This window comes from Emys orbicularis, chromosome 8 (assembly GCF_028017835.1).
Source record: "Emys orbicularis isolate rEmyOrb1 chromosome 8, rEmyOrb1.hap1, whole genome shotgun sequence".
In the NCBI taxonomy this organism is placed as follows: Eukaryota; Metazoa; Chordata; order Testudines; family Emydidae; genus Emys; species Emys orbicularis.
Genome location: NC_088690.1, coordinates 15,387,651 through 15,459,739, shown reverse-complemented (window position 1 = coordinate 15,459,739; position 72,089 = coordinate 15,387,651). Strand labels below are relative to the sequence as shown.

At 42.6% G+C, this 72,089-nt stretch overlaps 3 protein-coding genes across 3 annotated transcripts; all 3 read left to right on the top strand.

The window, feature by feature from the left end:
- The first annotated feature begins 11,723 nt into the window (after positions 1-11,723).
- LOC135882038 (CARD- and ANK-domain containing inflammasome adapter protein-like) lies at positions 11,724-13,991 on the top strand. Its single transcript, XM_065408793.1, has one exon. It carries the CDS (start codon positions 11,724-11,726, stop codon positions 13,989-13,991), a length of 2,268 nt encoding a protein of 755 aa, XP_065264865.1.
- Positions 13,992-17,791: 3,800 nt separating this feature from the next.
- On the top strand, positions 17,792-45,382 carry MYSM1 (Myb like, SWIRM and MPN domains 1). The gene is made up of 20 exons (XM_065409471.1): positions 17,792-17,868; positions 21,632-21,707; positions 21,953-22,023; positions 23,333-23,410; positions 23,541-23,567; positions 24,080-24,158; positions 27,809-27,907; positions 29,177-29,955; positions 31,476-31,606; positions 34,430-34,533; positions 36,353-36,430; positions 38,286-38,374; positions 38,726-38,780; positions 38,867-38,917; positions 39,700-39,774; positions 40,118-40,306; positions 40,666-40,798; positions 43,881-43,986; positions 44,127-44,184; positions 45,215-45,382. The coding sequence occupies exons 1-20, from the start codon at positions 17,792-17,794 to the stop codon at positions 45,380-45,382; spliced, it is 2,523 nt and encodes an 840-aa protein (XP_065265543.1).
- Positions 45,383-56,566: 11,184 nt separating this feature from the next.
- On the top strand, positions 56,567-57,496 carry TACSTD2 (tumor associated calcium signal transducer 2). Its single transcript, XM_065409858.1, has one exon. It carries the CDS (start codon positions 56,567-56,569, stop codon positions 57,494-57,496), a length of 930 nt encoding a protein of 309 aa, XP_065265930.1.
- Positions 57,497-72,089: the final 14,593 nt, after the last annotated feature.

The window sequence follows — 72,089 nt, the reverse complement described above, 5'->3', positions numbered from 1 at the left end:
CATTTTTTAAACCAATTTATGTTAAACCAGTGCAGCTTCTGGGTGTATACAAGTCCTTAGCTAGTAAATAAATATGAAAAACAAATTGTAAGCAACATATATGCATAAAGTAATTGAAAATCATAATGAATTACCCGTTTTTGGTGATTATTTTTTCTGAATTTTTTGTAGTATGCAAATTATTAATCAATTTCATTTCTGACAGTTATAAATAATGCTTTTTAAAAGCATTTTAGTACAAGTTTCCATTCCAGTTAAAATGTTTCCAATATAAAGAATGTTGCCTTCTTAACTCAAGGCTGCAAAACTCAACTAGATACTGTTTAAAAAAAAAAAAAAAAACATTTATTATTTAGCTTCTCAGCAAAACATTTGGTGACACAATCTCACAGAAAACTTGAAAAGAGAATTTCAAAAATAGTAAAATCTTTTATGCATAGTCCTCACTTTTTAAGAAACAGAACTGTGAAAAATGGTTTCATAGTAGTTTGATAAATTTTCTTAATCAGTTCAACTGGAAATTCAAATGATAATATATTGTTTTTCAAATACACATTTATTGAGTATTCTATTGATATTTAACCTTGGTCCTGCATTATCGTCTGTGCAGACTGACTGTTGTAACTGCACAGAGCCCCATAACAGTCTTCAGTGGGACTCTGCATGGAAACTGCAGTCTGTCTGTGAGGAACACTGTGCAGGATCAGAACCTTCAAGAGTTAATTTGGGATGGGAACCATTTTTTCACTATATTTATGTGCAGTGCCTTGTACGATGGGGCCCTGATCTCCATTTATTTATAATTAAATAAATTGGATAGTAAAGTAAAAGCTTTGTTATCTGGCATGTGGGCAGAATGGGGGGTGCCGGTTAGTCAAAAATTCCAGTTAACTAAGTGTTATACTTACCAATGGATTACCAATTTTCAAAGAATTAGATTACAATAAAATGAATAAACGTTCCTATTCTTGCCCTTTTCAAGATGTGTACTACTATCTATTTTCTGTTTTAATGTCAACACAACTCTCTTACGCTTCTCTCCTTTCAGTGGCGTAGCCAGGTTCTACCAGCAGGGGGAGAAAACACCTTAAAAAAAGGCGCTGAAGCAGCAAAGAAAAAAAAAAAAGAAGAAAAAAAGAAAAACCGCCGAAGACTGAAGGACTTGCCTCCGAAGACCCAGAGCGGCTGAAGGACCCGCCGCTGAATTGCCGCCGAAGACCCAGACTGCTGGGGTGAGTGTAAAAAAATTAAAAAGGCGCCACTTTGGGGGAATGTACTCAGTGGGGAGCGGCCGCTCCACCCCTAGCTACGCTACTGGAAAAGGGCAAATATAGTGCCCATCTATAAAAAGGGAAATAAAAACAACCCAGGAAACTACAGACCAGTTAGTTTAACTTCTGTGCCAGGGAAGATAATGGAGCAAGTAATTAAGGAAATCATCTGCAAACACTTGGAAGGTGGTAAGGTGATAGGGAACAGCCAGCATGGATTTGTAAAGAACAAATCATGTCAAACCAATCTGATAGCTTTCTTTGATAGGATAACGAGTCTTGTGGACAAGGGAGAAGCGGTGGATGTGGTATACCTAGACTTTAGTAAGGCATTTGATACGGTCTCTCAAGATATTCTTATCGATAAACTAGGCAAATACAATTTAGATGGGGCTACTATAAGGTGGGTGCATAACTGGCTGGATAACCGTACTCAGAGAGTTGTTATTAATGGTTCCCAATCCTGCTGGAAAGGCATAACGAGTGGGGTTCCGCAGGGGTCTGTTTTGGGACCGGCTCTGTTCAATATCTTCATTAACGACTTAGATATTGGCATAGAAAGTACGCTTATTAAGTTTGCGGATGATACCAAACTGGGAGGGATTGCAACTGCTTTGGAGGACAGGGTCATAATTCAAAATGATCTGGACAAATTGGAGAAATGGTCCGAGTTAAACAGGATGAAGTTTAACAAAGACAAATGCAAAGTGCTCCACTTAGGAAGAAAAAATCAGTTTCACACATACAGAATGGGAAGAGACTGTCTAGGAAGGAGTACGGCAGAAAGGGATCTAGGGGTTATAGTGGACCACAAGCTAAATATGAGTCAACAGTGTGATGCTGTTGCAAAAAAAGCAAACATGATTCTGGGATGTATTAACAGGTGTGTTGTGACCAAGACACGAGAAGTCATTCTTCCGCTCTACTCTGCTCTGGTTAGGCCTCAGCTGGAGTATTGTGTCCAGTTCTGGGCACCGCATTTCAAGAAAGATGTGGAGAAATTGGAAAGGGTCCAGAGAAGAGCAACAAGAATGATTAAAGGTCTTGAGAACATGACCTATGAAGGACGGCTGAAAGAATTGGGTTTGTTTAGTTTGGAAAAGAGAAGACTGAGAGGGGACATGATAGCAATTTTCAGGTATCTAAAAGGGTGTCATAAGGAGGAGGGAGAAAACTTGTTCACCTTTGCCTCTAAGGATAGAACAAGAAGCAATGGGCTTAAACTGCAGCAAGGGAGGTCTAGGTTGGACATTAGGAAAAAGTTCCTGTCAGGGTGGTTAAACACTGGAATAAATTGCCTAGGGAGGTTGTGGAATCTCCATCTCTGGAGATATTTAAGAGTAGGTTAGATAAATGTCTATCAGGGATGGTCTAGATAGTATTTGGTCCTGCCATGCGGGCAGGGGACTGGACTCGATGACCTCTCGAGGTCCCTTCCAGTCCTAGAATCTATGAATCTATGAATCTATGAATCTACTGTCTCCTTTGCTTTTCGCTGGTATTTTGGATGCCATAGTGGTAGGGAGGCATTGATATTTTATGATAAACACAGGACAATACCCCAAGTAATAAACCAACTGATCACAATGGCGGATACAAACAGAAAGAACAGCGTTCGGCTCTTCTCAGCTAACTGGCGCGTAGTCCGACTGCTCTTGGAAATACTCGGGTCCCAAATAGCTTCGGCATCGGTCCCGGTTACTAGATTGAAGATTTGCACTGGGAGATATCAGAAATGCTAGTTTCTAGTGCAGGGGTCGGCAACCTTTCAGAAGTGGTGTGCCGAGTCTTCATTTATTCACTTTAATTTAAGGTTGCGCGTGCCGGTAATACAGTTTAATGTTTTTTAGAAGGTCTCTCTCTATAAATCTCTATATTATATAACTAAACTAGTGTTGTACTGTAAAATAAACAAGGTTTTCAAAATGTTTAAGAAGCTTCATTTAAAATTAAATTAAAATGTTGATTTTACACCGCCGGCCTGCTCAGCCCGCTGCTGGTCTGGGGTTCTGTTCACCTAGGCCGGCAGCGGGCTGAGTGGGGCCTACAGTCGGGACCCCGGCTGGCAAGGGTCCGGCAGCCAGAACCCCAGACCGGCAGCGGGCTGTGCGGGGCCGGCAGCCGGGACCCCAGATCGACAGTGGGCTGAGCCGCTCAGCCCACTGCCGCTCAGGGGTTCCATCCGCCGGCTCCTGCCAGCCGGGATCCCGGCTGCCAGACCCGCTCAGCCCGCTGCCGGTCTGGGGTCCCGGCCCTGCCCACATACAGTGGGTGCCTACCTTCTCCCTGGTTCTGGCCCATTCTCTTCCTCTCTCTGAGCTGAGGGTGGGAGTGCACTGAGCACAGGGCTGGGAGTGAAGGGTCTGGCCAGTTGCTAGAATGAGGGAGGGGGCTCAGGGTTGGGGCAGGAGGTTTGGGTGTGGGGCACTTACCTGGGCAGCTCCCATTTGGTGCGAGGGGTGCAGGTGGGAATGTGTGTGGGGGTGTGTGTGTGCAGGATCTCCGGTTTGGTGCTCAGGGTGGGGGTGGGGATGTAAGGGGTGCAAGAGTCAGGATATGGGGGGTGCATGGGTATGTGGGGGGTGCAAGAGTCAGGGCAGAGGGCTGGGAGCATGTGAGGGGGTGCAGGTGTCAGGGCAGGGGGGGCTCAGGGCAGAGGGCTAGGTGTGTGTGTGGGGGAGGTCAGGGCAGAGGGCTGGGGGCATGTGAGGGGGTGCAGGTGTCAGGGCAGGGGGGGCTGGGTATGTGTGGGGGTGCCAGAATCACGGCTGGGGTCATGGGGGGGGGGTGAACGCGTCAAGCAGAGGGTTGGGTGTGTATGGGGGGGTACAGGGCTCAGGGCAGGGGTCTGGGTTGTGTGCGGGGCTCAGGGCACGGGCCTGGGGGGTGTGCGGGGCTCAGAGCAGAGGGCTAGGTGTGTGTGTGGGGGAGGTCAGGGCAGAGGGCTGGATGTATGTGAGGGGGGGTCAGGGCTCATGGTAGAGGGCTGGGTGTGTGTGGGGGGGTCAGGGCAGGGGGCTGGAGGGGATATGCCCCTATTCTACCCACCCCCCCTTCCCCAAGGCCCTGCCCCCGCTTCTTCTCTGCCTCTGCCGGGAGCAGCAAGCACGCTAACTCTGCTCCTTCCCGACCCCCTCCCTCGCAAGGGCCATCAGCTGATCGGCGGGGAGAGAGGGAGGTACGGAGAGGAGGAGGAGGGGCAGGAACCCAGCACACTATGGGAAGAGGCGGGGGAGCCGGCAGGACCAAGCTTCTGCCCATAGGCGTGCGCAGCACATTGCATTAGGGTGTGCACCCAGGGAGCCCTGCCCTAGCCCTGCCCCCGCCATGCCCTAGCCCTGCCCCCATCCACTCCCTCCTACTTCCTGCCCCCTGACTGCCCCCCTCAGAACTCCCAACCCCCCGCTCCTTGTCCCCTGACTACCTCCTCCTGGGACCCCTGCCCCTAACGGCCCCCAGGACCCCACCTATCTAAGCCTCCCTGCTCCTTGTCCCCTGACTGCCCCCCTAGGACTCTACCCCCTACCTGTCCCCTGACTGCCCTGACCCTTATCCCCACCCCCGCCCCCAGAGAGACCCCTGGGACTCCCATGCCTATCCAACCGCTCCCCACCCCCTGACAGGACCCCCAGAACTCCTGACCCATACAACCCCCCCCTGCTCCTTGCCTGTCCCAACCCCTCTCCACACCCCTGCCTCCTAACAGGCCCCAGCCCCAGAACTCCCAACTCATCCAACCCCCCCCCCAGTTCCTTGTCCCCTGACCACCCCCTCCAGAGACCCCCCACCCTAACTGCCTCCCCCAGGACCCTCCTTGCTCCCTGTCCCCTGACCCCTATCCACCCCCCGCCCCCTGACAGACGCCGGGACTCCCATGCCCCATCCAACCCCCCCTGCTCCCTGACTGCCCCCTCCAGAGACCCCCCGCCCCTAACCACCCCGCCCGGGATCCCACCTCCTATCCAACCCACCCTGCTTCCTGTCCCCTGACTGCCCCCACCCCTTATCCAACCCCCCCGGCCCCGGACCCCTTACCATGAGGCTCCTAGCAGCATGTTCTGCTCCGCACAGAGCCAGACATGCTGCCCTGCGGGAGCACGCAGCCCCGCCCCTCAGAATGCTGCGCGCGCGGCGGCATGGCTCCGGATGAGCGGGGAGCGTGTCTGCTTCCCTGCGGAGCCAAACACTGCCCCGCGGGAGCAAAGCGCTGCGCACACGGTGGCATGGCTCCAGGGGAGGGGGAAAGGCCGGGGGGGGGGGGGGCGACGGCTTGCTGCGCTCGGCCTGGCGCTCCGGCTCGGGAGCGCGGACCCCGCGGCTTGCCGCGCCAAGAGAGTGGGGCCATTTGCCCACCCCTGCATCAGGGTTGTGCCTGGGCACACCCCTATGCTTCTGCCCCCTGCCCCTGCGGGGGGAGGGGGAGCGGAGGGCGGAGAAGAGCGGGCCAGGCTGGGCAGGATTTTTAATGGCACGCTGCTGCCTGCCGGGACTCCAGCAGGCAGCAGCGTGCCATTAAAAATCGGCTCGCATGCCGGCTTTGGCACACGTGCCATACGTTGCCGACCCCTGTTCTAGTGCTTTCCGGTTGGTAAAGTGCTGGATAACACAGGTTTTACTGTATTTGGATATTATCATTAGCTATTTAAATCAGAACAGATAGAATAAAAGTATACCAGTTGTAACATTATTTTTTATCATTAATACTCAAGAGTGTTGTATGCATTTTATAGAATAAACCCAAACTGTCCCTGCTGCAATGAACTTGCAATATACAGCCCCACTCCTGTGCCAGGATTTGCTAGTCCATACCCTTGCAACACAGCAATCTACATTGCAGGTCTGGGATATCGGATCCCATTGCAGGAACAGGACCTAAATTAAGACATGACACAGAAAGGGTGACCGATAGCAGAAAACGGGGTTGGGCGAAGAAAGAAAAGTATTACAGCAATAGCCATGCCAGTACAGACCTTCCAGTGACTTCAGTGGGCTTTAGGGCTGATCCCTGGTACTGTGTATGTTCGTGATGCCACTACAGCACTTAGAGTACCAGTTGATGTGGCACTGCTTATTCAAATACCAACTGGTGGTGCAGCTTTCTCAGTAATAGGCCCTGTAGACGTGCCCTTGGTTGCTCATGGCACAAATTCGCGGGAGACCACTCTTTCAAACACCAGTGCCCTTTTATTTCCTTGTATTTTCCCCACCACCACTTATATACAGCTTTATACAGTTCGCTATCAGGCAGGTAGCCCCTTGGGGAATAGCTTGCTCTTATAGCTACCTGGGAGCAACAGGTCCTCACTTTCCTGTTCTTCCTCTCCTACTTCCTTCCTGCTAGCTTTATAGGCCTTCCCCCATCAAGCACACAGGTGTCTCTCCTTTAGGGCTTTAATCAGCCACAGCCTGTCAGCTCCAATCTCTTCCCCTTACTGGGAGCTGAGCTAGCAGGCTCTGAGCTAACAGGGGCTGAGTCAGTGCCTTTTGGCCAGCACCCTGTTACAGGCCCCCACCTCTGGAATTCTTTCTTTGTGGAGATATGACTAAGCACAACACCGGACACTGGAAAACATGCCTCTTTGCCCTGACTTTTCCAACTGATTAAATTCTGATTTCCTACTTGAGTCATAAATCAGTATGCAAAAGAGGAGCATGGTCTCTCTTAGTGAGTAGTGAATAAGTCCTCTTCGGATACTACAGTGATGGAGCCAAATAAATTCTAATCCTAATTAACACTTCTAACACTGAGGCTGTGCATTTTCTATATCTAGACTTATACCAACCTCAACTAGCCAAGCCTTGGTTAAACCCCTAGTTATTCAAAACAATGTTATATCCCTGATTTATGTCTATGAATTAATCCCCTTGATTATCTAACTGTATTCCATGTCCCTTGTGATGTTGAGATAATGGTGTGGGTGCTGTATCTATTATACACTGGTTATTCTACAAAAGATATGTTTTTAATAAACAGTTGGCATTTGTTTTGCTTAACTGAAATTAAAATGCACATTGGGAAACATTAATAACACAATTTCACTCACTGTTGATATTTTTATGTTTGGTGTTTCCATCAGTTTTATCTGGAAAATGCCCTAGAGAACGTAAGATGTTTTTGGAAGTCATTTGGTTACATTACATTTAGTTTTAACAGAAGACAGTAACCACAGCTGGAGGTTCTGGGCCTTGGATGATTAATTGTAGAGCACCCTGCCAGGTTCTGCCCACTAAACATGATCAATAGAGACACAGTGTCCTCTGCTGGTCACTTCCAAGTGAAACAGCATTTGCCACAATGTTGATTTAATACATTGCAAGGTGTAGATTTATTTGCTTTCATTAAAAACATTAAGAATAACATTAAATGTTTTATGATGACATGGTATATTCTGCCTGGACAATGGGCCCTAGTGTTCTCTGAAGAAATAAAACTTCATCTTTTAAAAATTCAGAAAACAATAATACTTCAAAGCACAACTTCCAAGCACAGTGTAAATATTAAATAATTACTTATAACCATGCTTGTGAGGTAGATAAATATTTTTCTCTTATAACAGAAGAGGTAAATAAGGCACAGAGATTAAGTAATTTACCCAAATTGTTACAAGTTAATAGCAGAGCTGAGATTAGAATTCAGAAGTTACTTGCTCTAGGACCATATATACTTGGTTAAACAGACAAGATGGTTTAACGTGGTGATCAGAAGCTCTAAAAAGGGAAATTAATTTAGCTCAGGCTATAACTAAAGACCTTTGCCGTTCATTGAGTCTCCTCCCCTTTTTAGGGCCTGCTCATTAAGTTCTACAAGGTTGACCCCCACCGACTGCCCACACAGAGTGCCCACATCCTACATTCAGATGTTACAGATACTTCATAGCCATGTCTCCACTAGGAAAATTTTGCAAAAATTTCACACTGTAGCTAATGCCAGTGGTGTTAGATCCACTGAGAGCTACTCGTAGCACATGTGGGCTGCTCACATTTTAAGCATTATGTTATCTAACCCTCAGCCTATATGTAATTGACATGTTGCTTAACATACTGCCAGCAGCCCATCTTCACTAGGGCTCATAGGACTGCTATCGCTAATGAAACTGAATTGGTATTAGCAACTGTAGGAAATTTCTGCTACATTTTCCTAATGTAAATAAGCTATGCTGTTAAAGCCCCATGATGCCACACACAAAGGTCCTGACATGATATATAACAATGAGGAGTAGTAAGGGACAAAGTCAGTCATTTACTTTTCTTTTTTAAAGTTATGTGAATGAGGAATTATCCTCACAGGCATGGAACTACAGAAGCCTGTATAGTTAAAGCTTACCTTGAAAGGACTTTTTAAAAAATTGGGCTTATGTCTTTTATTTTATATTTATTTGTTATATAAGGAAGGTCAGAAAAATTCTCTCCCCCTCCTACCAGCTTCTTTCTTAGCTATATCAGGAATATCAAGCCTGATTTTCCTGAAGAGCCTCGCGGATGTCTTTAAGCACGTGGTTTCATGTTTAACTGAAAGGACAAGGATACTGAATTTTTAACATAGATCTCCATTCTCCAAATATCAATAAGTTAAATAGATATAGCTCTATAAGTTAAAATTCTTTTTTATTAATATCCATTTAAATAGTCTAGGAATCCCTGTCCCTCTCAGTTTCTCAATATCTCAGTTTTTATGATCTTTTGTGATGTCGTCATTTCACTGAGGCTTTCAGGATAAACAAAGACTTAATTTCCAGTAGAAAAAGCAAACAGGAAAAAATAATGAGGGGAAATATTTCAAGTCCTTTTCATACATCACTAAGAAAACAACAACAAAAAAGGGTACAAGTAAACTTTTAAAGGGATTAACCTTCCTGATATCTCATGAGTAGAAAACAATATATCCAATCCCAGCCAGAGATAACTGGGAAGACAACTGATTATAATACAGGATTATTTTTAAAAAAATGCAACCCTAAAATGTAATCCATAAAATAATATGGGCATTTCCAGTTATTTTCTTACTTTTCTTAGCAAATCTGTGGTTCTTGTCCTGATGGTGAATGCTAATATGATGGTAGCTAGTATGGCCACAGATTCACATGCATGATACAGAAGTAATTGAAAGGTAGTCGGTAATATGTAACAGATTATGATTTGCATCTAGTACATTGTTGCATATTATTTTTTTCCAAATTACGTTTAATAGCCTTTCTCCCAACGGAAGCAGGGCATAAATTGTTCAAATGTTCCACCCAGAGGCCAGCTAGGTGTATTTCACTATAGATTCACTTAATATTCACAGTTGGAGGTTTAATTACTGTACTTATAGCAGATTTGAAAAGTATCACCACATTGATCAAACTACTAAAGATTTCTGTAATTTCTCTCTTTGGATTTTTTTCATGGGTTCCTTCCAAGTAATTTTGTAGAGTATTTTATAATGATAATACTTGGCATTTGCACCACACTTTTCCCATCTCTGACTCTCACAGTGCGTTACAAATGTGTGCAAGTATTATTACCCTATTTTACAGATGGGATAACTAAGGCACAGAGATCCCAATTAAACAAGGTGGAAATCAGTGGGACTAGTCACATGCTTAAAAAGCTGCACCTTGCTAAATCGGAGCCAGAGGTTAAGTAATTTGCAGATTACAAAGGGAGTCATTTGTTGATTTAGGAGCAGAATTCAGGTCGCCGGAATCCTAAGCCTGTGATTAATTCACTAAACCAGAGCTATTCCTATTATGTGGTAATACAATGCTTAACTACTGTAAATGGTACCGCTTTTACTATCTGTGGTGTATCAGCATTTTTTGTAATTCAGGGTAATTATTGAGTTCTGAAACTGGCTGCTGAATAGCTGCCTGGCTTGTTGTCAAAATATATATATATTAAAAAAACTTTGACCTTTTAATGAATATTTCTTCCATAAACCATTTTCCTACTAAAATAACCTTTACAAACTCAATTATGAAAATTAAAAGTCATAGAGTTAAAAATTAGTAACAGGTCATGGTCACTTTCTGAATACATACTCAAAACATTTCTTTTACAGGCAGCATAATCCAGAGGATAGGGCACTGGACTGAAAGACAGGAGACATGGAGTGAAATCCTGCTGTCACTGAAGTCAATAACAAAACTCTCATTGGCTTTAACAGAGTCAGAATTTCTTCCTCAGATTCTGTTTCCAGCTCTGCTTTTGACATGGTGTGTGACTTTGGGCATGTCATGTCATCTCTCAGCCTCAGTTTCCCAATCTTCAAATTGGGATCATGATACCCACCTTCCTCTGTAAAGTACTTTGAAATCTATGGATAAAAAGTATTAAATAAGAGCTAAAATCAATGGGACTACTCCTTAAATTAAGCACCTTAAGTGTTTTCAGGTTTGGGGCCTTATTTACTTTTATTCTAGACATAACACAATGAATCACACCTTGATCCACCACTGTTTGTCAAATACATTGCTAGAAAATTAACTGTTGAGTACTGCAGGGTCATTAATTGATGCTTCAAAGAAGGTAGAGCTAAAAGGTCTATATCAGGATGGGAGGCAGAAGGTAATCTCCTTCCCTGAAAAATCTGACACACAAATTTAGTGTCCTTTCAGAATGCCAAGGTGCAGAAGTCTAAGGAACTGATGAAGTCAGCACTACATATGGACCCAAATTTACTGATGAATAAAGTCCTAAGAAATAAATTGGGAAGACTTGAAGTTTAGTCAGGAGTTAAACATAAGGTTATATTAAATGTGCATCATTATGTGATAAATGTAAAATATGTTAAATGTTTTATGATCTTGAAATTATTAAACAAATTTGGAACGGCTCTATTTTTTTAATCGCGCACTTTTTTGTTTAGTGTTTTGTTATTATTTGAATTCTTATATGTTTTGGGGTTTTCCCCTACATAGCTATCAGTGTGTACAATTTTATATAACGTTACATAAAGGCTAATGTAATTATAGCAACAGTAACTACGCTGTTGATTTTGTTTTGTCACATTTGACAATTGGTCACATTGCCGCCTACAAGAAGCAAACAAAAAAGTTTATACCTCAAGAGGAACCTGGTAAACAAAGAGCTCCAGCTTAACTACCAACTTCAGAAAAGCAGTTTTTCCTCTTTAATTTTATTAGCCATCTTTTGCAAAATAGCCATATTGGACAGAATACATTTATTATTTTGATTTGTGTTTTGTTTTGTTATGTTACTCAACTCTACTTGTTGCTAAGGAATAGCAAAGAGGATCAGAGAACTTCTAACAAAGATGGAAAACTAAAGGTGAGGAGTTTTGGATTTCTTTCCCAGTATTCTTCAATGATTTCTAATTGAACTACAGTTGTTGGTACAGCAGTTCTTTATGAAAGAATTTGTGAAATAATGTGATCCTGCTCTGCTGTTCCACTGTCAAGCTCAATTTCAAATGATAATTTAATCCATTTTTGAGAAGTTACTCATATCATCATGTATTTAAACAGCTTGTTTACAAATCCATATGCCATAGAAGTCCTAAAGACAAAAAAGGAAGAACTGGTAGAAGGCTTAAACAACCCAGACCATCTTCTTAATTGGCTGATAGACAATGGTATTTTTACACCAGAGAAAAAAATGGTTATGTCCTACTACAGAACACGAAGAGCAAAGAACTCCCGGGTTTTGGATATCCTGGTTTCTCAAGGTGAGCGAGCTTGCAGGCTGTTTTTTTATCCATGTCTAAAACAAGTGGAGCCAAATCTATATAATAGAGTAAAAAAATATGTCAGTGATGTGAATGAAAGTATTGGAGATGCTAGAAGACAACTGGTAGGATACCTACTTGAAAAGGACAAGGAATGGATTGAAACGACCAGTGAACAAAACCAAGAGAAGAAAGATATTCCTAGACAGATTTTATCAAAGCAAGAAAGAGCAACTAAAGAGAAAGTTAAACAAACACAAAATTTACCTGCAGCAAAACCTAAGACCGACCATTCTAATGCTGTTAGTATCTTTGATGCAGCTGCTAAAGGTGATCTTTCCGATCTAGCGAAAGTATTGAAGGAGAATGATATTAATGCAGTAAACGCCTCAAATGAAACACTTCTGCATATTGCAGCTGCTAATGGACATGTCGCAATAATTGAATATTTAATTAACAAAGGTGCTAAACTAGATGTAAAGGATAAAAAAGGAAGAACACCACTGCACAGGGCCGCTGAAAAAGGCCAGGATGATGCAGTGAAAGTGCTTCTCCAAGCTGGTGCCTACATATACAGTTTGGATAAAGAAGCCAAGACCCCACTTCATTTGGCTGCTCAGAACCACCACACTCACATACTGAAGAGGATCCTGAAAGAAGAAGCAAGATGCTACAAGAACCAGCAAAACTTCTTACACATGGCAGCTCTCAAAGATGAGAGCAACCTGGCACAAATGCTTTTAAAGAATGGTGCCCCAGCTGATGCAAAGGATGAGAAGGGACAGACTGCTTTGGGTTATGCCATTTCCCAGGGATTTGAGAAAACTGTAAAGGTGTTGCTAGAAGCTGGAGCCAGCATTGACTCTAACATCATTGATGTAGCCTTCAATAATAACAAACAATCCATATTCAGAATACTGCTGGAATATTCTAAAGGATTGTCCCCTGACATGATGGTGTCAGCTCTTTTTAAAGCTGTCCAGAAGAACCTGCATGGCATTGTAGCAGCTTTAGTTGACAGAGGCACAGATATCAACGCCCACAATGAAATGCAGTACACACCTTTACTTATGGCATGTGAAATGGGTAAAACAGAGACTGCAGAAGTTCTCATCGCAAAGGGGGCTAGTTTGGAGGAGAAGATGCCCAACTCAAACACGGTTTTACATTTGGCAGTTCAAGCCGGGGCAGTCTCCATCACAAATCTGCTTCTCCGCAAAGGGATGAATGCTAACATCACAAGCCAGGGAGAGCAAACCCCGCTTCATGTTGCTGCATTTCATAATAAGGGATCAATAGTTGACATTTTAATCAATGCTGGGGCCAAAATGAATGCTGTCACTAAGGAATTAGTCACTCCCTTGCATGTCACAAGCCAAAGAGGTAATGTTGATGTTGCTCAACAGCTGCTGAATCACAAAGCCAACGTTAACGTAAAGGATAAGCAGTCAAAGACACCCTTACATCTTGCTGCTGAAAAGGGAGACCATGGAATGGTGGAGCTGCTTCTTAGTTTTAATGCTGATCCCAATGCAATGGACAAGGAGAAAAAGACCCCACTTCACACTGCAGCTATGGGAGGCCATCTCAATACAGTTAAAGTTCTGTTAGCCCAGAAAGCCAGATTTGGAATTAAGGACATGGATGGCTGCACACCAATGCACTATGCGACCATCAAAGGCAATGCAGAGATAGTACAGATCCTTTTGACAGCAGGGAAGAATAAAAATATTGATGATAAAAATATCTGGAGAAAGACTCCACTGCATCTTGCAGCAGAACATGGACATGGTGACTTGATAAATTTGTTGTTGAGCAATGGATCAGCCATTAATGCTTTAGACAACAACAAGGATACCCCATTGCATTGTGCTTGCAAGGCTGGTCATTTTAACTCCGTAAACTCACTTGTCAGCTGGTCTCAGGGAGAGAAAGCAAACTTACAAGCCACTAATAGCCTCAAAAAGACACCGCTGCAAGTAGCAGAATTTAGCACAAGTGACAACCAAGCTCAGATTGTAACACTTTTGAAAAACAAAATGTTAATAAGATAAATTTGTGATGAGGAATACATTAAAAATGTTTAAGTGCAAGATTATAATTTCACACAATCTGGATATATAGGATTTAGTTCAGACGTTAAAATCATATGTACATGGGCACGGTTGATCGATATAAGGATAACTAAGAATGAAGCTGGGACTAGTAAAAAGAAGCTAATGATCAGAGGTGGTAAATATATATACACATAAAGATATAAAGCCCATTGTTGATCTACTATGTGTTGCCAACTCTCTTGATTTTATTATGAATCTCATGATATTTGGTGTCTTTCTTAGGGACCCAGCTTTAAGAGTCAAATGAGCATGAACAAATCTCATCTGTTATGTTAAAAAATAAGTTACGTTTCTAGCCCTTGCTGTTGAAAAGTAAAGCTTGAAAATGTGAACATGACAGGCTCAAAAATCAGAATGAAAATAAGAATCCTAGATTTATTATTTTTTAAAATCAGGACTTTTAAGATGATCTATCAAGATTTTCTGGGGCCTGACTCAAGATTTTTGAATGGTTGCGGTTGGCTAGTAATGGTTGAGGTTAGTCAAAAAGTGCTAAATATTCAAATACAATATTAACCAGTATATTTAAGTTTAATTAAAATGTTAGTGTTTGGTTAAAATCATGTTTGTTACACAAATTTCCTTTCCTATGTTACAAACAGCAACTAAGATTATAAAAATACATTTTCATTTTACATGTCACTATCTATGCCAGGGGTCGGCAACCTTTCAGAAGTGGTGTGCCGAGTCTTCATTTATTCACTCTGATTTAAGGTTTCGCGTGCCGGTAATACATTTTAACATTTTCAGAAGGTCTCTTTCTATAAGTCTATAATATATAACTAAACTATTATTGTATGTAAAGTAAATAAGGTTTTTAAAATGTTTAAGAAGCTTCATTTAAAATTAAATTAAAATGCAGAGCCCCCCCGGACCGGTGGCCAGGACCCGGCCAGTGTGAGTGCCACTGAAAATCAGCTCGTGTGCCGCCTTTGGCACGCGTGCCATAGGTTGCCTACCCCTGATCTATGCTGTTTGTTTACTTTTTGCTTTTCTCAGCATGGACAATGAAAACACACTAGTCAGTTTCACAGTTGTTTGTAATGAGTTTCTTTCAAGCTCACATGTTCTAGCACAAAGCTGCAATGTTTAGACTGCATATACTGCAGTGAAGTGTTCGTTAATTTTAGTATTTCCTGTGGATTTTTCTTTAAATTGGACATATTTTTATTGGTTGGTAATTGTGTAAAAGCTTTCTAATAGAACCAAATCTGAAGTCATGTTTTACCTGATAATGATCCTTACCCTTGCTGTATTTTGCCATCCCCATCATTATCACTGTTGATCTAATTTAGCGCAAAGGGTAAAAGGTCTCTTATGGAACTGAAAAACAGATCTGGAAAGCCAAGGCCATCTGAAAAAAACAATTCATCCAGGATTTGAAACTCAAATAACCAGAGGAAAGAGGCTTCATGCAGCCAGAGCTCCCTAAATTAAAACAAAAAGCTTCTCACAGCCTCACTTCCAATGAAAGTGAAAGGACTCCTTGTGCCAGAGTTTTATTCCAAGACAACAGGAGCATTTCATAGCCAAGGTTCATCGTCTCAGCCCAGGGTGAGTGGAGTCTTTGATCATCCTAGAGCATAAGACTTCTTAGAGAACACTCTTCTTGGGATGTAGTAATTCACTCTAGCCAAGCCAGCCCACATTCCCCTCTTGGCTGGGCTCACTGGCAATCTCTGCAATGAGGGCAGACAGCTGGAGTGGTTTTTCATTTTCAATTCAGAGAAGACAATACTAAATGTCCCTTCACTGGTCAGGAACTCCCATTGTATTACAAGCTGATGCCTTCACAAATTGAAAGATGAACCTAATGGAATGGAGCACATTTTAACCAAGTATTCTGTATTTCATTTATTTAGGTTAAATTTATAAAAAGGCTAGAAAGTGCACCTGTCCAGATGCCTTTTTTTTTTTTTTTTTTTTTTAAGGATACATTTATATAGCTGCACAGATGGAAACCCTTACTGTAGATGTGCTGCACTGATGTAAAAAGTTACGCGCACTGGTATGGCTTACTACAGTAAGGTCATGCTTGGGAGTAGCTATGTTAGCAAGACTTGCTTTGGACAGGAATTCCTGACCTCCAATTCTGTTTCTAATGTCCTCTATGCCCATGATCATTCACTTATGCTGTATATACACTACGGACTTGCATCATTCATTATTGAACCAGTTAAAGCACAAACAATTCAGCAATCTACACTAGCCAGGCTGAATCAGAACCTTTGCCTCATATCCACATTAGCACTGTCCTAAACTGTTTCAGTTAGAGTGCTCTCTGGGTACCTGTCCCTTAGTTCTGGGAAGCATATGACTGAGAAGCAGTGGATTCAGATTTCCAACCCCCTTTTGTGCACTGTTGGATAGTGAAAGGAAGACCAGGGTCTTGCCTACATTGGAATAATTTGCACCACTGTAACAATATTGATGTAGACACTAATGTAGACAACTAGTGGAATAAACTGCATTGATATAAGATCTGCTTTATATTGTTGCAGTACTATTCATATTGCAGTAGAAGCAGGTCCCCCTTGTGGTTGGCACCTTACAATGCCTACTTTAGAAGTTCGCACTATTCTAACTACATCAGTAGGAAATGACTTAGACCAGACCAGTTCCTAAACCTGTCAAAAGCCTAATCTACTTCCAAGTCTTTGACACTTTCAACTCCAGCCATAGTGACTCCGCTTTAGGATTCAAACAGCTCCAAGTGGAGCAGAAAGGCAAACTGAACTGTGTGCTCCACAGCCACTGTTTCAATTGCACAGCACTTCTACCCTGCAGTTAGCAAGATGTGGCAGAGGTAGGGGAAACACTGGGCTGGTGAATTGGGAGGAGACCTATTCTGAAGGGAGGGTGCTAGATTTGAACATCTGGGGATGAACATCAGAGGGCGAGCTGGAGCTGTGTGTGTGGCGGGGGGAATCAGCAACAAACCTGAGCTCCTGCACCTTCTTCCTCCCCTCCCCTGGGTATTTGCCCCTCTCTTCCCTTCCCCCTGGGTATTTACCCTTCTCTTCCCCCTTCCCCTGGTATTTGCCCCCTTTCTTCCCCCCTCCCCAAGTATTTGCCCCTCTCTTCCCCCTTCCCTTGGGTATTTGCCCCCTCTCCCCAGACTATTTACCTCTCTTCCCCCCCCTCCCCTGGGTATTTGCCCCCTCTACCCTCTTCCCCTGGGTATTTGCCCCTCTCTTCCCCCTTCCATTGGGTATTTGCTCCCTCTTCCCCCAGGTATTTGCCCTTCTCTTCCCCCGTCCCCTGGTATTTGCCCCCTCTCTTCCCCCTTCCCTTGGGTATTTGTCCCCTCTCCCCCGGGTATTTACCCCTCTCTCTCCCCCTCCCCCGGGAATTTGCCCCCTCTCTTCCCCCCTCCCCTAGTATTTGCCCCTCTCCCCCCCGGGAATTTGCCCCTCTCTTCCCCCTTCCCTTGGGTATTTGCCCCTCTCTTCCCCTTCCCTTAGGGAGTCGCTCCTCTTTCTCCCCGTGGTTGCCCCTCCACCCCCGCCCCGCTCCTCCGTCAGGCGGCAGAGGCAGATACTGACTGATGAAGCGAAGAGGGTAGAAATAGAATCATAGCAGCAGCAGCATGAGCGTCGGGCGCAGCTTCAAACGTTGCCCTGCGCATGCTCACAGTTTTGCGCCTGCTCAGTTGCATGGGGGCGGGTCTGCGGGAGGGGGTGTGGTCCTGCGGCCCCGCCTCTCTCGCGCGATCAGACGGCGGCCGCGGCGGAATCATGGCGGCGGCGGAGGAGGCGGATGTGGACGTCGAAGGGGATGCGGCAGCAGCCGCGGCCGGCGGGGCGCTGCGGGGGTGAGCGAGCGAGCGAGCGGGCGGGCGGGCGGGCGGGGGAGACTCCGCCCCCGGGAGAGCTCAACTCTCCTCCCCCTGAGACGCCGCTCACCCGCGCCGGGAGACCCCCCGCACCCTGGCCCCTGTGGGGAGATCTGGGCTCGCTTCTCTTCAGCCCCTTCGCAGCATGGCCCCGCGGCGGGGAGCCTGGCGCGGCTGCAGGCCGCGGGCGCCCCTCGTTCGGAGGCGGCCTGGCTGGACAGCGCACGGGCGAGGGGATGTCGGGGTGGGAACCGGCCTTTCCCCCGGGACGGCAGGGCCAGGGCATCCTCCCATGGCACAGCCCGTCAGACGGGGGGCGCGGGAACGGCCAGAGTGTCGCCGCCCCCCCCCCCCACCGGCCCTGCGCTTCGGTGTGTCAGGGACCCCGGTGGAGAGCGCTTTGGGCAGAAGGTGCCATAGAAACGCCATTGGCTGCCCCAGGCGTGTGAAAAGCCAGAGTCAGGCCTCAAACACCATGAGATTGGTGTGAAAGAAACGATTTTGAAAAAGAACAATAAATTCTGGGCCAGTTTTGTTTACCGCCTGGTTTCTGAGTCTTCATGGGGCCACTCGGGTCGTGTTTTTTGAGCTTTGGGTGCAACCATAAGGGTTAGAAACTTCCCTTCTGGTTTCAAATGGAAACAGAGATTCTGAGCTAAGGACTTGAATCCAGAAGCTGGAGCTCTATGAAAAATATGGCAAGACGCGAGAGTTGGCAAAACTGAATATGACCTGCCCATGTGTAGCTCTACATCACTTGTCTCACCTTTCCTGTTTCAGACTTCTTAATTTTTCTCTTGCTCATATTAATAATCTGCTTCTGCATCTATACTGAACTCTCCAGAGCAACTTTGGGATGAAGAGTATGTCTACACTACAGAGACTACACCTACATAGCTATTGAGGCATAGTCCTGTAGTATGAAGACAGCCTTTGCCATCACAAGTTTTTCTGTCTGCATAGAACACCAGCTCCCTGACCAAAGCAACAGAGGGTCCTGTGGCACCTTTAAGACTAACAGAAGTATTGGGAGCATAAGCTTTCGTGGGTAAGAACCTCACTTCTTCAGATGCATCTGAAGAAGTGAGGTTCTTACCCACGAAAGCTTATGCTCCCAATACTTCTGTTAGTCTTAAAGGTGCCGCAGGACCCTCTGTTGCTTCTTACAGATTCAGACTAACACGGCTACCCCTCTGATCCCTGACCAAAGTTAGCTATGTCAATAGAAGCCCTCCTCTGTCAACATGGCTGCATCTCCACTGGTGTTTTGTTGGCATAGGTACCTCAGTTGGGTGTGTTTTTTCACACCTCTGACTGACATATGTATGCCAGTGTAACTTCAGTGTAGACCAAGCCATAGTGTGTGTGACAGGTGCTTTATAAAATAAAACTGTTTTGCAGAAGGAGCCCTTGTGGGATGTGTGTAACCTGGGGTGTTTATTGCATGCATTGCCCGTCTTCGTGGTTCTCAAATTTTCTGATGCCTAAAATCACATTTTTTGTATATTTCCGAAAAGGGTGTCCTGGGTCAAATGTATTTTATGTGGGAAGATAAAAATTTTTTTTTTTTTTTAGTATGTACCAAGGGGGCCTATAATTAGAGCTTTCTCCACTCTAAGAAACTGATGTATTGTCTCCAGTGGGGTACCTGGAACTGGTGGGAGAAAAGAGTTTAGTCTTGTTTATCAGTTAAACTGTTTTCAGCACCACCTCAGGGGGGGCACATGGCTAATAACTGTTTTCAGGGAAGGGTGAGTTTCCTAGTAATTGGATGAAGTTGAACTAAGGAAATCTTATGTTGATTATCAGGGAACGTTTTCCAACAGTAAAATGTCAGTTTGTATGGTAATTTCCCCAGGGCGATAGTAATTGCCTCACTTAGGCCGGGTCTAGACGACAAACTTATATCAGTATAACTATGTCGCTCAGGGTGTGAAAAATCCACACCTCTGAGTGACGCCGTTGTACTGACCTTATCCCTGGTGTAGACAGGACTATGCTGACAGGAGAGTTTCTCCCGCCAACATAGCTACCGCCTCTTGAGGAGGTGAAATACCCCAACAGGAGAAACATAATAGTATTCTCAAAAATATGCTACATCGGTGCAGCTACACTGCTGCCGCTTTTTATGTGTAGACTTGCCCTGAAAATGACCAGATTAGACTGGACAAAGCAATGACCAATATAACAATCCTGCAGTGACAGGATGTTGGGGTAAATGAGCTAATAGTTTTTCTCCATATCATTCTCTTTCAATGATTCTGTGAAGTTTAAAAAACTCTACTCATTGTTACTTTTTATGATCACAAAGTAAGTCCAGGCACTTTAGCATTTTGCTTTCCCTTTATTGAAAGGATTTGCATGTGCAGTTGGACCCCACAGTCCTCAGTCTCTTTCCCCTCTTGTAATTTCAGTGCAATTTTTTATGCTTAGCGGAAGGTGACAATACTTTACCCTCATCATCAACCTCAAGTGATGGCTTCTAAGTGAATCAAATGCTGATGTGTTTATTCTTCATACAGCAGCAGCATCTTAAACTCAGAATACTTTCAGAATATTTGTCCCTTTCTGAAGGGGAATATAAAAGATTTTAAGAATACATAATATTTTCCAAAACAGTTCTCATAGGAATTGTCCATTTTCCTCTCAATTACCGTAATTTCTTACTTAATGCAGCTAAACAAAAAAAAAGCTTAGTAGTCCAAAGTGTTCCCTCAGCTTCCACTAGCTAACTTAGCATATACAATATATGCAGTATACTAAAATGAGAGCTTCTATAACCATAGGACTTGTTTCTGGGTTTCTTAAAGTATTAATGCCATGAGGTATCACATCGTACAGCTGTGCCCTAAATACTAGTACATATGAAGGTTATCAGCAGGAGCGCCACCAGCTTTTCCGCCGCCCTAGGCGGCGGAAGGTCCCACCCCGAAATGCCAGAGGCGAAATTCCCGCCGCCGAAATACTGCCGCGGTCGCTGCCCCCCAAATTGTAGCACCCTAGGCGAACGCCTAGGTCGCCTAATGGGTTGCGCCGGCCCTGGTTACCAGTTTTATTAAAGACTGATATTTGATTATCCTTAAGAATTACATTTTTCTAAAATAGTACCTTTCCTACAGGGATCTTGGACCTTTACCAAGGGGGTTGTTGTTTCTATTTTACACCTGGGGAAATTGAGGGACAGAGGTTAAATGAGGATCAAGCAAGAAGGCAGTGACAGCTGAAAATAAAACTTCTGTCTTCTAACAACTACGAGACTCTGGTGCCTGTGCTATGTATTTATACTTCACAGCTTTGCTCCCACTTTCTTTTCAGTCTCTTTTGGAAGAAAATTTTTAACTTTTCAGTAAAACAGAAATTGATTTTGCTGATACTTTATGCATGATTCTGCGACACGAAGAGAGAGATACTACTGTTAGTAAGAGCCCTAACAGTTTGAAAAATATTAAAGAAAAGGTTAGGTCCCTTTCTGTGAGGGGGTCATTTACACTTTGCTCAATGGAAATCTTATGAAAGGCTAGCCCTACATAATATTTCTACAAAATATAAATGACCTCTTTTAATTTTAGAATCTCTATGTTATTCTTACGTTAATGAATACAAGTAACACTATAAAAGTCCAATTTTTATGTCAATTCTGACAAGGTTACCTGTTTTCTTTTAAAGTGTTTGCATTATTGATGATATGAACTTTCAGATCTTTTTTTTCCCTTCTTTAAAATGATTGAAAATTTTATTACAGAGACTATGAAAATATAGCTTCTGGCTTATTGCAAGATCACTACCTTGATTCATCTTGGAGAACGGATAACGGCCTTGTAAGTAATTTATAAGCAATAAAGACTTTTTGGTTTGTTTGTCTGTTTTAAATGAATGGTACATCTTTCACAGAGATTTTCAAAACTTTGTATTTCTTCCCCAGCCACTTGAGAACATAAATTAATGTTTTTATCTTTTCTAAAAAAAAAAAAAAAAAAACCCTGTGATTGGTTTTGCTTTAGAGGAAGTATTAGATATTTGTGTGTCAAAGAAAATAATTGAAAAATGTGTCTGTCATTTCCAGCCATGGACACTGGATAGCAACATTAGTGAAGAGAACAGGGCCGTCATTGAGAAAATGTTGTTGGAAGAAGAGTATCCTTTTATCAAATTGCTTATATGTCTGTTCCTTTCCTAGGGCAATATAAAATCCTCTGTTCTAGTAGGAAGCAGTTATATAGTGGATTCTTTTAAAAGAGATTAGTGTTTACTGAACTTGAAGCACTGTGCTCCAGTAGTTAGAGCATGGAAGTATGAGATAATACACCTGAATTCAGTACCCTGCTCAGCCACTCTGCAACCCTCAGCTTCCTCAGGCTTTGGCGAGTCGCATAGGGTATGTCTACACTGCAATAAAACACCCGCTACACCAAGTTTCAGAGCCTGGGTCAATTGACTCGGGCTCATGGAGCTCAGGTTGCAGAGATAAAAATAGCAGTGTAGATGGTTCTACTCGGGCTGGAGCCTAGACTCTGAGACCCTCCCTCCTTATGGGTTTCAGAACCCAGGCTCCAGCCCGGGTGGGAATCTTCTACACTGCTATTTTTAGCCCCTCAGCCCTAGTTCCACAAGCCTGAGTCAATTGATTGGGTTCTGAGAGTTGGTGCCACGGGTTTTTCTTTGCAGCGTAGATGTACCCTTAACCTTTTTGTGCCTGTTTCCCATCTTTAAAATGGGTTTAGTAGTAATACCACACATGGCTGTTGTGATGATTATTAATGCATATAAAGCACATTTCATTTCTCAGATGACAGAGTTTATATAACTGCAAAGTATTTTATTTCAAGGGAATTTTTATATACTCATCCATAAAGCTCAGGTGCCCCTAACTTCATGATTCTCCTGGGTTTTTTTCCACTTAACATTCACTCATATCTTTGGTGGTAAAAAAAATATCCATTCATTGCAAGAGCTCTTTTAATGCCACTTCTGAGAAACACTTCATGCTTCTTGACAATATGAGAGCTCCTAATATTGCTGAGATACTTAATCCCAGTTAGCTGGTTAGGTGACCATATTAACAAATGTGAGTTACCTCTGTTTTCCTGTCCTTTTTTCTTTGAAATAAAGTACTTTACAGAGGAACAACAAAGTGTCAGTACAGAATATTTTTACCAAGGGAATAAATTATTCAGACTTGAATTGCAAAAAGGCCGTAGTGTTTGATATTGATGAGAAGAAAATGTCCTACTACTGTGTCGAAGTCATAAGGGAAAACAGGCTGTGGAGGAAGAAGAATGGCTAGTTTATTAGAAATAATGAGTATTTGGTTTACAAAGTCAAACAGTCACTTCCTCCTTTGTTTAACTCAATAGTATTTTAAACCAGTGGCAATTTTATCAGAATTTTTGCATGTATATAGTTCTGTTCTTTGTATCCAAAAATTCCTTAGTAAAGGTTGCAGGTATTACTTATCTAATAAATCGCTTCCAGAAAAAATATGGCTTGATCAAAAGGAAGGTGACAAAAAGTCTGTGAAAAGGTAAAATTGCTGTTGGGGGGGGAAAAGAAATGATGGAATAGTAGAAATTTGGGGCAGGAATGAGACTTTCTTTGAAATGTATATATTTGCTAAGATCAGCAGTCACCATTTTTTTGTTTTTGTTTTACAGTCCACATAAGAAAACAGGAAAAGTCATGTATGTACTTTTTGAATAATTGAGTTGTATTTTTAAGTGCTCTTTAACTTAACATAAATGAAAAAGAACACAAGCATAAAAAGTCAGTTGTACCTTCCCTTTAACCTTTAGTCTTGTTTCTTTGGTTGTGTATGATTGTTAAAGGGACATTGCCTTTTGACTGTTAAATGGCCTGTATTAAATTAACTTGATTTCTGAAGGACATGTCCACATCACAAAAAAGAACAATTACAGTTGGCTTTCTACTGCTTGCAGTTTCCTTGTTGCCTGTCTACCCCCCAGACACAACCCTCTGCAAAATAAGTTGTGGATGGGTGTTGTGCTGCTTTGAATTAACTTCTGTAATACAAAAGCCTTCCAGAATTAGTTCTCTCATCAAAAGTATTAAAGTTTAAAACAAATCCCCTAAGTTTCCGTTAAAGAAGTATAATAATCCACATTTCAGAAATTGTTGTAATCTTTTGGAGATGTGCAGTAATTAAAAAGGCACTTGCATTTTCTTATTCTTTTAGGGTTCGCTCACCTACAAAATCAGCAAGCTGCTCAGTAAAGTGGACAATAGAAGAAAAAGAGCTATTTGAACAAGGACTGGTAAATATTGTATTTTTCAGTGTTCAATTTTCTGTAAAACAAAACAAAAAACCGAGCTCATTTTAAAAAATAAATGCAATATTAACCTTTTTCATAAAAAAAGAATGGAGTTCTCATTGCAAAATAAAAATAACTGCAGTGCACTAAGTTGCTAATTTTTCATTTTTAACTTGTTAAAAATAATTTCCAATTGCTAACAATGGGATGGTAAATCAGGCACACTTAGGCCGTGGTCACACAGTCACATCTGTGTTTGTGAATCTCCATCAAAGTCAGCACAGCTTGGTTTGTTCACAAGGGTCTGCTTGCCCAGATCCAGTTGCAGGATTTGGGCCTTAGACTGTCCCACGGTCTACTGATTTGTCTATTGCAGTGTTACAATAGCAGTGTTGTAGTTTACAAAGGAAGTGTCAAACATGAAGGGGTGCCTTGAAATCTAGTAAACTGAAAAAACATTTTCCCCAGACACTAATATATGCACTTTGGAGCTTTTTTTATATGTTGGTATAGAGTACAGCACAGTGGGACCCCAGCCTGGCTGTTGCCTCTAGACATTACTGTAACGTATGTAATAAATACACCAATCTCTGAATAGTCCTGCTAACTTTTGTGACTTCCAGTCAGATTTTCTAAAAATATTTTTCTCTTACCTATTGCTCTGCGAATAAACAGAAACAGGCCCCCGACAATGCAAGGAGATCCAGGTGGGTGAATCCCTGGACCTTCCCAGTCTCATTGATTTTAGCAAGGCTTTGCTAGTTCTTTGCTTGAAAACAGAAGGCTTTGCTGTTCTTTGGACGATATATCTAATCTGACATGTAAAACACAGCAGAATTAGTCTTAATTACTACTTGGATGGATGATTGCAAGCTGTGTTCTTGTAGTGTCATTGCAATGATTACGTCTAATGATTTTTGTAAGCATGCTTTTCTTTTTAAAGCTTGTATATATATAATATTGTAGAAGGTGCACTAACAGCAGCTAAAGTAAAGGCTGCTGTAGTATTTCTATTCTAATTCCATGTTTGAGTTGTTCATAACTTTAGCAAATGTCGGCCTGGCAGGTAAAAGTTTTTCAGCCCTGATTTCTTCAAAAGATTAATATTGTCTTGAAAGTTTGAGCAAAAATATTTAATCCATTTTTTTATTATGAAGACAACGTAAAAAATACATTTTTGCCATTAAAAAATTTCTAACTCTTGTAACTTTATTTTCGACATCTCTTCAACTGAAATAGCCGGGTATAGAAAGTTGTATTTTGTCAAGCAAATAGCCCTTTGCAAGTAGTGCCTTTGAATGTTGTAGTGGGCATTGCTTTTTAATGGGCCTACTTTGACTTTGAAAATCATATTGCTCTAGAATATTGAAAGTAATACTGCTTAAACAGTAGTTAGAAGGATGCAAAGTATTGTGCCTCCCTACATGGTAACTTTAGACCCCAGACCTGCAAAGGTACATCGGTCCTCTAGCAGAGAGCTTCTTGAATGATTGGGGGCCTGTGTTCCCTGTAAGCTGTGCGGTTGGGCGGCTGCCCAGGAGAGATTCAGATGCCACGCAGTTGATTAGCAGAGCCAGGCAGATCCAGCTGGCAGCATGTGTTCAGGTGTCCCTCTCACCCCCGCACTGCTTTTCAGCCACGTTGCTCCTGCAGCTGCTCCTGGGACCCTCCTGCTGGTTGTGCAGAGCAGTAGGAAGGAGGGTGCTAATGTCAGGGTATCCCCCGCCCCCAGCCCCTCTACCCCATCTCCACAGAGCAGTGGAGAGGGGACAGGGCTCAGGACTCACAGCAGCTCTGAGGTCTGAGCAAGTCTTTGGGTGAGTGAGTGCCTTAAAGAGACAGCGCACGGTTTCTCAGAGACTTCCCCAGTAGCCAACTCACTCACACTTTCTCTCCTCCTGCCTCCCCGGCCCATGTACCCCATCTCTGGTTCAGGAGGAGGAGAGCTTTCAGTGAGTGCCTTAAAGAGACAGCAGATGGGCATCTCTCAGAAACTTCCCTAGCAGTCAGCACACACAGTCTGTGTCACACACCTCCCAACACCGTTGTTGTTGTTAGTTCTTGGTACTTCCTGCAATGCACATATATTCTCTGTAATTATATTCTTTCAAAGTGTGTTATTTTAGTTTTTTGACTGGTCTATGCATTTCATAATTTTTATTTCTCTCTTACACTTAAATTTAATTCTTTGAGTAGTGAGTTCTAAAATGCCTGTCTTGTCCTGGCTGGAGTAATTATCCCTATTGGTAACTTTTAAAAAATATATATTATATCTAGGTATTTTGTTTCTACTGGTGGCACACATCCGCACATTACCTTGGTGCACATAACAAAATTTATTCCGCACATGGGTGGAAAAAATTAGAGGGAACATTGTTGAGGACATAGCTTCATAGTAAACATTCACATTTAAGGTGAACCAATGCAAACTTCCTGATTAGATTCACTCATCTGATGATATAACACCCTCAGTCTAGCACAGATACATGTGTGTCAATTTGCATTTAGACACTCTGGAAGAATTTGGCATGGGTGGAATTTGGCCTCCAATGTATCTATCTATTACAAGTGGTAATGTGTGTAAAGAAAAGAACCGAGTTTGACTTTTAGAACCCAGGGTAAGCATGTAGGACTGGCAGTTAGGAAAAATAATCTTTTCACTTTAAAATGAGCACATTTGATATGGGCCCTCAATAAATTTTGATTTCCTCCAATGAAACTTTTAATCACTTTCAATTAGAAACATATTTTAAAGTTTAAAAAAAATCTTAATCTTGAGGTTGTGTTAGCATTGCCTTTTGTGCATAATTAAAGACCCCAATCCTGTAGAAACTCAATGTATATTGTTAATACTGTGAGTAGTTCCATTGACTTTGGTGGGACTCACAGTGCATAAAATTAAGCATGTTTATAAATCTTTGCAAGATCAGGGTCTGAATCTGGTCTTTTATTCATTCAGAGTACTTGGAGTGAAGGTGCACATATATGAACTGTTGGGTTTTTACTTTTTATATACGGTGTAGTTAAGAAATGGAATGAGGTGGGTATGTACAACTATGGACCTGTTTGGAAAGAGCAGGACCAGAGTTCTAAGAGACTTATTTAAATTTAGTAGTGCTTTAATTTAATGAGACTTCTATAATTCAGTATTTAACTCTTAAAAGGGAAGAGGTCAGTCCGTTTTATAGCAACATACTATATGCTGTGAGCTCCTCTCTGAGTAAACTTTTAATTTAAGCAACTTAGATGCAGATTTAGATTGTGGTTCAGACTTTGAGTAAGTTGAGCTCTTTTGTGTGCAAGAGTGGAATGCAGAGTGCTACAGTATTACACAAATGCATGATCCAGTCCTGCAAACACTTAATTACCTTCAATGGGACTCCTCAAGGTAATAACCAGTATGTTTTTTAGTGCTTTCAGGATCAGGCCATTGATGAGTCTCCGAATAAAGGGGCAGTGAATTCATAATACTTATTGCTTAAACATAATTTCTGGCTGTCCAGTGTCTAGGTAATAGGACTTTTTGCAATGATTGAGTAGTATTTTTTATTTCTAATAAATAATTGCTTCTGTAAAACTTTTTCTCCTTGCATAAAGAATAATACTTAGATGTAGAAAAGATTGGTTGATTTTAATTTATTTTGTCACACTAGGCTAAATTTGGCCGAAGATGGACAAAAATTGCCAAGTTGGTTGGAAGTCGCACTGTTCTACAAGTAAAGAGTTATGCCAGGCAGTACTTTAAGAACAAGGTAAACATGAAATGCCATTTTCTGTTAGTAGAAAAGGCAGTAGGGCGCAAGTATGCTCCTCTCATATATTTTGAATGCAAACATGCATTTATGGGACATTATTGTTGAAATATTGCTTATCTGCTGATTTTTAAATCTGAAATTTGACCTGGTTTGGAATTATTCTAATCTTGTTGGGAATTTTAAATCCTCTAACAAGCAATAAACAATATGGTGTGTTTTATAGGACACCCACATACTTGGGATACATTACTAGATTGAAAACAGATTGGCCTCTGACTACTCAGAAGTTGCAACTGTCCAATATAATGTCATTTCCCACTGGCAGCTGAACTCTTCTGGGACCTTTTTTAAAAGACAATTGTGTATACTTTAGCTACTAATAAATACATACATTATAATATCCTCTGGACTGGGCTTATTTTGAATATCAAGTGTCACGCACATCCATAATGCTGCATAAGTTCCTTAAAGTCTGCATTTTTTCGATGTTTTACTTTTTAAAACAAAAATCAGTAAGGAAAACCTGAAGATGATTTCCTTAATGCAGGGATCGACAACCTTTCAGAAGTGGTGTGCCAAGTCTTCATTTATTCACTCTAATTTAAAGTTTTGCGTGCCAGTAATACATTTTAACATTTTTAGAAGGTCTCTTTCTATAAGTCTATAATATATAACTAAACTATTGTTATATGTAAAGTAAATAAGGTTTTTTAAATGTTTAAGAAGCTTCATTTAAAATTAAATTAAAATGCAGAGCCCCCCGGACCGGTGGTCAGGACCCGGGCGGTGTGAGTGCCACTGAAAATCAGCTCGCGTGCCGCCTTTGGCACACGTGCCATAGGTTGCCTACCCCTGCCTTAATGTATAGTTTCTTCTTATAAGTAAAATGAGCTGAGAGAATATAAATTAGCTGATGAATGTTAACTCTAATGCTAGATATCCACAATTCTGGAAGCTTTGCCAGCCAGTCCTTTCTTAATCCCTTTTATATATATATAGTATATAAAACTTTTATTTTATTTATACTTATATAAAAGTATAAAATAATGAAATATAGGACTGCCCTTTGAAGGAGAACATAATGAAAGCTGAACATTGGACCCAATTTAAAAAAGACAAGCTTTGTAAATTAATACATAAAACTTAATGATCCCTCTAGTCTGAACCAAATTGATTATGCCATTGATTTTAAGTGTTCTTTTTCATTTAAACTTAATTATTGGGGAATGCTTAATTTTTCTTATAATCCATTTATACTTTCTTAAGGCAAAAACTGATGACTCTGAAAAAGAGGAACAAAGTCAGTACAGCAGCAATAGTCTTCTTGTTGAGGATGAAGGAGAGAAGGTGGCGGCATGGGCACCTGCAAACCTGAGGGGCCGTGCAGACCCCAACCTGAACGCAGTGAAAATTGAAAAGTTATCGGATGATGAAGAAGTAGACATCACGGATGAAATGGATGAGCTGCTTTCTCATGCACCCCCACCGGAACCTGGCAAATCTAAATTAACTGATATTCCGAAGAGTCCAATTCAAGAAACCAGAGGAAGAGAACACACTTTTTGGTCTGCTGGCTACAATTCTGCAATTCCCCAATTTGCAGAAGACAACTTTCAAAAGGCTGAGCAAGGCAAGGTAGAAGCACTGGAGTTTCCAGACATTGCAGCCACATGCTCTGAGAAACAGAGCGTGAATGGTGCTGAATCTGTGAAATCAGTTTATCTGCAATTTAATGAATTTACAGAGAAAAGTGAGCAAGACAAAAAAGGGACTTTTGATGACACCAAGCAATTAGTTGATCAAGAACATAATGAAGAGCAGAAGGACTTAGTTAATAATGAAATGCTTTTCCATCCGTCTTGCCAATTGGATGAAGAAAATCAAGAAGAAGCAGAGGAGCTTAAACCGCCTGATCAAGAAGTGGAAATTGATAGAAATGTCATTCTGGGAGAAGAAAAGCAAGCTATTCCAGAATTTTTTGAGGGACGTCAGGCCAAAACACCAGAGCGCTATCTGAAAATTAGAAATTACATTTTGGATCAGTGGTAAGATAAATTGATTTCATTTTGTGATTTCATTCATTTCAACAGCTGATGTGCTGTTTTGATGCAGTTAGAACAGACATGGAATTAATGGCCTAGCTCAGAATGCTGCCAAAATTCTGATATTTTAGCTGTTTTCACAAGATTGAAAAGAAACAGCATTGGCTATGGGTGGGATATCCCTCCCCTCTTCACTTTTTTCTTAAATATAAAGGAGCATTTTACATTTCAACAATTAAAAAGTTTTGGAGCATTATGAAAATGGGTGTCGATCTTCAGAACACATGGCTACAATTTATTCTAGAATTATTTCTCCAGTTTTGTCAATTTAGTGTATTCCACCAAACAGGGAAGAGAAAATAGAGTAATACTGGTTAGTGCAATACTTTTAATTTTTATCACACAGTAATGGTATGTAGATGGGATGCATATTACAATATATTCATGGGTCTGGTATATGTCTTCTATATTCTGGGTCCTGTCCTTCAGACCTTACATAAAATTCCCACTCAAGTTGTTCTCTAGTGATGTCTGTAATATGTGTCCATTCTTCAGTCTGGGACAGGTAGGAGACTGAAAGACTGAATTTATAGAAAGTCAGCTATTAAGAGTGGCTATGTTAGAGCAAAAAGTGATAAAAGCATTTTTTAAATGGGCCCTTCTCAACAGAGGGAGCAGTATTCAGAGACTTGAATATTGTACAGTTCGTCTCCATCGAGCCATTTTAAGGAACCCATGTTTTTACTGTGACAGGCTAATTGCTTTGTTTTCTGAGTTTAGCTGTATTCACTTTAAAAATGTTACAGTATTCTCTCAGCTCTAGGTTAATTGCCTTATAAATTGATAAACTATTCACTAGTTCTGGAGTAGTTGTAAGCTCCCATATTTCTAGGGAAATTTTGACAGACTTCAAAGCAGTAAATGTGCATGAAGGATAAAAAACAGGATTATCACACAGTAACATACAAGTTGTTTATGCAATTACTTAAAATAATTGTTTAATACAATAGAACATGTGATACAGAATGGGAACAAGTATTTTATTTTAACAAGGTCATTTAATTTCAGTAACTTGTTGCTCCCTGGCACCATTCATTTCCAGGGCCTATATTTTATGCTGTGTTTGGATATCTTTTTCCCTATGCATGTATTTGAATAAATCTGCACAGTCTCAAATGCCATCATAAATTAGCACTTTTCTATGAAGCTTGGATATCTGTATGGATACTCAGACTATTCCTTATGTTATTTTGCATAGAGTGAACTTTAGAAAACAGCCACTCAAACAGTACAATCCTACTTCATGAGTAGCTTTTTGGGGGTGAATATAAGCTTGTTTACCACTAGCATTCTAGGTCTGAGTGTGACACATGTTAAATAGAATCTCCCAATAATTCCTGTAGAAAAAATACAAGGAAATCCAAATGGCTTCACCGAACAGTTAAACTATTCTTTTTTTTTTTTTTTTAATTTTTACTGATCCATTTTATTTTTGTTTGAAAATGTCCTATGATTTATTTTAGGGAGCGATGTAAACCTAAATACCTGAATAAGACTTCAGTACGGCCAGGCCTTAAGAACTGTGGTGATGTTAACTGTATTGGACGGATACACACGTACCTGGAGTTAATAGGAGCAATTAACTTTGGCTGTGGTAAAAAGAACATTTTAATCTGCATCCATTCAAATTATAACCACAATGTTAATAGTATCTGTTATTGGTCAGAAACCATTTTGATAAGTTGTGTATGTTATATGAGGTATAAAAATCAAGGTAGAGAGAAATCTGTATTTTCAAAAGAATTTTTTGAGTTAAATACATTCCCGAGAACCTTCTGCATTCAGTCCAATCAAAACTATCCATGTAATCTTCATTCCATCTCCCTTTTTCTCTGAAGTCTCCAGTCACCCTTATTTCATGTAAGCTGTTTGGGGCAGGTACCTCGCCAAATGGCGTCCTGACCTGTTTGACCTCCCATCCCTTGTCATCATATAAATCCTAATGGACTACTTGTATGAATAGATATTAGTAAGTATAAAGGTTGCAGAATATGGCTCTAAGATTGTAGACCTTCTGAAAGAAAATAAGTTGTGCTTTTGTTTTGCTTTTAAATTTTCAAAATACTTGGTGTCTTCAAGTATGGATTCTGATTATTGACTGCACTTTCTCCTAAGATGGGAGAAGCATAACTTATTGAAAATTAGCAGTTTAACCTGTTTCTGTAGCTAACCTGCTATATAGTTTGAAGGAACCACAGCTGTCTTGTGAGTGAACGTACATAATTCTCACAGCCCCTCCTCATGTCCTACAGTCTGTACTATGCAATGTTCCCTCTCACTCTGTTGGTTGATGGCAGAGCAAAGATTGACAGTCAGCCTGGGGCCAGGACAGCCTCTTTGTGGATAACTTGAGTTCTCTGCCTCCACTCCTGGGTAAACATGGGATCTCCTTGTTGTAGCAAAGCCTCCAGGATTGGACTAGCAAAAACATCTTGAATTTGACTAATTGGAGACTTCTAGAACTGTGGGTTTCTAAGCAAGCTTTGCCTCAGACTATGTCTGGGGCCCCACTTCCAAGAAGACCTCTTAACTTGGCAAGAGTCTTCAGAAATTTACCCAAATACGGGCAACGTGTACTTTGGACAAATCGATGCTACGGGCAGTTCTACAGGGTTATGCCATCAAACTTAGCAGTTCCCCAGAGATAAGTTCATAGTATTTCCCAGATCAAACAACTTGACCAAAAACTAAAAGCCATCTTGGCATTAGAGCGGTACAGCTGGTATCAACAAGACAGATTTTGTGGGGTGTACTTGATATTTTTAGTGATCCTAAAGAAAAATGGGGACACGAGCCATCTTAAATCTCCAATCCTTCAGCAAATCCACCAGGTCTCTGAAGTTCTGATTGAAAACACTAAAGTCTATCGTTACGACTCTTATCACCCCAGGATTTAATGACTTCAGTAAATCTCAAGGAGGCTTACCTTCATGTGATAGTCAAGGAGAGTCACTGGTAATTTCTGCCCTTCTGTTATAATGGGAAGCATTTTCAGTTCAGGGCTCCCCCATTTGTACTAGTGTCTGCCCCACGAGTCTTCACGAAGATCCTGGTGGTCTTGCATTTTCAGAGAAAGGGGGTACATGTTTATCCCTACTTAGGACAAGTACCTGAAAAAGAGACTATCAGATCACCCTTCAGCATCTAAAGGAGATTGTAACCTGCATCCGGGATAATGGGTTTCTGGTGAACATGCAGAAGACTCTTCTCTAGCCATCTCAGTGACTTTTGCTTTTAGGAGTGATCAGAGACACCATTTCAGAGGAGAGACAACAGAAGACCCTCTCTTTAATTCACTAAGTGTCATCTGGTCATCAGACATCCCTAGAAGTCCTTGATACAACTCCTCAGTATGCTAGTTTCATATGTAAATACTCTACAACAGACCAGATTTCATCTAAGGATGCTTAGATATATTTTTCTTATCATAGGAAGAAATTGCACCCAATCAGGAACAGAGAATCACTGTTCCAAAGTGAATCACTTCCTACTTCAAGTGGTGGACTGAATCACCTTTAAGATTCCAACAGCGTGTCCAGTATCAAAACTGGTGAAATTCACGATCACCATCACTGTAAACTTTCATGCATGGGGAGCACTCCTCAACAGGACAGTGGCTAATGGGACTTTGTCCAGTTTGAAGAAGAAGAGGCATATAAACGAGCTAGAGCTCAGGATGATCAGACTAACCCTCCTCTGCTTTCAAAAGCCAGTCCACCAGCATCATGTATCTCACAGCCAATGACACCACTCCAGTTGCATACATCAGCCAACAAGGGGGAACGAAATCTTCCTCCATCCACAAGGAAGTGATACATCTGTTGACTTTGTTAGAGCATCATCTCTCCAGGAAGGACCTGGAGCTTGAATCCATCTCTATTTCAGGAGGTGTAGAAAAAGTTCAGGGTTCCAATCACAGATCTCTTTGCCTCAAGGGAAGGAATCAATGTTCTGTCTCAAAGGTGACCATGCTTACTTTACGGTTTTCTCCACGTACCTCTATTGGCAAGGATGAGAAAAAAGATCCTAGAGGAATCGGCCACCATCCTCTTGATTGACTCATATTGGCCCCACAGCTAGTAATTTTCAGCTTTGGCAGCCACCATTCTGGGATTCTCCACAGGTGGTGATCTTGGCCCTTAGCTGTGTGTGAAACTTTGTTCTGCCTCCAACCTTCGGGGAGGGAGAATGCCCCACCGTACAGACTGCTGGACATGGAGGGTCCTAGAAAGAAAATTCACAGATAAGAACGAAGTTTTCCTTTCCTAAAGTTAGTATGCTACTGAGTGAGGACCAGATGACTATACTATTGCCTGATCATAGAGTAATACCTCCTAGTTGAGATTTGTATTAAATATGGATTTTTTTATTTACCAGGATTAGTGAACAATAATGTGTGTGCTTTTCATTCCTATAGAACAGGCTGTGTATAACAGACCACAACCAGCTGATAAAACACGATCCAAAGAAGGCAAAGACACCATAGAAGCATACCAGCTTGCTCAGCGTTTGCAGTCTATGGTAAGATGAAAATAAAAAGTTGTGTGTGTCAGTAATAGGGCCTCTTCAACTTTCACTTTCGATACAGGGCATCTCTCTGAATTTCTTCTTAACCTATTCAAACTTCGATCACTTTCCTGAGTGTTCTTTGATTCAAGTGTCTGCTTTAGCACCAGTGTTATTCTTTGTCATACCTGTCCTAATTACTATTCTGTTGCACAGTTGGCTTCCACTCCAACTTGCTAAGTCTTATCTGTCTGGAGCTAGAAAACCCAGCATAATTTGCATCTGTGAGAAAGCATTTGAGTGTTCTGGCAGCATGTAGTGAGGCTGCCTACATTTTAATGTGTACATTTACCAAGTTTTTGGAGTGACTTATTTAGAGCTCAGCATTTATAACCAAGCATATATGGGACGTTATAAATAATTTATTGCTTCATTAAAAGCATAAGATTTGCAGGATAATTATGTAACAAGTGTATGTCATAGCAAATTTTTATTTTGCTGTAAAGATATCTTATGTATTTAAATCTATTGGTGCAAGAAAACTAAATCAATCCCACAAAGGAAGTGACAGAAAAGAAAATCCATCTATGAAATAAAAAATGTTATGCAGAAAGCATGAGCCATACTCAATACTGTTTGCATCACAATTTGCAATTGTTGACCAGTATATTTAGTCTTGGCAGTATTCGATTTAAATCGATGTCCGTAAATGTTGATTTCAGCTGACACACTGAAATTGATGAAAAAAATATCCATTAGTAACAGTTGATGCAAGTGCAGCCTCTCCCTCCTGCACCTTGTGCCTGCAGGGACTGGGTGGTATTGGTTCTGTGGCAGCACAGATTGAGCCTTCTGCAGCCATGCTATTATGGGAGTGAGTGAGTGGGTCTTGACGACGAAGCTGCAGAGAGCTCCTTGCATGGCTGCAAGGCTGATGATGCTGGATCCCTGCAGGTGCAGGGAAGGCTGAAGTCCTGCTTGGGGACAGAGCCATTTGGCAACAGGATAATTTCCCTGTAGCTGGCAGCTCATCTTCCACCTCCCCTTGCGGTCCTGGCTGGGTGTCTCTGCTCTGCCCTGCCATGACCACAGCCTTCCCCACACCATGCACCTGCAGGGAACGGGTGTCACCCGTACTGCGGCAGCACAGGGAGCCCTCTGCAGCTCTGTTGTCACGGCCCTGCTCACTCATTCACTCACCAGTCAGGAGTGCGGGGGCTGTCCTGGCAGGAATTGTGTGGCAGCAGGATGGCCTTCCCTGCAGCCAGGGGCTCGTCATTGTCCTTGGAGCCTTGGCTAAGGGTCTTTGTTTCACCAGGCCTCCCTGGCACCTAGCACCTCAGTGTCTTGGGCCCCTCAGCCACACCGGGAGCCCCGTAGTGTCAGTGCTGACCTAACTCCAACTCTACCCTCCCACCGCCCAATTTCCCACAACTGTAAAAATAAAAACTGTTAAAAATTGAAAAATTAAAAATAAAAATAAATATTAATTGTTGAAATTGAAGAAAAAAGAAAAAAGAGAGAGAGAAATCTGCCAAGCCCACATATACTAAACCATGCTGTCTGTACTAGATGGATGGATCCATGGATTTTACTCAGGTATTTACTGTACCGCTTAAGGAAAACCTTTCCTGATTTATTTCTAGAAAGGTTGCCAACTGTTGAATATAAACGAAAGTAGAGAGTTCTCTGTTATACAGTGGGACTGTTCTGGGAGTCTTAATGCACTGACCATTTGGATGTCATTTTATGGCTGATTAAATTCAGCAAATGTCAGTGCTTTGATGTGCATGGATTGATGATGTTTGACTAGTATTTTATTTGCTTCCTACAGCGTACAAGAAGACGGCGTGTGCGAGACCCCTGGGGAAACTGGTGTGATGCCAAGGATTTGGAAGGACAGACATTTGAGGTAACTCTTCTATTTTTAAACTGTTCTGGTAGATATGATTCTTGCTAACCATTTATCAGATGATATCTCATCAAAGGCATTAGAAAAAATGATTGCATAATAAGCATTAAAATTACATTTGTTCTTTTTGAAACCATGATTTGAAAACAATATTGGAGCAACTGTTAGGCAATTGTGCTAATATGGTGAATGTACTTCGAGTATGCATGTCCCAAACATGTCCAGTCATACTATAAAGCATACACTATATCATCGCGTGGCCATAATGTTTCTTATTTTAATTTGCAGATTTCATCAGTCTTATTCTCATTCAGTGAAAAGTTGCTCTTCACATCATATAAACCTTTTGTGTGTAAAAAAATATAGCTTTAATTCAACATAAGGTTGAAATATCAAGCATTCATAAATCTGGAATTTGGTTGCTCTTTATTCCAAATTGTCAGCAATAAGAGTATGAGTTTATCTTTAAAAAAAAAAAAAAAAGTTTCAGCTTGCTTATTTTAAACATTCTTCATAACAAATAAAACTGATTTGATGCTTGCCTTGCTTTGTAGAGCTTGCTTTGTAGATCTTTTATAGTGACTTCAAAAAAAACCAAAACCCTACCTGAAGACTACGTACTACGTTACAGTTTCCTTACATCACATACTGAGTTTTATATGTTGCACAAGAAAGAGAGCGGTGATAGATGTGTGACTGACCAGTTCCCACCTTTACCTTGGGTTTTTACCTGTAAGACAGTGGGGACCTTATAGCAGGTTCAGTGAGTGGTTATCATGGGGAAAAAATAGAGCATTTGCAATATACCTAGGAAGCACTATTTTAGTAGACTAAACCTAGACCTAGCAGTCAGGAGACCTGGGTTTCAGTCCTGATTCTTACACTCTTTACTGTAACCTTATTAAGACTAGCTGAGGTGGAAAGAAAATTTAGGCCTTTTAGGTTTCCAGCCCTGCACTTATTCCTCTAGGAATAGAGTTTAGGAAAGTGAAGAGTGCCATTCCCCTCCCCAAAATGGTCTGATATCCAACACTAAGATTTTTCCAGAGTTTTGAAGTGTTTACAAGTTTAGATGACACTGAAGTATTTCGCAGTGCCATCAACATTCAAAGTCAATATAGACTAAACAGACAGATGGCTACTGTGCGTCCACACTCCTAGTGTTCTAAACCTTAGAATGAGCAGAGAAACTTAACAGATAATCCTACTCTTCCTGTGTGGGGGAAAATGTGTGACATTAATTACATCAAAATTGCTGAACTACTTTCTTTCAAACTCAATTTGTTTATTAGATCTCATTGAAATCTAGAGAACACATGCAGTTTAAACAAAATCCACTTTTCTGCCATTGAGTTATGTATGTACAAAATGTCACTCACAAGACAGCCATGCTTCATGATTGAGGCAAGCATGGGATCTAATAACTAAAATGTTTGAATGGCTTTGGCTGCCGCATCTACCATTTCCTGCAAAGAATGATCTTTAGGTTGAGACAGTGTGGAAAATTTCAGCACCAAAGAGGAACTGCTTTGAGAAAGTTTTGACCAGCTGATTATAATGGAAGTTGTACTTATGCATATATTTGACAGCGAAGGCTTATGTGAGATGTGGATGCCAGTATTTGAACTCTGATTAGATCAAGCCTTGGGGATGATAGGAAGAGTCTCTTCCATCTTCCTGCAAAAACAGATCTATGTGCTAATGGCTCTGTCGCTATTTTCACACTGCGTGGTGTATTCTGGCTGTTTCAGTGCATGAGTGATTCAGTGACAAAAGCTGCTAGCATGGCAGGGTGCAAATTAGTGTCCAGAATCTAAGTACCTGGCAATCATTACTGATAAAATTTGTTTTTTAGCATCTCTCTGCTGAGGAACTAGCAAGAAGGAGAGAGGAGGAGAAACTTAAACCTGCAAAACCTTCTAAAGGATCACGACAAATAAAAAGGTCTTCTTCTTGTGTGCTGTTTGCTCTGCAATATCTTTTTTGGAAATAGAGATAATAATTGGCTTGCATAGATTCAAACCTAAATATTATGAATCATTACTATGTAGACATATGTGCTTTGCAATTTAGATTTTTAAAAAGTCTGACATCACAATTGTAAATTACAAAACGTTACCGTTTAAATTCATGGGTGTAAATTGCAAAATTCCAGTAATTGGGGACCAGTCACTGGAGTGGGGGAATGAGCAATTCCAACAAAGAAGGAGCTGTTGGGAGAAAATGTGATTTATTTAAAGACTTTTTTTTCATTGATTGTCCTTATCTTTAGAGAAATCTTCTTTCATTTTGTAGTTCCTTTGATCCCTTTCAGCTGATACCTTGCTGTTTCTTCACTGAAGAAAAACGAGTAGGTACATATTCATGAATAATCAAGAACATTCATTTATTTACTTACAGGATGTCTCTTGTACTCATTATGGGTTGTCATTTCAGGAACCATTTCAGGTGAAAGTGGCTTCAGAAGCACTTTTAATAATGGACTTGGTAAGGATTAAGCATTGTTTTATAATGGACTGAAGTATATATTTTGGTATATCCCCATTTTCCTCAATTAGTTTCCTTCCCATTTAGAGCTAAAAGCCAGAGTCTACTACAGGAGAAATCCCAAACTGCTGCATGTCCTTAGAGTTGTGTCTATATATTTTACTGTAATAATAACCATAGTTTATGAAAGCTGTCTACCAACATGAATGGCTGTTAATGCCTATTCTTGTTCCAGATGAAGTCACTAGAGAGTTGTCACTGACTTAAATAAGAGCAGTAACAGATCCGTACGCAGTTCCATTTCTCCCAGGATATCCATCTTCTGTGATAGGAGTTGCTCCAAAAGAAACATCTCTTCATTTTGCATGTTGCCACTTAGGAATCCATTGGGATCATTACTCTATTTGCCCAGCAATCCAGAAGATGATTCAGTATTTGCGTATTCTCTTTATAATAACAAAGTATGCCATGCCAGGCCAAAGTCTTCTCAGTTGTGACACAGGGTTCCTGGTTTTAAATGGTGACAGTTTCTCCAACTAACAGCACCTCATACATACTTAATACTTAGATGGGTGGCAAAGATCATCTTTATTCAGTTACTTTAAATTGAAACACACAGTATTTCAGAGTCTTTATTATTCTCAGTTTTCCTTCTAAACCTTACTGTGAAAGAACCTGTGAAGATAGTGTTTTATAATGTAAATCCAAGATTAGCAGTAGTTATGAAAATGGATATTTTTAACAAATATTTTAAGTAATGTGTATATATTATATATCTTTAGCATGCTCATGTTTCCATGGCAGAAGTAATAGGCCTGTTAGGCGGAAGATACTCTGAAGCTGATAGAATTGTTGAAGTAAGTTGTTTTTGTTCTTGGTGGGTTTTTTTGGTGGGGGTGGGGGAGGGTTTCAGTGTTCATTCTGCATTTCACTAAAAGTATCGGTTAAATGCCTTAGATTGAAAAAAAAGATGCAAGAGTTAGTGTCCTACAGATTGTTGAATTAGTTGTTCTTTAGTCTTAAAAAGTTGAAATTTGAAAAGTTAATTATTGTAATCTTGATATTACAAAATTTAAGATCTCATAAAAATATCTGGCTGTCATCTCTTCTACACTTGCATAAGAGAATCTAGTATTTAACATTGATTTAAATGTGTTCACTCAATGTTTCCATTTATCCATATGTGGATGTTATTTACAGATTTGTGCAGCAGAACCATGCAATAGTCTCAGTACAGGACTACAGTGTGAGATGGATCCAGTGTCTCAAACTCAGGCCTCAGAAACCTTGGCTGTTAGAGGGTACAGTGTTATTGGGTGGTACCACTCTCACCCTGCATTTGACCCCAACCCTTCGATACGAGATATTGACACTCAGGCTAAATACCAGGTACTCTTTGTGTGTATGTTAAAAAAACCCTTTCATTTCTAGTATTTATAATTTAATATGCTTAATGCAATAATGGTTCTGGTTTGCACAATTGAAAATCATTTTGGTTGTAAATTGATTTTTAGCTTTACAGAGTCTTACAGTGATTAATTTAGAGATTGTTTAATTGAAATTGAGGGAAGAAAGGATAATAAATATAATATTCTATATTTACATTAGAGTGGGTTAACCTCAGATTTGTAAGGATTTACTAATGTCTCTCTCTACCTTCTAATTTTTTAATATAAAAGATAGTTGGAAGAGGAGTTTGTATTGCACTTAGAAAATATATTACCAATTTTATTTTTTCCTTCATTTAGAGTTATTTCTCCAGAGGCGGGGCAATGTTCATTGGAATGATCATAAGTCCTTATAACCGAAATAATCCTCTTCCGTATTCCCAGATTACTTGTCTGGTTATTAGTGATGAGATTAGTTCTGATGGCTCATACCGTAAGTATCTGAACTAATTACTTTTACCCCACTCCTCTTGAGCCTTCAGGATTTTAGATGGAAAATTTATATTCTTAACATTTGAACAAGGGCTTGAAGGATTCTCTCATCTCTGAAGTTGGGCAGCTTTCCCTGAAATGGAGGGGTTTAAACCATCAGTTCCTGCATAATCTAACTTTTACTTTAAAAAACCATTAGTATTTTGTGACCTCATGAGTGAAAAGGAATACTTCCAACTATACAGAGATCTAGTGTTGTCTTCATGGCTGCATACAGACATGTATTGTCTCTGCTGCTGCTCATGGCTTTCCCAGATCACAGTCAAGTGAAGTTATCAAGACTGGTCAGTTTCACTGTTGGTATTCAGAACTCTGTGGACACCAGTGAAACCCTTAAGGATTATGTCACTTTCCCTCTGCTCCTTCAGAAAACTATGAGCAGACACAGGCATGGAGGAGAGGAGGACCACGCTATCACAGAGACCTAGAAAGAGGGGTGGAGAAGCAAAGAAGAGAGATTGATGAAGGGGTACTATAACTGGAGGCTACTTTTCAGTAGTTGGGAATTTGGTGTGCAGAGGGAGTTCACACTAATCATACCTATCAGCCAGAGGCTAATATGAAAAGATGTAGTCCCAAACAGATTCCGGGATTGATAACTTGGCAGGAATCCCAGCTCTCTTCCCCTTTCCAGCAGTACAAAATGGGCTACTTATAAGGATGTTGCCCATAGACCTTCCAGGTTTGCTCCATTTCACCCAGTTTCACATATCAACTCTGGCTGGTAGGTTTATTCTTTTGGCTAGTAAGCATCTCTTAAATTTATCAATTCTTGACTTGGGGTACGTCTTTACTACCCGCCGTATCGGCAGGTAGCAATCGATTTATCCGGGATCGATATATCGCGTCTTAATGAGACGCGATATATTGATCCCCGAACGCGCTCACCGTCGACTCCGGAACTCCACCAGAGCGAGCGGCAGTAGCACAGTCGACGGGGGAGCCGCGGCCGTCGATCCCGCGCTGTGTGGACCCCAGGTAATTCGATCTAAGATACTTCGACTTCAGCTACGCTATTCGCGTAGCTGAAGTTGCGTATCTTAGATCGATTCCCCCTCCCCCCCCCAGTGTAGACCAGCCCTTGGATATTTTGATAACTAATAAATAGCATGTGGGGGGCACAATGTTGATGGAAAAAAACCCTGACACCTCACAGAAGGCTCTGAATCCCATTCCATGTAGACACACCTTTCATTTAGCCTCATCTCATGTGTTATATGATGTATTTTCCCCCTCCCCTTTTTAAAAAAATTCCTAGAGACACTTAGTATAAAAATTACAAGGACTATAAGAATTGATCTGTTTCCTGTGTTTACTCCCTTGCTGATCTGAGGAAAAGTCACGGGATAACAGTCCATTAGTAGAATTAATTTTTCATGTTCCACAGTTCATAAATGCTGTCCCCTAACTCAGCCTTTGCCTCCAAACATCAGGGACTTGAATCTTGCAGTGTTGGGGAAGATAGATAGATCTGACACTTCCCTCATTATGTTTTATAATGGCCTGTACTGAGGAGAGACCAACCACCTGTAAATGTGCTTCCCAATGCTGTGGGCAGAGTGTAGATGACCTTTTTGTGGTACTCCTTGATTACCATACTGACAGCATCACATAGAGTAACCCTGTTCCTGCCATCTTGACTTTTCTATGACTCACAACTAAAGTGCTTGTGAATGATACCTGGCCTTAGTCATTGTCATCTTTTTGTTACGTAGATTGTGGAGACGACTTGTTTTCAGGTGGCAAATAGATACACTATAAGGAGTAAATACATTTTTCTTAAATATAACCTTCTAGACTTTTGGAAACCAAACTCTGGTATCTTATGTGGAATATTAACCATGTGGCCACCTTCCCAGTCAGTGCAGATAGAAACATAATTCATACACGTGTCTTAAAAACAAATCTGTTTCTTTCTATACAATTGTTCTTGTTAATTAAATAAATTACAATATTAGATACATAGTATATTTTTCAGTGTCTTTCATGGTCCTTCAGTGATTCCTTAAAGGTTTGCGAAGCACTCTAACAATTGCATTATTCATTGTATTTTTCATATTTAACTCTGGTGCAGCTATGTTCTATTGTGGCAAAAATATGAGAGTTTATGGGAAATGGACAGAAATTGGAGTTTCACATCAGTGATAACTATTTGAGTGGATGAACATTGTTGCTCTTGAAAGTCCGTTTTGCACTGACTGAACATTTTTTCAAATCTGAGATGTTTTCACATAGTAAATTGTAGCTATTGCCTTCTTTTTCTTTCCTTTGAGGTTTTGAATGAAAGCATGTGAATCAGCTCATTATATTCTTGTGGTCCTGAAAAGACTTATTTTTAATATTTACTAGAATTTACTGTCTTCACCCAGGTTATCTGGTAACTGATTTGTGGGCTAGTAGTCATCCTCTTGCATTCTATGTATATCACTTTTTAGGTTTGTTCATCTATGCCCATTCTCAGTAATGTAACTAGAAGTTTTAAGACTCAAGTTCTTGCTTAGAAACTTAACTTTCCTTACTCTCTCTTACCCCCAAACTTAGGGTAACAATCAGTCACCACAGTATCAGCCACCACACCTCACTTGTGAATAAAAAAGAATACATATTACCCATATGGTTTAATCCACAGGGAACACTGGGACACCAGCCAAGAGATGAGAAATGTGACTTTAAAAATAAAAGAAAGTGGTGATAAATTATAAAATGTTTAGTTTTGCTGTTTTACTATTCTTTTGCAGAGCTATTTTGTTTTGAAAGTTTAACCCCAAACAAAAATGTGGTATAATTTAATGAAAAAAACTTTGTTTTTCTACCAAACTTAAATTTGGAGCCTTAAACTAGCTGACAGTGTCACTTCAACCTGCTTAGTTTTGGTAAGTAATAGGTTTGCAAGTTATTGTTGCTGCAACAGGCATAAGTAAAGTATGAACAGTTGCAAGGAAGGAGGGAGATTGCTTCCAGATTTGAAGAGGAGTGGCAGATATAAGGGAACCAGGGAGTAATCCTGTTTTAATGATTTACAGGCCTGCCTTACAAGTTTGAAGTACATCAGATGTTGGAAGAACCTCAGTGGGAATTAGTGTTTGAAAAAACAAGATGGATAATCGAAAAATACAGGCTTTCTCATAGGTGTGTGTGTGTTTGCTTGCAATATACTTGTTTTTAAGAGAAGCCACTTCACAGTTTTTGTGTATTTATTATTAGTATTTCAATAGAAAACAGATTCGTCCATTTCATCCAATCAAGATTTTTTATATTTCTTTCAATAGCAGTGTCCCCATGGATAAAATCTTTCACAGGGATTCTGACCTGACCTGTTTGCAAAAAGTAAGCATTTAAATTTTTTAAATGTCACTTTTTTTGGAGTAATCTGAAACATCTATAATCTCAGCCATGAAAATCACAATTTTAGGCCAGTTGCAATACATATCTTCTATATTGCAGCTCATAATTTTATTTACCATAACTATGAAAATAAGGTTGGGTTATGTTTCCATACTTGCTGTTGACTTCATTTTTGGAGTTGAGGCCAATGATTAAAGCAATATTTGAAGTTTTAACCTTAGTTAAAAGGGAAAAAAGCAAATTATTGCCTCTTCTCTGCATGTTTGACTGCTATTACATCAGCAAGAGTTGTTGCACATTGAGAGAATTAGTCTCCTAAGTCCTTTATCCTATTCTTAAAATAATGTTGCTCCATATTTGTCATGCATAAGTGAGAATTTTATGAAGTTCTGAATAATTGAATCTGTAACATTAATTGTATAAACAAGACAGAAAATTTGCTCAAAGCAAAAGTCATATAAACAGAAGACATGCAATAATTACTCTCATTTATTTTTTTTCTTTCAACATGACTGTTCATAAACAACTTAAATCTAAAATTGAACTGGCAGAAAGATCTTTTGAATTTAACTATTGTATGATTTATGGTAAAGAATCCTGTGCATAATGGTCTATAGAATAATGTAAGTTCTGTGTTGCAAAGATTATTATTTCAAGCCTATATTTCATAACCAATTATTGAACACAAACTGATCACCAGCTAAAGTCAAAAATAATTGTTCCCTTAAGCACAATTGATCCAGCTTTCCTCTAAAGCAGTTGGTATAGGGAACTATCAGAGTCAGGGCCCCAGACTAAAAGAGATCACTGATCTGTTTCTTTGTGGTAATCCCTGTATACACTTTTTATATTGAACGGTTTCTGCAAACCTGCCAAATAAATCAAGGTTTACTCTTACAGCATTTATCAGCTAGAAAGACAAAACCGTTTCTTTCGTTTTTTCTACTGAAACTTCTAAGTTGAGCAGTTATTATGTGTTTCTGAACTTAATAATAATTTTCTTTTAAACTAGCTTTTGGAGTGTATGAGGAAGACTCTGGGCAAGGTAACGAACTGCTTCATTGCTGAAGAATTCTTGACTCAGATAGAAAACTTATTCCTTTCTAGCTACAAAAGTGAGAAGCAGAATAATACAGCTGAAGAAAATAAGAACGCGTGTCCAAATGAATTGCCAATGTGATGGCTTTTTCAGTGATGAAATTTCAGTTGTATGGACTACTATCCATTGTTCCTCTTTCAAAGTTAACGTCTCAGTTGACAATAATAGGGACATAATCCAGTATCTCAGATAGTGTAATGGTTCTAAAAGACATTTAGAAAACCTCTGACAAATGTTTTCTGATTACATGTGAAATTTTTATTTTTTACATTCTGAAAATGTATCGAATAGTATCACAAGCTTTGGGTTATCATTTGGCCAGCAACCTACCATTGGGAAGGACAAGCTGAAATACAGAACACTGATTCTGTGCCTAAAGGAGAGGGTCCCTCCTCTAAGTCTTTGAAAATGGAATTTTGGCCGCCTTTCTGTCCTCAGATGCACATTGTATTGAGAGTTAGATGTGTACATCAGAGGGAAGAATTTGTCCCGTAGTGTATTGTGTCGTCTAAATTTGCATAATTCTGCAGATGAGATTGATACCACTCTATCACTGCAAAGATTATAGTATATCTGATACTAATTTTCCTGGTATCTACTCTAAACTTTTACTCTGCTCAATTTAATCCACTCTGTTGTTCCTTTCTGAGCCATTACCGACAATTTTTTTCTGGCATACCCTTCCCCATCTTCCATAATGCATGGAAATAAGGCTAGCAGGACATAATTATTTGTCACTTCTTGTTGCCACAGTTTCCAATGGAAACAATACGTTCTGGTTATTACATGTTGCACTCTTTCCTATCTTCCATATTACAGAGACACAATGCTATCTTGTTCTATCAGATCATCATTATTTGTCATTTCCTGGTTATCACAGGTTAATGCCATATGGCAAAATCTAGCGCTGTATTGTGGCAGCCAAAAAAATGTTTGTCTCAGCTGCACAGCAGAAAAGAAAATGAAGTGCACATGTGTTATATTCACTTCCCTGCTCTTTACAATAGCAGTTTAACAAGTAACTACACTGTTCATATCAGCTTCTGATACAATTATACATTCATACAATTATATATTCAGATAAATTAGTGCCAGGTAAGCAGATTGATTTGTAGTTGAACCTCAAGAGAAATACTGTTATCAGAAATCGTAACTTCCAAACATTTTATCGGCTGTATCACGGTGTGTAAATTTTTGTAGAAGAATATCAGTGGTGGATTTCTTCCTGAATCATGGGCAAACTGTTGATGAGTGTACACTTACTACTGTATGTGACGAGTATATTGGCCAAAATGTCTGAGGTATTTGAAAACAGAGAGTAACCAAGAACTTAGATTATCCCTGTGTTTTTGGGATCTAGTCATACTATAAAATGTACATTTTAATTTTATATCTGGCCCTGTATAATAAAAATGCAATTTAAAATATTTCAGATTTACATCTTAACTTCATCTTGCTCTGTACACTTAGGAAAAAAAGCTATGTTAACAATTAAAAGTGAGGATTGCAAAACTTTAATATTGTGGGATCACATCCCAAGTAGATACCTGTTTCCAAGAAGGTAAAATCAGCTGTTATTGTGCTTTCTAAAATGGAGTTTAGTCCCTTTTCATTTCAAAGTGGATGATGCAGAACCTAATTTTAGAAAAAACATGGACATACATAACTAGAGACTTTTTCCAGGCTGTATTCAAGACCTATTGTCTTAATAATATTAGAGAACCTTCTGCACTGTGTAAATCTGCAGATAAGAGGCTTTGGATTCTAGTGTGATGTGTATAGTCCATCAATTTAAAAGAAGTGCAGTCCTTATAAATATATATATATATACACACACACACACATACATATATTGATCCAATCTTTGGACCTTTTATTTCCCCTAGATTGCATGTAATGTGAAATGCCATCTCTCTCCTCTTTCCTAAATGAAAGTATTGCATGGCTCTCAGTATTTCTAGCTGTAGACTACACATCTTGCTCACAAAACAGATTTCCCATCTCCCTCAGTTTAAATTTTGGAGTATTCCTTTATCAAGTATTGTGTTGCAGTTTTCAGTGGTTTTATACGTTACTCTATAAAAAAGTCACATTGTATATATCTGTACTAAAATATGTTGTAAATAGTTATTTGTAGAAACAAAATCATTTGTCAAAAGACTTGAACCTCAAGTATAACTGCAGTATGTGGTGGATGTAGTGTCTTTGTTCTGGGTGTTATGTTTGAGTCATTTAAAACAAAATAATAATACAGTGAGGCAGTATTGCTAAAATAACGGAAACTAAATTTGCTGGCTGCTCTGCCCCCTTTTTAATGATGTGCAATTGATTTTAAAGAGTCCTATATACAGTATCAACTAAGAAGTTTCGGGTACAGGATGTTTTAAATTGTGGAATCTGAGTCGCTCTGACTTGCACATCAACACTCTGATCCTGCAATCCCATTCTCATGAGTGGATTCTTGTGCCTGCCCAGAGACCTGTTCACTCAGTTTACAAGTAGAATTAGGGTCCAAATTTGCAGTGTACTTGTAGAAAAAATGGTTGTAACTGCTATTGCTGCAAACTTAATCCTGGATCTAAAATCCAAGCTGTGTTCTTTCTGGTTCATGCGTCATAGCCAGTAATAAATGTATTTTGTTTCACCAGCAGTAATTGGTCCAGTAAAAGATATTATTTTGCCCATCTTCTCTCTATCATATCCTGGGACCACAAGGCTACAGCAACACTGCAAACAAGTAATAAATGAAGCATTTGTGATAATAGTTAACAGTTCTATTGACAGTATATGAGCCAGAAAAGAACCCAGCTCACTCTTCCTTAGTGTTGTGTCAGCTATGCAGTGCTAATATGACTTAAAAAAATAGTAAAAACTTACCTTTCTCACTATAGTAGCAAATATGACTTTAAACACACACAGGGAATAATTTCTTTTTACTAAGAAATCTCTATTTTTTACCCAGACGCTTTTCTGACGAGGACCATGTTTTTAGTATGACTGTGCTAGAGTGTGCGATTTAATCTTTTATAACACATCATATTTTGCCAAGATAACTTGCTCAGAAGAGAGAAGAAAATAGTAAGCAGCATCTTAGAAGACCCAATTTAAATTGAAATACTCAATAACTAAAGCCAAGTTGACCGAAGTACTTTAAATTGAATCTGTCTTGATGCTGTGATCAACTGAGCTCACTGCAATATTACGAAACACCTCTCCTTTGAGAAATGAAAATGATACGTTCTCTTCATCCATTGTATATGTTGTAACTCCCATGAATGCTGTGTGTGTGCACTGAGTGCATATATACTTACATGTGTATTTGTTGGCTGTTGTTTTAAGTTTTAAAGACCCAATTGTTTGCAGTATTTATTCACAGGGATTTATACCATGTGCTTGACTTGTACATCAATATCTTAAAAAAACCCAAATAAATAAAAAGTTAATTTCCTAGGAAAACTGTTTAAGTTGTAGGAATTCATACACAGTACTGTCATTGCCCATGATAAGCTATACACGTTTACATGTTGCTCAGACATGGTCAGTATTCCTGGTAGCTATTTTTAGAATGTTCTTTCACTGAAAGATTGTGTATCAAGTAACCCTACGGCTGTATTATGTGTTTGTAATAGTTCTCTGTCTTTTGAAATAACGTAAGAATTGGATATTAAGCACAAATTAACACTAAAAATGATGTGGTTCAAATAAGTGTGATAAGCACCAGTAGATGGAGCTCTGTTACACTGATATATTTAACTAAAAATATAATGCTTTAATATAGCATCTCCCAGCTGAAGATATTAGTGTTTTGGAGTGTTAGTTAGGCCTGATTGTTCCTTCTTTCCATCAATCCCTTCCCATAAAATCTTTAAAGTGTTTTTGTATTACATTAAAAACCGTGTGTGTGTGTGTGAGAGAGAGAGAGAAGTGGAATCAGAAACACACTTGGTTTCACCCTGATTGTTTTGATAGTGTATCAATTTTCCCCACCTTCTATTTACTTTGTCTTTTTAGAATATAAGGTAACTGGGGCATGGGCTGTCTTTTGTATAGCGCAGGGGTCGGCAGCCTTTCAGATGTGGGGTGCCGAGTCTTCATTTATTCACTCTAATTTAAGGTTTCGCGTGCCAGTCATACATTTTAACGTTTTTAGAAGGTCTCTTTCTATAAGTCTATAATATATAACTAAACTATTGTTGTATGTAAAGTAAATAAGGTTTTTAAAATGTTTAAGAAGGTTCATTTAAAATTAAAATGCAGAGCCCCCCTGACCGGTGGCCAGGACCCGGGCAGTGTGAGTGCCACTGAAAATCAGCTCGCGTGCCGCCTTTGGCACACGTGCCATAGGTTGCCTACCCCTGGTAAAGTGCTTAGCCCAGTGGGATCCTGATTCTGATAGGGGCCTATTATGGGTGCTACTGCAATGTAAATAATTCCAGTAATGATGGGAGTGTTCCCATTTTATAGATGGCACAGAGATAATGGGGACTTGCCTAGGTCTAAAGTCGCTCTTTGGTACTTATATGACCCCTATCACCATAGTATCTGAGCACCTCACAGTCTATTTTAGTACAAGTACTCCTGTTCTTTTTGCGGATACAGACTAACACGGCTGCTACTCTGAAACTTTTTAATGGATTTATCCTCCTAATACCCCTGTGAGATAAGAAAGTGCTGTTATCCTCATTTAACAGATGGGAACTGAGGAACAGAGCGGCTAAGTGACTTACTCAAGGTCACATAAGAAGTCTGTGGTAAAGCAAGTGATTGAACTCCAATCTCCCCAGTCCTAGGCTAATGCCCAAACCACTGACCCATCCTTCCTCAAGCCTGTAATAGAGGCAGGAACTGAACCCTGTTCTCAAGACTCCCAGTCCTGTGTGGTAATTCATTAAATGAAATTGAGCTGATCTGAAATAAGAGTGTGGTCCCGAGCAGGGTGAGACGACATCAAGAAATCATTCTATCCAATGTGTATAAGACAAATTATTAACTGGTTATTAGATTTTATCGGCTGTAGATTGGGGTAGGTGTGCTTCTTTCATGTAGTCTTTTCATTCTTTTGACTGTCTTCTTTGGAAAGGGTGGAGTTGGGGCGGGGGAGGGTGCGAGCACCCACCGGCGCCAGGAAACGTTGGCGCCTGTGTCTCGATTGTCCAGTGAGTCCACTGGTTGTTTAGCAGGCTTCCTGCTTCTGATGTACTTACTCAAAAACTAATAGCAATTTTTTTTTTATTTGGCTAGCTGTTCTTCAAATTCTTTTTTGGTCTTCCTAATTCTATTTTTACACTCGTGGGCACATTCTCAGCTCATGTACATTATAGCTCCATTAAAGTCGGTGGCTATGACAATTTACACTAGTTGAGGATCTCTGAGTGAAAAAACGTCTCCAGAATGAAAACAAAAAACCGCAGAGTTTATATCATAAAAGAGACAAGACAAGTGGAAGACAAGACGTGGCTAAGAAAGGAAGGGTGAGGAGAGAGGCTCGGTGAGGCAAAAGGGGAAGGCAATGCACCTAGAAGAACTGGTTTTGGAGGTAGTGGGCTGGCTTGACTTGAGAGACTTTTCCAAGGTGACAGTGTAAAAGAATCAAAGGTGAGAAGTTGGGGAGGAGTGTAGAGAGCAAGTAGAGAGTTTGAAGAAATGAGAGCAGAGATGCAGGCAGGGAGAGTGGAGGTGCTGTAGTAAGAGACAGGAAGCTAGCTAAGGGATGGATTTGAGGAGGTGGGTGATAAGTTTGGAGTGGCTGGAGAGGATTACTTTTATCAGGAGTATTTTGAATGGCTTGAAGATGGAAGGCTGTGAAGGAGGTTACAGTAACCGGGGTCATATTACCAAATCCTGGGCAACAGCTTTAGGGTGTGTGTGTGAGAGAGAGAGAGAGGGAGAGAGAGAGAAAAGAAGGTAGATATTAAAGAGGAAGAAGCAACATGGCTTAACAAGAGACTGAATACCAGGCGAGAAGAATTGGAACAAACCACACCCCATATATTATAAAAAAATAAAAGAAATTAGAGTTGGAAATAATACTGCTTAGCAATTTCACATGTAGGTCTCAAAGTTTTTTCCAAAGGAGGGTAGATACTATTTTCATTTTACAGACGGAAAAACTGAGACACAGAGCAGTGCAGTGACTTGCTCAAGGTCACAAAATGAGCCCGTACAAGAACCAGGAGTAAATCGAGGAATTTACCTACTTCCTCTTCTTGGCAATGAAGGATTATTCCCTACACTGTATTTTATAACAATTTCTCTTATTCCAAATAGAGAGGGGGCTAAGCCACCAATTTCAGTTCCAGGTCTGAGCTTCCTTGAAGTTTGGGGGTATTTGGATCTGCTGGTTTGGTTTAGGCCCATATTTGGTTGTAAATATGAATTGGCAGCCACTGTAGCTTCCTAATAATCCGTCCACTATTTACAATGAGACCTGCCTTAAATTAAAGAAAGGGCAGGCTCTGGGAAAACCCCTGTGGAAGTAGAGTTTGAATATGGGTTTTTTTCAGGACCCATTCCTGTGAGTTACAGAGTGCCTGAGGGTGCTCAACGTCTTGCACAAGCTGCTCACCACATCTGAGTTTCAGGAGTTTGTGCTTACCCAAGTCTGCAGGCAATGAGCAAGGAGAATGTCTGACACCTACTGGCAGCGATGGGAAGATGGGAAAACAGTGACTCATGGAGTGTGGATTGTTAAGAAACTTGGAATGTTGTCCACAGAGCAATTACCCCACCATCAGAAATTTTAGTATCTCCAGAAACTGCCATGACAATATCAACCACTCTATAAGGTAACAGAACAAGTGTGAAAGTTTTTGTATGTTTTATTGGCTTGGGCTAAATAGTATATCAAAGGGAAGTAGGAGGGGCAGAAACCATCTTCGCTAGAAGGAAGGAATGCCCCAACTGTTTTATAAATGAAAGTATAATCTGTAACGAGAAACTGTCAACCTATCATTGGTTTGACATTGCAGCTGCTCTGGGATTTTATTAGAGCAGATTAAAAGGAATTTTTGATATACAAAACTAAAATCCCCAAGCAATAAGAAACCAGACAATACAACAGCAGGGGAGCTGCAGGACAGAGGATTGGGAAACTGTGGCCGCATTACTGATTTGTGCTCCCTTCAGAGGTCAGAGGAGGAGTGGAGTGTGTGATCGTGGAGGAGACAATGGAGTCCAGGGATCCAGGAGAAAAGGAAGCATTAGCCATAGCTACCTCTCTGTGGTTCTGCCAGCCTAGCCCTGGCCTTGGCAGCACAGCTCCTTTTGGAGCCATACTGCTCCTAACTCCATTGTCCATGCCTGGGGCTAGTACCCCCCCACCAAAGACAGTGTAAACATGGGGGCTAATGTTCCTAGGAGCAGTATTAACCAAATGCTATTTGCCATGCCAAGGAGACTGAGGGCTGTTCCACCCATCCGCTTCTCCTACCTGCAGTATCATTCCCCCCTGGCACAGATCCTAATAAGCGCCCCTTCCTAGTTGCCTATTAGGACTGCTCTGCGGGGAATCCAAGCCTCTGTGCTCTGAATGCCCTGGGGTGTGTTAAGCTCCTGGAACCTCAACGGAGTCCAGCCACTGCCCCAATCTTGTGGTCCCTAATCACACTCTCAGGCCATAGACCTATCTGGCATCCCCTTTGATTGTTTTAACCCACCATCCAACTGCCTAGCCCCTCTGGGTGCAGCGCTAACCCTTCAGCTTCTGGTTTACTGTTTAACTCCCTCAGGGGCCCCCAGCAGTTGTAAACGGTCAACACACACTTTGTTCAGTTACTCAACTTTATGCTCTTTACTTAACAGGTAAAGCACAGGAGAGTACCTCTCGTACGAAACAATGACACATCCTACATGCAATGTCTCACCAGCTCACCCGTCCTCTGCATGTTCTTGAGGGATCAGGTGTGTTTCGTCAGCCAGGCAGCGTCCTCTGGCCCCTTGCCTACCTTGCAGCAGCAGCCTCCCTCATCTTAAACTAGTGCAAAATGGCTCTCTTTCTCCTCTCTCTTATACTAGCACTGGTGCTCCTGGTCTGCTATTTCTTGATTCCAGTCTTCTAGCTGCTGTTTCTCTTCTCCAGCTGCAGCTTCTGTTGAGCTGTCCACAACTCCTGTTGCTGTGGTTGTACTCAGTCTGGACGGAGGGTGGTGCTGCCTCTGTCAGGCTCTTCCTTGTTTGTCAGGGTGGGGAACCTCAACCCATAGTTGGGGCAGCAAATCCTTTGGGAGACAAAGAGACACCCAGGGGCGGCTCCAGGCACCAGTACACCAAGCGCGTGCCTGGGGCGGCAAGCTGCGGGGGGCGGCAAGCCGCTGGGGGCGGCCTGCCGGTCGCCATGAGGGCAGCAGTCAGGCTGCCTTCGGCGGCGTGCCTGTGGGAGGTCCGCCAGTCCCGCGGCTTCGGCGGCAATTCGGCGGCGGGTACCCCGAAGGCGCGGGACGGGTGGATCTCCTGCAGGCATGCCGCCAAAAGCCGCCTGACTGCCGGGAGACGCCACACACACTCTCTAGAAACCAGATGGGAGTGAGAGAACCCCATCTCAAGCTAACACCCACAGGTTGAGGGGTAAGAAGGGCCATGTGAGAGCTCAGCCCCAGAGGCTCTAAAGAGAGAAATTATACAGGCTGGTGGACAAGTGACACTATGGAATTTTGAAGGATGCATGCTGGCTTGCTTGCAAAATATTTACTACACCTCTATCCCGATATAAGGCAACCCGATATAACACGAATTCGGATATAACGCGGTAAAGCAGTGCTCCAGGGGGCACAGCTGCGCACTCTGGTGGATCAAAGCAAGTTTGATATAACGCGGTTTCACCTATAACGCGGTAAGATTTTTTTGGCTCCCGAGGACAGCGTTATATCGAGGTAGAGGTGTATATGAAATTATAAAAGGTAAGAGGAAAAAATGCCATTTACGGATCAGCCTGTCCAGGAAATAAGTGCGCTCCCCTAGGCTGCTGGACAGCACCCTAGTTATACCCACTTCTTTAGGGGGAGATGTGACAGCTAAGGCAATTTCCTGGACAAACCGTATTGAATTAAGTTTGTGCATCTTTGTGGGCCAAGGATTGTATGTAATTCCATGGGGGAGGGAGAGCCCTCCAAAAACTAAGAAGAGTGGGGGTGGGTAGACAAATTCATTCAGGTTGTAACACCTCCAGAGAGGAACCACCACCTGGAGGGAGGCTTGCATATACTAATTCACACTGGATTCTCCAGGGACCAACAAAGAAAGGACTTTTGAGTAAAATTGCGGAGTTAAGACTGACTCAGGGCCTTCTTTCTGATCCGGCAAATGGACAAGACCTTCGGTCTAAGGGGAGCCCCCAATCCTTCCTGAGAAGAGCTGGAAAGACTTGCCTGTTCAGTGTTCTTGTTCTAAGCAGTAGGGGTTATGAACTTGTAACCACAAGAATGCCCCTTGGTGTGGGTTGAAGGACTGTTCACCTGCCAGAGTCCTTGGAGTCAGGGGGTGATCTCTGGTAAGCTTAGCATGCATGTAGGTTCTTTTATTGTTTTTAATATGTTTTCTCTATAATGCTTTTTCCTTAAGAGCCAATATGCTTGCTTAGGAAGAGCTGTCTGGTAACTTAACTGTGGCAATTACACTGTTTACTGCCTCTGAGGAGAAAAGTAAAGCAGGCCTGCTTAGGCTGTCTGACTTTGCTGGGAAATTCACAGTATAGGCAGGGAACTGTAGAGCCTGAAAATATCTCAGTCAGGAGTATGAGAGATGCATGTCTCAGCCCAGGAGAGGCAATGGCTGGGGATCCAGAAACCTATGAGTGGGTGCCTTTGCTGGACTACAGAAGAAGGGGCGGCAAGTTATATACACTCGTGGTGCCTGGGCTCCAGCAATATTCAGGGCCCGGGGGCCCAGCTCCACCAATGTTTGGGGCCGGGTCTCTCCCCCGGCCCCACCTGCCGCCCCCATGCACCTCCCCCGAGTGTCCCCCCGGCCCCCACTTGCCGCCCCTGCTCACCTCCCCCGGGCCGGGAGCCTGCAGTTCATGCTAACTCTGCTCTGCTGGCTCCCGGCATCAACTGATGTCGCAGGGTCCTAGTGCCCCCGTCCCCTAATGGCAGGGCAGGCTGCCCTTACCCTGCCCTTCTGCCCTAGCCCTGAGCCTCTCCAACGCCCCAAACCCCTCAACTCCAGCCAGAGCCCTCATCCCCCCGCACTCTAATCCTCTGCCCCAGCCCTGAGCCCCTCCCACACCCCAAACCCCTCATCACCAGCCCCACAGCCCTCACCCCTGCACCCCTCCTATCCCCAAAATCCCTCCCAGAGTGTGCACCCCCTCCCTCTGCACCCCTCCCACTCCAAACTCCTTCCCAGAGCCTGCACCCCTCACCCCTTCCTTCACCCCCACCCCCTGCCCCAGGCCAGAGCCTGCACCCAGCACCCAAACTCCATCCCAGAGCCTGCACTCCAGAGCCCCCCCCAACTCCATCCCAGAGCCTGCACCCTGCACCCCTCCTGCACCCTAATCCCCAGCCCAGGGCCTGCACCCCAGACCTCCTCCCCCCACTCAAACTCCCCCCCAGAGCCTTAGGCAGGTGGGGGGTGGAGTTGGGGTGGGGGGCGGGTTCTGGGAACCACCAAAATTTCTACAAACCTGCCACCCATGCACAGAAGAGAAATACATGAGCCGTTGCCCTGAACTGTGACATACCTCATCCCACCTCTAATTGCGGTACTTCTCCCCCATAATATCAGGGCGGCAAGGCTTCCACAAACACCGGTGTAGGCTGCTGTCCTTCCTTTTGTGTGTTTCCTTGCTCTAGTTCCCATATGCACGGGGCCCTAACTGCGTTTATATATGCAGGAGATGGAAACAGAGACAGAAGGAAGGGGCTCAGGCAGGCTCACATTATCTTAAAAAACTGTGTTTATGTTCTGATCCACAAGGCAGGGCCAGGAGGAGTCACGTTTTATATTGGTGTGTGAGTTGCTTGCCTGTTGTATTTCCTCATTCAGCAGGAGGGAGGGAGACAGGTTGGGATGGTGGGAAGTTATTGCCACTCCCTGAAGGTATAATTGAAGAAGGTGCAGCTCACTGACTTCTCTGTGGGTTTTCTGTGTTGCTGGAGACCAATTGTTTGTGAGCAGAACCTGTCTTGCAGGTCTGATTTGGGTTGAGTAATAGGGAGTGGCTCACCAATACACAAAAACCAGGAGACTGGCTGTCAGTGGGCTTAGTTTTCAGACAGCCCTTGCCATTTCTTCCCACAGGCTTCTTCCTCTCTTTCTCCCTTGAACATGGAATCTAGATTTGGAGTTGTGCTGGTTTTGATCTTGGCAGCTGCATCATCATCTGCCCAGAAGAACTGTACCTGTGCAACCAACAGACGGGCTCTATGCACTGAAGACAGACTCGGGAACTGCCTCTGCACGTTGGTGGGTTCAAATCAAAGAGTAAATTGTTCAGTGTTGACTTCAAAATGCCTACTGATGAAGGCAGAAATGAGCTCCCCAAAGGGCAGGCACTTCTCCAAACCTGAGCATGGCTTTTTAGACAATGATGGAATTTACAATCCAGATTGTGAGGACAGCGGTATCTTCAAAGCCAGGCAGTGCAATCAGACCAACACCTGCTGGTGTGTGAACTCTGCTGGGGTGAGGAGAACTGATAAAGGTGACACAACCCTAAGATGCAGTGAACTAGTCAGAACTAACTGGATCTTCATCGAACTGAAACACAAGGAGAGGTCTCAAACCTTCCATGCTTCTGAAGTGGCAAATGGTCTGAGACAGATCATTCAGAACAGATACAAGCTGCATCCAAAGTACATCACTGCCATTGAGTATGAATACCCATTCATCCATATTGACCTGAAGCAAAATGCTTCCCAGAAATCCAACAGAGATGTTGATATAGCTGATGTGGCTTATTACTTTGAAAAAGATGTTAAACTTGACTCCATATTTCATCGTAGTAATGCATTCAACCTCTCCGTTAACGGAGAGCCTCTGGATGTGGAAGGAATTTTAATTTACTATGTGGATGAAAAGCCACCAGAGTTTTCTATGAAACGTCTGACTGCTGGCGTTATTGCTGTGTTGGCAGTGGTGATATTGACTATTATTACTGGGATTACTGTACTGGTTATTACCAGGAGGAGGACCGGGAAGTATGAGAAGGTCGAGATCAAGGAGATGGGTGAAATGAGACGAGGACAGAACTCATAGCTGCCTTAATCTGAAGACAGAAATTAAGACTTTGATGAGAAGGAAGCAGAAATGGCAAGATTATTCAATGGTTGTGTGGGGAGGCTGGGGTATTTTTTATTTCTAGTTTTAAAACAATGATTTTCTAAAATCCTAAATGAGCTTAGATGCGTAAAGTGGTATTAACTAGTATAAATTGAGAGTTGATTATCAAAATCACGTGGAAAGAAAAGATGAGCACCGTAGCCCAAAATTTTCCAATTGTATAGTTGTATTTTTAAGGGGACAAGAAAGTTATTTGTACTTCCTAACATAGCTATTTAGCATAATTTATAATACCTACATTTGTATTACTAAAGAGCCTGTTAAACTTGTTTAAACATTTTATGAGGACTTTTTTTTGCACAACCAGGTGCTGAAGCTTGAATATGCGCTGTCTGACTCACTTGTATAACTAGGGTTGGCTTTCTGTTTTCAATGACGTTTTTAAAGATACTACTTTGATGAAGTTGCTGGAACTTTTTTGTTTTCACCAACTTTAAACTTAATAAATTCCACCAAAAACAAAACAAACAAAAAATTGTGATAATCTCTTCCAGACTTACAGTATCACAGCCTTCTGTGCTGACTCATGCGTCTGACGAAGTGGGTATTCACCCACGAAAGCTTATGCTCCAATATGTCTGTTAGTCTATAAGGTGCCAGAGGACTCTTTGTCATTTGTCGAAGGTGCAAATATTCTGAAATTCAAAGTTGGTCAGACAACCTTGTGCTCTGATCCCGCACATGCTTTCCAATGGGGGTCTGACCACGTGTAGTCATTACAGATTCATTGGCACTTTTTCTAAGAGTGGGAGAGCTAATCTTGCTGTCTTGGTCAAATTCCAGCTCTGGTCATTGGTTTCTCTCTACCCAAATGTCCCTTGCAGTTTCAATAGGAAAAGGTATTCTTCACTGTTTAACAGCCCACAGCAATACCACACAATGTTTTAGGACAAGTTGTGAAGAGACCTTTACCTCATTAGAGCTACAGGGGAAATTAAGGTAGGCAGAATGTAATTACCCAACCCGGAATTTGGCCAAGACCTCAGAATTAGACACTAGTCACCTACCACTATACAAAATCTTTTCTATGTAGCATCATCACCTTAAAGGACAAATGGAAAGAAGGAAAAAAAGGTGAGGGGGGGGGCAGGGAGGGAATAATGGTAGTTGTTAAATGTTGGAATACTGGCAGAATTGGTACATTCCCTGGGCTGCTGATGGACATCTAAAGTTCTATAAGCCTAATTAGATTTCTTTCAAAACATGATTACTTCAAGCAGGCATTCCAACAGAGTCAGCCATCTAATTCACATAATCTGCCCTTAATTTCACTGTTTTGCAAACCTAATAAGCATCCATTGTTGTGTGGCTCCTATGGATAACTGTTTACTAAACACACATGAAAAATTCCAATGTCCAGGAAAAAATGATGGGACTTAGTGTGGCCATGGGATTGGATACTCGAATGGGCATCAGGGACTGGGTTCTATTTCCAGCGTTGCTAGTGACGTGCTGTGTGACATAGGACAAGTTACTACACCTTTCTGTTCCTCAGTTTCCACATCTGTGATGGAGATGATACTGACCCTTCCCTACTTTGAAACTGCTTTGAGATATGTGGATAAAAATTGCTATATAGGAGCTAAATGCTGTTATTATTCACTTATCTGTAAGAACCAATTGGGCTTTATTACAGGAAGACCAACTGACTGCAATTGTTGTAATACAGTAAAGCTTGAAAGCAGATGCATATTATTTATTTCACATTTTCCCACCAATATGACATTAGATTTTTGCATCATCCTGCCAGAAACATCAACACACAATTCAAATATTAAGAATTTGGGGGCTGGGACTATCATTTATTAATATGCTTGTGCACTGCCTTGCACAGCAGAGTCCAACCTGCTTGTGGCCTTTAAGTACCACTGCAGTATAAAAGTTAAATAATAATGAGAGATGGGCCTGAACCAAATCCCCAGATAAGAATTCCCCCAAACTGCAGGTAAGTTCTGAGACTAGCCTCGCTCCATACCCAAACTTTGTGATTGGCCTTGCTCTGTATAATGAGCTGAACTAAAAATCTGAACCTGAGCATCCCTTAACTTTGGAGAAATCTGAACCCGAACTAAGTGGCTCAGGCTCAGTTGCTACACAGTTTTGTTTCTTATATAGTGTATGTGTGGAGCTGATGAAAAGGTGTCTACTTGATAGCTCTTGGAGTCCTTTCTGCCACAGAAAAGGTGCAACACTGGCAATGGCAAAGCAGTCCTGACATTGCCTCACCAAGGGGTCGCTAACCAGGAGGACCGTCTTCCAGAATGACGAGTTGGACAGTCTCCATGCCTGTTTGATCTTTGACTTCTTTTTTGACATTTCCCCCAAGGGTGCCAGTTGTAGCAGTGTTTTAGTTTTTTATGACAGAGAGACCAGTTCACTAGGAACTGGATTGCAGTCACCAAACCCATTTTTAGTACAGGCCAAAGCATAGCCACTAGATGCTACCACCACCAATCACTACTAGAATGGATTTGACCTAGAAAATGAGAGATAAAAGACCTATATTCTATTACTAGTCGCCTGAACCACATCTGTTACTACTATAACATTATATCTGGGCTGTTCATATGATTAAATTCTCTCTCTTATGCCCACAGAGCCTTAGTAATGCAGGAACTGGGAGGGCAATAACAGCCACTTCTTCAGCCCCTGAGCTGAAAAATAGGGGTTACAAACCCCAAGCATCCCTTGCATGAGGATTTGTGGCCACTGCATGTGATTGTGGATCCAGTGGTTACACCCCCAACTCTTCATAGGCACATCCACACTGGTTTGTGTGGATTCCATCGCTGCCATATGCAAGGCTTTCAGAGTCTCCTTGCAGGTTCACTCCAATGGAGCCACAGTGGTTCTGTTGCATTAGGGACCTTTGGTGGCCCCAAAGCAGCTGGGTAAATTTCAGGGTGGGTGAATTTAGTGGCATTATTTACATTACAACTCCAGTTTACTGGAGTTTGGCTTTTATTTTTCTTGTGTCGATACACATACCGTATGTCTAAGAACGTCAGCCAGACTGGCAGGCCAGATGGCTTAAAAAGGGTGGAATTCCAACTAGTGCAACCCCTTTAAACCCACTGATCTGGGCTGGATGTTGAATTTTTTTTAAAATGTGGCCATCAGCATCAGGGCTGAGTTTTTATGAAAAAATCTGGCCCCCATTGTGAATGCTGAGCACTTGAAAATCTGGATTATTTCTTCCACAAGATTATAACAAAGGAAGTTGCAACACTATTAAAAGACCTGGGGAAATGATTTGATTCATATCAAATTGTTTAACTTACTGTGGGAATTTGGTACAGTTTTATCAACTGGATTCCAACAGTTTATGCCAACCACCAGAATTTCACCAGTGACCCAGTGGAAATCTGAGACTGTTAGGGCTCAATCCTGCTCTTTTTTTTCTACCTGAATGGCATTAGGGGCCTAAGGATGCATTAGGGGCTTAAGTCAATGCTTAGGGGCCTAGGGATGTTCCAGTTGGGAGTAGAAATTGGTGACAGTCAGGTATTTCTTTTGATACAGTTTTGTGTATTTACAAAGAATGTACAAAGTGCTTTGTCTCTGAACACAGAAGGAATCAAGTAGCAGGAAGAGGCTTCTTTTGCTCACAGCACCAAGAACACTGTATTCGACCGGCACCACTGATCCAAAAACCTCTCTTTAGGTTCCTTCCTGGGTCAGACACCGTGTTTTCAGCTGCTCCTTCTGGCTGTTTGGCTGTTCCTCCGTCTCCCAGTTTTTGTCTAGTCTGCCTTCTCTCTCACACACCGGCTCATACCAATACCCAGTGCAACCCTCCACCCACTAGCTAGTGCTAGTTTCTGGGCAGACGCTATTAGATCTTGTTTTAGGTGTGGCCCTTTAACTGTCTCTTACAACTATCTTAAGTGTCGGGTGTGTTCACACAAATTTTAACTCAATGCACAACAAGGTTTCACCCAGCTCCTAATAATATCAAAATTCTCAGGACTGGGCCTTACTTGAAGCTTTGTAGCACGCAGAACATGTGTACTCCCTTACTACAAGAGGAGCTGCATTTCTTCAAAGGGATCAAATACTGAAATGCACCTGTCCCAGGGTTTTCTGGACTCTGCTTCATGTTATGCCAGTGACAGTTTGCATTACTGGAGTTTGGCTTATTACAAAGGAATTGGGGGCAGTTTTCAGAATGAGGGAGAGGAATAAATTAGACCAATGATCAGTTAAATATGAGGGGCCAAATTCTGCTCTCAATTTTATCCATGTAATTATACCCAGTTTTTTTCAATACAGTTGCATGGGTATAGTTGGGAACAGAATTTCTAAAAAATGAGGCAGTTTTCACTGTTGTTTGGGGCTGAGAATTAGGAGTTTTGGATTCTCCTCCTACCCCTGTAACTGGCTTGCAGAGTAATTTTTGGAGATTCAGTTTTTAACCTTTGTGTTCTGAGTCCTCATATGTAGCACGGGGGTGATAATACTAAACCACGTTTCCTTAGTGATCTGATTTCCCCTGATGAATGGTTAGTATCAGTAATAAAAACAGTATGAACAACAATTAGCCATGGCAATGGCTGAGTAGGAGAAGCATACAGCTGGTCAAGTTGTATCACATGAAAGATCCAAGCAGATAAACAAAATATTCTGAGCAGCTGTAGTGGTATTTTGGGAGCTTTCGTCTTTTTTAGGGGATAGGGTAGAGACAAGACAGTCACATGGTATCATCCATGCTATTATAAATCAGCAAAGAACCACTGACTAAAACAGATGGGTTGTGGTCAGTTATTTCTTTGTACGTCATCGTGAACCAGTGGTCTCTGTGTGGTGCTCCATGACAGGAAAAGCCCTAAGGTATTTAAGTGGGGGTGATGCCGTATATGTCACCAACTATTCAAAAGAACAGAGAGATTAATTGTAGTGCAGAGCACAGAGAACACCTCTGTGAATTATGTCATTCTAATTGGAGTAAAGCCATGTAAAGCTACCAGAGGAAGAGGACTTCCGTATTTCCCAAATATCTTTGCTAAGTTCTCATTCCTCTCCTGCTGCTCCAGTCACATTGCCTCTCAGGCTGTATATCATCTTTTCCACATATGGCAGACTGAATATTTCACTGTAATGGTCCATGATGTTCACATTGTTTGACCTTCTGCCTACTGCTGATGTTCCTACCTGAAATTCTTTCTAAGGATAATATAAACTCTTGATCAACAAGGAGTCCGGTGGCACCTTAAAGACTAACAGATTTATTTGGGGATAAGCTTTCATGGGTAAAAAACCCACTTCTTCAGATGCCTCAAGATAAACTCTTGATAAGTTTCAGATCTTGCAGAATAAAGACCCTGTGTGAATAAAAAGAATATGCATTATTTTCAGTGGCAGGGAAGGTCTAAATATAATTGGATCAACATTTATCCTCTATTTTCCTCTCAGTAGTTGACTATGCCACCCCTACTCCAATTCACTAGACTGGCTTCCTCTTTCCTTCTGCATCAAATTCAAGGTTGTGCCCAACTACATGACTGTTTACACCTCTGCTTTTACTTCAGCCTGCACAGCCTTCTAGACTTTTGCATCCTTTTCTTCTTAATGCACCCTTCCATCTTTGGTTTTCACCTTCTTTTAGGCTGCCTCCTACACTGGGCGTAGTCTCTGTTTTCCTGTGCACCAGCCACATTCTCTGTCTTCCTTCAAACTCACTTTTCCATTACCTTGCTATAGCACTCTCTCATTGATTATGTGTCCATGTCTTCTTGTTTTTAGACTGCTCTCCCCAGTGGCGTAGCCAGCTTCTAAGAGGAGGGGGAGCAAACATAAAAAAGGCACTCCCCCTTGGCTCCTCCTCTGGCCAGGCCCCCTTGGCTCCTCCTCCGGCCACTCCACGCCCCCCCCTTGGCTCCTCCTCCGGCCGCCCCGCCCCTCCCACCCCCATGGCTCCTCCGGCCCTGCCGTGCCACCCCCGTGGGCTCCCCCCCTCGCTCCTCCGGCCGCAGCTGCCGGCCACCATGCTGCACCCCCCCACTCCTCCGGCCGCCCTCGCCGCCCCCCCCCATGGCAGCCGGCTGCGCTGCCGGCCGCCATGCTGTGCTCCCCCCTTGCTCCTCCGGCTGCGCTGCGGGCCGCCAGCCTGCGCCCCCCCTCGCTCCTCCGGCCGCAGCTGCCGGGCCGCACTGCAGGCCGCATGCCGCGCCCCGCCCCCACTCCTCCGGCCGTGCCCGCCGCCCCCCCATGGCTGCCGGCCGCGCTGCAGGCCGCCAGCCTGCGCCCCCCATCGCTCCTCCGGCTGCGGCTGACGGGCTGCGCTGTGGGCCGCATGCCGCGCCCCCTCCCCCCGCTCCTCCGGACGCTTTTGGAAAGGCAGGGGAAGTGGCTGCTTCCCCTGCACCCTGCTAGCTACGCTACTGCTCCTTATTGTACTTGCATGGTTAGGCTGTAAGCTTTTCTGGGGAGGGATCTCAGGTCAGATGCTTGGGTGCAGCCAAAGTGCACAGAGGGCAAAACCGGGGTCACTGCAAAGGTGACTTAAAGCAGCGGGCTTTCAACATTTCCAGAGTACTGTACCCCTTTCAGGAGTCTGATTTGTTTTGCATACCCCCAAGTTTCACATCACTTAAAAACTACTTGTTACAAAATCGGACATAAAAATACAAAATGTCACAGCACACTATTCCTGAAAAATTGCTGACTTTCTAATTGTGACCATATAATTATAAAATAAATCAACTGGAATATAAATATTGTACTTATATTTCAGTGTATAGTATACAGAGCAGTATAAACAAGTCATTGTCTGTATGAAATTTTAGTTTTTACTGACTTTGCTAGTTTTATGTAGTCTGTTGTAAAAGTAGGCAAATATCTAGATGAGTTGATGTACCCCCTGGAAGACCTCTGCATACTCCCAGGGGTAGCGTACTTCTGGTTAAGAACCACTAACTTAAAGTTCTCCTTAGCTCTGCCCCGACCCTTGTGATGCTCTGTACACTCTATTCTATTCAGGCTCTTAGATTTCACTGTAGTAACTTAGCGCTTACCAGTAGTGCATTAAGTGATGCAGCTAAAATCTGGCCCATTTGTTCTCTCATCCTCTCCCCAAGGGGAGAAGTGCATGCAGTGGGCTGTCTTGTTTTGGATTTTTATTTATTTTTTATAACGTATATGTACACATGTTGTTATATGTTTAGGTCAGAGGTCAGAGAAGGCAAAGCCTGTCAGAGACTGGGACATGGGCAGTTGTTCCTAGTGGTAGGAACAGAAGTCATGCCTTGTTATTAGGAGCCAGGAAGGAGCACAGGGTCAGAGCCCAGAGTCAGAGGTCAGGAATCGGAGCCAAGCGTCAGAGTTGAATTACCTAGGCTATGGCTATACTACAGAGCTTACAGCGGCTGCTGTAACACTGTTAGTGCAGACTCTCTAAGCCAATAGGACAGAGCTCTCCCGTTAACTTAATTACTCCAGCCCCCGTGAGTGGTGGTAGCTATGTCAGCAGGAGACGCTTTCCTGCTGACATAGCACTGTCTACACTAGCGCTTAGGTTGGTGTAATTTACATCGCTCAAGGGGTGGCTTATTCACACCCCTGAGCAACATAACTTATACCAAGGTAAGCTGTTGTTCGCACCTGGTGCTAGAGTGAGGCAGAGCTATCACCACCATGAGCAACTGCTTTGAGCAGCCACCAGGCTTAAGAGCTAGTTTGTTGACTCTTCCAACCAAGCAGGTGGAGTAGCCAATCAGACAGCATACTACAGGCCAGCTGTGCTTGTTAGTTTTCCTGGAGACCGACTCTGCTGCAGCCCCTGCTTCCTGACAAGGTCAAAGAAAGGTAACTTGCACTTGGAGCAGAAGACGCTGAGGTTTGTGATGGTCTTTAGTTCCTGGGGAATTTTATTCCCCTGTCTTGGATTGGCCCCTGAGAAAGCTCTGTCATGGCCCTTGAGCCTACATTGTGTTCAGGCAGGCTGCTCCAACGTACACCAGGCTTAAGGTGACCAGACAGCAAGTGTGAAAAATCGGGACAGGGGGTAGGGCGTAATAGGAGCCCATATAAAAAAAAAGCCCCAAAGAATTAGGACTGTTCCTATAAAATCGGGACATCTGTTCACCCTAGTTAAAACTAAACAAAGTAAATATAACTGCTGTACCTTGCAGTCACTAGCTCAGTTTCCTGGTGGCACGGAGTTGTTTCAAACTTCAAACTTTTATCTTTCATGTTTATTTTGGCATAAAATTTCATTGGGATGTTGGCACGGAACTTGGCATGAAATTCAAGACCACTCTTAAAGTACTGTGTATTGATTCCCATCATTGCCACTGTATGCGTGTATATGCTGAAAGAGAGGGAAAATACAAACATGCATAACCATATACGTTGATAAATATATACTTAGAAAGCACACTTTGAAATGTAGAATTCCCTGTATATAAATATCTTTTTTGGAAATCAGAGTTTGCTACTATAAGAGGAAAAATGGCCATCAATCTATTGACAGACAAAGAGATATACCACATATGTGGAGGTGAGATCCGTGTGACAAATTGCAGAGTCATGTGATAATTTAACATGGACTGTTAGACCTCCTCACCTGCCCTCTTCATTTCTAATCCATCACCCCAGTTCTTATTCTAATATTAGAACACCCTGAGCTCTTTCAAACAGCTGCTATTTTTAAAAAATCAACTAGCTCCACAAATATTTCTTCTCCTCCCCACCCCCCAAAATTACACTAGCCTGAGGCCCAGGATGACCATATTTAGTGCTGCACCAGTAGCAGCTTTTTTCTATGTAAAATGTCATGACTTTACATCTGATATCACTCATCCCTGAAGGGGCAGAAATAGAAGCTTTATGGGAAGTGGTAGAATCCCAATTTGGATCCAGCACACACTGATAGCACTGCAAGGTCTGGGATAACATGACATTTTTTAGGCATAGAAAAGCTATTTTGTGTGTTGTTTAGAGATATTTATATGGTTCGCTTTGAGGCCTGTACAGCTGGATTAATGATGACTAAGTCACCCAGCAGTGTAGGCACAAAACACCATAATTCCAGGATATTTTTTTAAATGCTCTGTAATGTATGTGGCAAGTATAGAACATGATGTAGTATGGAATAAAAGGTTTAACAGCACCTATTTGGATTGACCTATATAACTTACACATGTCTTCACCCTCGTGAATAATTCAGCTATCCCAAATCCCTGCCAATAAAATTAGAGCATACCATCATATTTATATACATATATATCCTAGTTTTCCTCACCTTGGGTTGATATCAGCATGAAGTTGCACATTGGCATCAAAGAACTGCAAAGGTTTAAAACTACCAGATAAAGAGGGGGACATATTTACACCAACTGTAAGAGATAGAAAAGAATTATAGCAATGGCAAAACAATAAATTAAGGGTTCCAAATCGACAGTTTTGTTAAAATAATAATAATTAGCACTTAGGTACACCATTTCATCTTCAAAACACTTTACAGAATTAAGAAGGGCCCAGTTTTACCCTTGTAGTGCCCACTAAAATGAATCAGGAGTTACACACTGCTATCCAAGGCCTTGGCTACACTTGCAGATGTACAGCGCTGTGAGTTAAACCTGACTTCATGCAGCTGAGTAGGGAAAGCGCTGCAGTCTGTCCACACTGACAGCTGCCCAGCGCACTGTCGTGGCCACATTTGCGGCAATTGCAGCGCTATTGGGAGCGGTGCATTATGGGCAGCTATCCCACAGAGCACCTTTTCCCATTCTGGCGCCGTGGGTTGTGGGAAGGGGGCGTGGGTGCGGGAGATTTTGGGTCCTGTCCCAATGCCCCGTGATGCATCGCTTCGCATCCCAGAAATCCCTTTGTTTCCGTCCACCTTTGGCGCCATCTTTCAACGGTTTCTGTGCAGCGCGACCTGTCTGCGGGAAATGGAGCCCGAACTGCTGAGGTGTATGCTGATGAGTCTCGCCAGCACGTCACATTTGGCTGTCGAACTATTCCTTAAGATCCAAAGTGACAGTGAGAGTGAGGAGTCCGACGATGCTATTGAGCCGTGTAATGCGTACGACACGAAATTGCTTGTGGCATTCACGGACATGCTCAGCACCGTAAACGCCGCTTTTGGGCTCGGGAAACAAGCTCCGAGTGGTGGGATCACATCGTCATGGAAGTCTAGGACGACAAGCAGTGGCTGCAGAACTTTCGGATGAGAAAAGCCACTTTCATGGGACTGTGTGAGGAGCTTGCCCCCACCCTGCGGCGCAAGGACACGAGATTGAGAGCTGCCCTGCCAGTGGAGAAGCAGGTGGCTATTGCAATCTGGAAGCTGACAACTCCAGACAGCTACCGGTCGGTCGCAAACCAGTTTGGAGTGGGAAAGTCGACCGTTGGAATCGTGTTGATGCAAGTTTGCAAGGCCATTAATCGCATCCTACTCAGAAGAACCGTGACTCTGGGTAACGTGCAGGAAATAGTGGATGGCTTTGCACAAATGGGGTTCCCTAACTATGGAGGGGCGATAGATGGGACGCACATTCCTATTCTGGCACCACCCCACCTAGGATCCGAGTACATTAATCGGAAGGGGTATTTCTCTATGGTTCTCCAGGCGCTTGTGGATCACCGTGGGCGTTTCACTGACATTAACACAGGCTGGCCTGGAAAGGTGCATGACGCACGCAACTTTCGGAACACTTGGCTGTTCAGGAAGATGCAGGCCGGGACTTTTTTCCCAGAGCGGAAGATCACGGTAGGGGAAGTTGAAATGCCCATTGTGATCCTTAGAGATCCCGCTTACCCGTTAGTGCCGTGGCTCATGAAACCCTACACAGGGAGCCTTGACAGCAGCAAGGAACGGTTCAACTACAGGCTGAGCCGGTGCCGAATGACTGTGGAGTGTGCCTTTGGCCGTTTAAAGGCCCGCTGGCGATCTCTGTATGGGAAGCTGGACTTGGCCGAAAACAGCATCCCCGTGGTTATATCCACGTGCTGTGCCCTCCATAATATTTGTGAAGGGAAGGGTGAAAGCTTCACTCAGGCATGGACCTCTGAGGTTCAACACCTGGAGGCTGAATTTGCACAGCCAGAGAGCAGGGCTATTACAGGGGCCCAGCGCGGGGCTGCAAGGATTAGGGATGCCTTAAGGGGAGCAATTTGAGGCTGAAAACCAGCAGTGATATCTGGTGCCCTGCATGGGAGTGAAGTGCAGTAGTTCCAATCTTTAGTAATCAGTGTTTGCTAAGCAGACAAGCAGACTTGCAGTGCCTGTTTATTTCCTGGGCTAAGGAGTCTTTTACTTTATGCAATAATAAAGAATGTTTTCAAAGCCAAAAAATCCACTTATTGAAAAGAAAAAATAATTATTTATTGAAAAGAAACAAGGGGGTGGAGTGGGGAACGGTACAATCACAGATTCGCGTATGTCCTGTCTGGTGTGCTGTGCAGTTAGTGCTGCACTTCAGGACAGCTATACTGCATGGTGATGGGGGTTGAGTGCAGAGGGTAAGGGTCATGGTTTTCAGGGCTGGGTGGTGAAGATACTGGTGTTGGAGGCAGCGGGTGGCGTGAAGAACACGGAAGTTGGGGAAAGTGGGTTGGAGGTGACAGTGGGGCACAACGGAAAGAGTTTGGGGACAAGGGCTGTGGGGGGGGGGGTGGCGTTTGCGTTTGCGGTACTGCTCCTCTTTCTGCATGGCTACCAGCTCCTGGATAGCGTCTGCTTGGCGCTCCAGGATGCTTATGAGCCTATCAGTGCTTTGCTGCCGGTGCGCGGTGCTTTGCCGCCGGTGCGCTGCATTTTCCAGCCGGATCCTGCTTTCTCTCTCCCTCCAGTTCTGTGCTTTCTCATTCCCTTTAATAGATTGCCGCATCACTTCTTGCAGCATGTCTTCTTTGCTTTTTCGCGGTCTCTTCCTGAGTCTTTGCAGTCTCTGAGCAGGCGATAAGAGGGATGGCTGAGGTCTCAAGGTTGATGCAGCTGTATAGGCAAAATGCAACATTTAACAGAGGCAGCATTGTTTATACCAGACAGAGTAATGATTCACCCCGCACTTAAGGAGTAGAAAACACACAGGGTCTACACAATAGCATAATTTTCCCGTCCGAAACAGAGCACACATATCCCACGGGAGCCTCAAAATGGTGTGTAAGGGTGACTGTTTCAGGGCTGCACTGTCCTCTGGGTTTCTGTGCCTTGGGGAGAGCCAACAGCTTCAGGGGGCACCTACACTGAACACTGTCCCAACATTTTCCACAGGAGTTTGTCCTGGATGATATCTTGCTGCTGAGGGTGACCTGGGAAGCAAGGGAGCGTCTTCTACTGCAATGCGGCTTCCGCCCTGGCCCATATGCAACTTGCCTGTGTGCAGCAATGGTCCCCCCGCCCCTCGCGGCACAGTGGCACTCCCGATAAACCTGCGCAAGCACATTGCACACATTCTGGATGAGACATTCGAGGAGATTACCAAGGCCGATTACCGCGATGTGATAAACCACATCAATGCACTATTCCGCATCTAGGCATGCATGCCTAACTCTCCTCTTCCAAAGAGCCCGCACCGAAAAAATTCCTTCCCGAAAAAAAAAAACCCTTACCGGGAACCTGCTCTTCTGTTTGTCCTCCACCAAGTACCGGCCGCTGCGACTGGCTACCTTCCTCCTGGCTCGAGAAGAGCTCCTGGCTCCATGGCTCCAGGGATTCCGGGGTGTCTCCATCCGGCCCACCACTATCACTCCCGTTTTCCTCCTCCTCCTCCTCCTCCTCCTCCCCCCGCCCACTGGCTCTGAAGTGTCCATGGTGGTGCTCAGAGTGGAGGTGGGGTTAACCCCAAGTATCGCATCCAGCTCTTTGTAGAATCGGCAGGTCGCGGGGGGAGCACCGTAGCGGCCGTTTGCGTCACGGGCTTTGCGCTAGGAACTCCGCAGCTCCTGCACTGCAGGGCGTCCCGGTCATGGCCCCTTTCCATCATGTCCTTTGATACCTTCCCAAAGGTATCGTAATTCCTACGGCTGGAGCGCAGCTGGGACTGTACAGCTTCCTCCCACAAACACTGATGAGGTCCAGCAACTCGCCATTGCTCCATGCTGGGGCTCGCTTGGCGCGTGGAGGCATGGTCACCTGGAAAGATTCGCTGATAGCACTCCACACCACACCGGGCTGAGCAAACAGGAAGGAGATTTTTAAAATTCCCGGGGAATGTAAAGGGTGGGTCACATGGTTGGTTACCTGAGGCCAGGGCAGTAGAGTTTGAACTGATGACCCGAGTGGCTAGAACAGGCATTGTGGGATACTGCCGAATAATTCTGGAGGCCATTCACAGCGCATTGGGCAGCCACACTGGCGCCGCAGCGCTGCAGCGGCAGCGCAATACTTGCTATTCCTCTCGGAGAGGTGGAGTACATGCAGCGCTGCAACCACGGAGATACAGGGCTGCAAATGCCTTGCCAGTGTGGACAGGGAGTGAGTTACAGCGCTGGGGGAGGCTTTACAGCGCTGTAACTCGCAAGTATAGCCAAGGCCTAAGGGCAGCATTTATATCCCAGCTAATTAATTCTCACACCACATATGACGTAATGATGTATTACTACCTCCATATTAGAAATCAGGAACCTGAGACAAAGAAGGTAGGTGACGTGCCAAGACTACAGCAGGATTTAATGTTAGACCAGGGATTAGAACTCTGAAATTCCTATGTGTTGAGGTGAAACCATTAAACTCACCGTTGGCTGCAGCATGTATCAGACCAGTACTATATAAACTGAGTTCTAGTGGCAGGCCAACACAGGTAGGGACAATGTGCCAAACTTCTCCTGCCAATATTGCCTGTGTCCATTGTCCTGCAATGCCTCTTTGGATTTGATTGATCACATTCTTCACTAACATGTGCCTATCTGATGTTTCAGTCAGAGCCTACAAAGGGACAAAGATCCAGAAGGTTAAGTGGAGGGAGCAGAAGGGCAGGGAGGAAACTGTGAAGCCCCTCAGACAAAACAGAAAAATAGGAGCAATCAATACCTTCACTGTCTGTTGAATGAGCTCCTTGTTGACGTCAGCAAAGGCGAGCTCATGGCCAAATTCTTTTACATAAGCTGATATGAGTGGGTTTTCAGGAGGCAGTTCCTTCCATCCCAGAAGCTAGAGAAAAAAAAATGTTGCTTAATATATAGGACTGTATTAACAAATACTGGGTCAAATCCTGAGGATGTTACTAGGCTTATTCAGGCAAAACTAGGCTTATTCAGGCTAAGGGCAGTGGGTCGGGTGAGATGATGGGGGGAGGGGAGGGACTGTGGGAGAGGCAGAGGGAACAGGGTCAGGGTGGGGGCTGAGGGCAGTGGATTGAGGGTGGGGGGCACGGGGGACTGCGGGGGAGGCTGAGGGAACAGGGTCAGGGCTGAGGGCAGTGGGTCTGAGGGGAGCCCCCCCCAGAGGGACCTGCCAGGGGGCCAGGTGAGCCCAGCAGGGCTTACCTGGAGTGGCTCCCAGGAAGCATCCAGCAGGCAGGTCCCGCTCTGGCTCCTAGCCTAGGGGGGTCGCGTCGCTGGC

What these genes read in the sequence shown, in the direction of transcription:
- TACSTD2 (XM_065409858.1), top strand. Translation starts at nt 56,567, where the DNA reads ATGGAATCTAGATTTGGAGTTGTGCTGGTTTTGATCTTGGCAGCTGCA.
- LOC135882038 (XM_065408793.1), top strand. Translation starts at nt 11,724, where the DNA reads ATGTATTTAAACAGCTTGTTTACAAATCCATATGCCATAGAAGTCCTA.
- MYSM1 (XM_065409471.1), top strand. Translation starts at nt 17,792, where the DNA reads ATGGCGGCGGCGGAGGAGGCGGATGTGGACGTCGAAGGGGATGCGGCA. An exon ending in AAGAAAACAGGAAAAGTCAT is followed by an intron (nt 23,568 to 24,079) that starts GTATGTACTTTT and finishes TTATTCTTTTAG; the next exon opens with GGTTCGCTCACCTACAAAAT. An exon ending in TAGTTCTGATGGCTCATACC is followed by an intron (nt 40,799 to 43,880) that starts GTAAGTATCTGA and finishes AATGATTTACAG; the next exon opens with GCCTGCCTTACAAGTTTGAA.